The sequence below is a fragment of the Salmo salar genome, chromosome 21 (genome assembly GCF_965601325.2).
Source record: "Salmo salar chromosome 21, fSalSal1, whole genome shotgun sequence".
Lineage (NCBI taxonomy): Eukaryota > Metazoa > Chordata > Actinopteri > Salmoniformes > Salmonidae > Salmo > Salmo salar.
The window spans coordinates 6,504,531-6,576,619 of record NC_138311.1 but is presented as its reverse complement, the minus strand read 5'-3'; the positions used below and the strand labels follow the sequence as shown (position 1 = coordinate 6,576,619).

The 72,089-nt window shown below is 41.7% G+C and overlaps 1 protein-coding gene across 3 annotated transcripts; it reads left to right on the top strand.

Annotated features, from left to right (window-relative positions):
* Window positions 1-30,215: 30,215 nt before the first annotated feature.
* On the top strand, window positions 30,216-42,373 carry LOC106581652 (shox homeobox). Of its 3 annotated transcripts, none has more exons than XM_014163827.2 (6): window positions 30,216-30,595; window positions 32,255-32,463; window positions 36,322-36,379; window positions 36,700-36,788; window positions 39,747-39,959; window positions 40,333-42,373. In XM_014163827.2, exons 1-6 carry the CDS (start codon window positions 30,346-30,348, stop codon window positions 40,420-40,422), a joined length of 909 nt encoding a protein of 302 aa, XP_014019302.1. In that variant the 5' UTR covers window positions 30,216-30,345; the 3' UTR covers window positions 40,423-42,373. The 3 variants fall into 3 exon arrangements, with proteins under 3 accessions (XP_014019302.1, XP_014019301.1, XP_045560564.1); XM_014163826.2 differs by having other exon boundaries at window positions 36,679-36,788; XM_045704608.1 differs by having other exon boundaries at window positions 36,679-36,788; window positions 39,747-42,373.
* Window positions 42,374-72,089: the final 29,716 nt, after the last annotated feature.

Genomic DNA, 72,089 nt, shown 5'->3' with positions numbered 1-72,089 from the left:
CAGTCTTGTGCAGATCAAATTCTAAGTAACGGTAGTATTTAAAAGGATTATTTTAGATGAATGAACAGGAAAACAAAATTGAACAAAACTCCCTGATCAAATTGTTTTCTGGGGTTGAATTAAATGTATTCAGGGAACCACACCTGCAAACCTTGTTATGTGCCTCCTAGTGATGAGCAGGTCAACAGTTTGTTCACCCGTCCCCAATTGCTAATAACCCATCCGCAACCGCCAGACTATATGTGATAAAGTGAAAATCTGTGCAAAATGTCCAAATTACATCAGTTTGACTGATTTTAAGGACATTAAAAGCTGTTAAAACAACTCAACATGTTTTTCACAAGATTTCAGTTTGGCTTGGATGCATATTTTAATTGGTTGAAATACTATCAGCTTTTAAGATGCCGATAAAGATACCACCTCTACAGATGGTCCCTAAGTCAAAATGTACATTTGGTGTATCGTTTTACTGCAAGAAATGCTTAATTCTGCAAGAGTTAATATTATATTAGGCTATGTGAGAGGTTATAGACCTACAGTCAGTGTCCATATTTCAGTTAACCCATCTGAACGTACCATTTTGAAGTCCTTGTCTTGTGACTTTCGAATTTGTATAGGGCCTCACAATCATCACACATACCATAGCCGGCACTGCTATCATCCTCTTTTACCACTTCATCATATCTTTCCCAAACATTACTGTTCTGGACCCTCCCTTCTAGCCTCAGTGGATCACCATTAACTTTTTTCTGCCCAAGTTCCCAAAAGCATTTGGCAATTTGCGCGAATTTGGCACGATACAGTCAACTTAGGCTTAGGCTACGCACTAAGCCAGATACAAATAATGAAGACAAAAACTTCAATGTAACCTATAGATATGATTTGCACAATAATTATACCTTCATGTATTTTTATGCATTGTCTTCTCTTTATTCAGCCCGCCACCCTCCCTCCCTCCCTTCATCCAAACAATATTTAATTACCGTAATCTTGCCCGCCCCGCGGATATATAAAATGATGAAGTCCATCTGTATTTCAGCGGTTTGTTCTCTACTTCCTTTTGGTAAGAACTTCACTAGCTTAGTGTGTCTGGGCAGATTCCACATTTTCACTGACACACAAAGTGTAGACACATAAACCATCAAACAGACCTCATCATGAGAGTGTGAAAATTGCGCACGCACACAGTTTTAGCTTCTCTGATCAGATATTGTCTATGGTCCTAAATCCTGTTCAGTTGGACGAGTGACTGGCAGTGCAGGGACATCTGTACACAGCGAGGGGACCGTCCGCACAGGCGAACTACACGGACGCCCGTGCCAGAGAAGAGGCCCCCGGAACCAACCGGCAGTATTATGTAAATTTAATTTTGTTAATTCAGTGGCCCCATTTCAGGGAAATCTGCCACCACTTCAGAAAGCAAGGACACAGATCCGCTGTGACACGGTCTTCATTAGATAAACAAGGTAGGTCCCCCATAACAGCAGTTGGTGGAAGGCACCATCCATTCTCATACGTTTAGATCACAGAGATTGGAGATGACACTGAGACGCTTCAGCTCACTAGACTCTTGACTCACGGGGTGAAGGCAGTGTGTGTGTGTGTGTGTGGAGTGTGTGTGTGTGTGTGTGTGTGTGTGTGTCTGTGTGTGTGTCTGTGTGTGTGTGTGTGTGTGGGGGGGGGGGGGGGTTCTTTGAGTCTGTGAGTCTGTGTGTAGCATGACTGTTTGTCTATATCTGACTTCTCTTGTGTGTGTGATGTATTTTTCAGCTCCAGTTCCACAATCAAAGAGGCTCTTGTGGCCTTTATGATGCATCATGTAAAGTTCATAAAGATGGGACTGAAGGAGAGTCAGAGAGTCAGAAACAGCCACGGCACCAGTAGAAAGCCTAATGTCTGTTTTCCTTTAACTCTGACATCCTCCTGTCTATCTCACATATCCTCCACTTACTCTCTCCTCCTTGGACATGATGCTAGTCAAAGAATGTGTTTGTGTGTGCAATGCGAAGAATTGCATGTTAATATTTGAAGAGCAACTAAGGCCTACAGCATGTGGATATGTGTGGAATAAATGTTATGCAACTTTTGCAGTCATATAGACTTGAGTAGAAGAGAAGAGGAGTAAAGAGAAGGAGTGAGGAAAAGATGAGTGTGTTTCAAGTTTTAAGCTTTATTAATCATTTGTACGGGAAACAAGGCCCGTACATATAAAGTCCTCCACCGCCCTCCCTTCACGAAATCTGAACACACATTTATCCTGCTCCTCGCCGACCTAAAGGCAGAAATTGAAACAGGAAGCAGCCATGGTAAGGACTATTCAACGTTGGTCTGACCAATCGGAATCTATGTTCCAAGATTTTTTTGATCGCGCGGACTGGGGTATGTTCCAGGCTGCCTCTTGGAATAATATTGACGTATGCACTGAGTCGTGACTGGGTTCATCAGGAAGTGCATAGGCAATGTTGATCCAACTGTGACGATTAGAGTTTATCCAAATCAGAAACCGTGGATGATGGCAGCATTCGCACAAAACTGAAAGTGTGAACCATTGCTTTTAACAACGGCAAGGTGACTGGGATCATGAACAGTATCAGCAGACCAACTATGACCTCCGTAAGGCAATCAAAGAGGAAAAACGTCAGTAGAGTACAGAGACAAAGTCGCATTTCAACGGCTCAGACATAAGATGCATGTGGCAGGGACTCCAGACAATCACAGATTATAAAGGGAAAGCCAGCCACGTCTCGGACACCGACGCTTCACTTCTGGACAAGCTAAATGCCTTAGCCTGCTTTGAGGAAAACAACAATGAGCTGCTGACGTGGTCCCCTGCCGCTCACGAGGACTGTGTGCTCCCGATCTCCGTGGCCGACATGAATATGACATTTAAGCGTGTTAACCCTTGCAAGACTGCCGGCTCAGACGGCATCCCATGCTGCTTACTCAGAGCATGCGCAGACCAGCTGTCTGGAGTGTTTTATGGACATATTCAATCTCTCACTATCCCAGTGTTGTCCCCACTTGCTTCAAGATGTCCACCATTGTTCCTGTACCCAAGAAATCGAAGATAGCTGAACTAAAATACTATTGTCCTTTAGCACTCACTTCTGTAATCATGAAGTGCTTTGAGAGGCTAGTTAATTAACCTATACAGGATCGGTGTCCCTAAACCGGGACGGTTGTTGCTCAGAATGCGATAATGTGACTATAAAAACATTGTGTACAACTGCCAACTTTCCAGGACATAGACATGTATTATATGGGCAGAAAGCTTAAATTATTGTTAATCTAACTGCAGTGTCCAATTTACAGTAGCTATTTCAGAAAAAAATACGATGCTATTGTTTGAGGATAGTGCACAACAATAAACACTTTTATCACGGCAACTGGTTTGATACATTCACCTCTGAAGGTAAATAATGTACTTACATTCAGTAATCTTGATCTGTCATCCTGAGGGTCCCAGAGATAAAATGTAGTGTATTATTGTTTGAACAAATCCATTTTTATATTCAAATGTAGGAACTAGGTCCAACTGCTGTCTCTGGCTCCACACCCACCCCGCTCGGCCATCTAGAAGTGTGAAGGTTAGTGTCTTTCCTGTAGGGAAGCTAATGATCCATCATGTATGACATTCCTGTGAGTATGTAAACTTACATTATTTATTACCATAGCATTTAAGTATGATCTCTATAGATATGTACTTGAAAATGTATAAATTGACCAATTCGGCACATTTGGGAAAACTCCTGGCAGACTTGATGCAGAATATTGTGTATTGAGGTAATTCATCACTGGATCGGTCTGAAACTTTTCACACACACTGCTGCCATCTTGTGACAATATATAAATTACACCTAGGATCCTATCTTAATGTATGGCCTTCCTCTTGCATTTCAAAGATGATGGAACAAAAATAAAATTGAAAAGGCATGTTTTTTTGTTTGTATTATCTTTTACAATATCTAAGGTGTTATATTGTTCTACATTAATTTCATGTACAGCGCATTTTCTATTTCATTTCCACATAATTAAAAGTGTTTCCTTTCAAATGGTATCAAGATTATTAATATCCTTGCTTCAGGTCCTGAGTTACAGGCAGTTAGATTTGGGTATGTCATTTTAGGCAAAAATGTATGAAAAAGGTCTGATCCTTAGGACCATATCACCTCCATCATACCTAACATCCTAAGACCACTACAATTTGCATACCGCCCCAACAGATTCATTGAAGACGCAATCGCCATTGCAATGCACACTGCCCTATCCCACCTGGACAAGAGGAATACCTCCAGGTATGTAAGAATGCTGTTTATCGTCTATAGCTCAACCTTCAACACCGTAGTGCCCTCCAAGCTCATCACTAAGCTCAGGGCCCTAGGTCGGAACCCCACCCTGTGCAATTGGGTCCTGGACTTCCTGACAGGCCAACCCCAGGTGGTGAAGGTAGGCAACAAAACCTCCGCCACACTGATCCTCAATATGGGGGCCTCACTGGGGTGCGTGCTCAGCCCCCTCCTGTACGCCCAATTCACCCATGACTGCGTGGACACATACTTCTCCAACTCAATCATCAAGTTTGCTGATGACACAACAATGGTAGGCCTGATTATCAATGACGAGACAGCCTACAGGGAGGAGGTGAGTTCCTTGGCAGAGTGGTGCCAGGAAAATAACCTCTCCCTCAATGTCAACAAAACCAAGGAGCTGATTGTGAACTACAGGAGACAGCAGAGAGAGCACGCACCCATCCACCTCGACAGGGCCACAGTGGAGAGGGTCATAAACTTCAACATAATCTGTGTGTACATCACTGAGGACCTGAAATGGTCTCTTCACACGACAGTGTGGTGAAGAAGGCGCAACAGTGCCTATTCAACCTCAGGAGGCTGAGGAAATGTTTCTTGGCCCTTAAGACCCTCACAAACTTCTACAGATGCACAATTGAGAGCATCCTGTCGGGCTATATCGACACCTGATACATCAATTGCACTGTCCGCAACCGCAGGGCTCTCCAGAGGGCGGTGTGGTCTTCCTACCCACCATCGGGGGCACACTGCCTGCCCGCCAGGACATATTCAGCACCCGGTGTCACAGGAAGGTCAAGAAGATCATTAAGGACCTCAGCAATCTGTGTCACGGCCTGTTCATCCCAGTACCATCTAGAAGGCAAAGACAGTACAGGTGGCTGAGAGACTGATAAACAGCTTCTATCGCCAGGCCATCAGACTGTTAAACAGCCACCACTAGACGGCCTCCGCCCATTGCCCTATTCTGACCCTCAGTCACTGTCATTAGCCGGCCACCAACAGGTACTCTACCCTGCACCAAAGGGCCTGCTGCTCTATGTCATTGAACACTGGTCACCTAAATAATGTTTACATACTATTTATATATCTACTGCTGTACTAAATTTGTTAAAAAAAATAAAAAATGATGTACTTTATGACATTTTATGTCCTTTTCTCTGTATGTGTATCTGACCTTGAACTTAAGCATGACAAAGCATGCTATTCACCCACTATTCATTTGGGGTGTAGATTAAAGAAATGAAAGTGTGGTGGAGGTACTGTCTGTCTACAGATACGCCGCATTCTAACTTTGACTTAATTCCCTCATAATTCCACCACCTTTACGAGCGATTAAATGATGAATAAGGTCGAGCAACCTGTCAGTTCAAAGTGGAAAAATGTCTATTAAATTGTTTCCGATAATATAACATAATTCACCATGCACTACAATTAACAAATTGATAAGAGCTATTGATAAGAGCTAGGTAAATGAGTAAGCTGTTTGGATAAGGGGATTGTAAATATAAATGACAATTGTTCAGTGGTGTGCATTCATGGACGCCAAGGAAAGCCAGCCTTCCCCCAAAAATGTACCCCCCCCCAGAAAACATAAAATAATGTATATTTTGTCTCTCTGTGTTTCACAATTTTCCTTCAATTCTCAAGAGGCTGAATGAATCTCACAGAGGAAAACATCCTTGCGAGCGAAACAGCTCCCCTTTGTCTCTCTACGTGTAGGCCATCTGTCTGATATTGTCAGGTTCAAACAAGTATGACATTGTTGCCGTCCATAGTATTGAGTGCATTGGAAGCTAGCAAGCATTTGGCCTCCCTTGACAAAAAAAGTATAAAAAATTATCCAATCAGCATTGAGCTAAACTGAGCTAGCGCAACTGTCCTGGTGGAAAAACACTAAGTGTTAAGGGAAGCCAGCTTGGATTTGGAGTCTCTCTTATCAAATTGCTTTGAGAGTATATGTCATTAACAGAAACAACTTGAGTCTTTTTGTGTTGTTGTCCTCCGGTGGCTAGCTAGCTAAAGTTGGCCCTTTCCTAAATTAGCCATGGACGAGAGGGGCTGGCAGGTAGCCTTGTGGTTAGAGCATTGGACTAGTAATAGGAAGGTTGCAAGATCAAATCCCTGAGCTGACAAGGTAAAAATCTATCGTTCTGACCCTGAACACGGCAGTTAACCCACTGTTCCTAGACTGTCATTGAAAATAAGAATGTGTTCTTAACTGACTTGTCTAGTTAAATAAAGGTTGAAACATTTTATTTTTTAAGATATGGATTTGGACTTGTGGTTTTACTTAATTCTCTGTACTGGCCAATGATTATAACAGCGATTCTGATCCAACCATTAATTCATACGTTGTTGTGCCCCTGGCTTGAGAGGATGGAAGTTCAATATGTAGCTGGATGTAGAAGGCTGATGTTAACTAGCTAACGATGCCCATGAATGGAAGTTAGGCTACTGAGCAAGCATTTTAGCCTGGTAGCCTAGGTCAACAACAAATAAAAGCGTGTACTGTATGACAGAGTGATAGACCGTTTCGTCAACATGAAAGAGAGGAGGATGGCATTGGCGTTTCTCTACAAGTAGGGTGAGTCAAAATGTTTTTCTACTTGCACAAACACGCGTGCACGCACACACACGCAAACAGAAATCAAAACCATGTCGCAAACATTAACTTGCTTGACCATGCTGTAGGTCATGTAACTGGCTGTTACATGCAATATGCGTTGTGGACTTCACCGGACAGAGGATGCTTTTAGGCCTACATATCACGGTCGCTAGGCATATGAATTAACAACAATGCAATTATCACAACAAGTACACTACCGTTCAAAACCTTGGGGTCACTTAGAAATGTCCTTGTTTTTGAAAGAAAAACACATTTTTTGTCCATTAAAATGACATCAAATTCATCAGAAATACACTGTAGACATTGTTAATGTTGTAAATTACTATTGTAGCTGGAAACGGCAGATTTTTTATGGAATATCTACATAGGCGTACAGAGGCCCATTATCAGAAACCATCACTCCAGTGTTCCAATGGCACATTGTGTTAGCTAATCCAAGTTTATAATTTAAAAGGCTAATTGATCATTAGAAAACCTTTTTGCAATTATGTTAGCACAGCTGAAAACTGTTGTTCTGGTTAAAGAAGAAATAAAACTGCCGTTCTTTAGACTATTTGAGTATCTGGAGCATCAGCATTTGTGGGTTCGATTACAGGCTCAAAATGGACAGAAACAAAGACTTTCTTCTGAAACTCGTGAGTATCATGTTTTTGTATGTAGGTGGCATGGAAGTCAGGCGCAGGAGAAACCAAGTTGGTTAACATGGAGTATTTAATAACAAAACCAACTCCAAAACCAATTTACAAAATAAATGGCTAAAATTACCCATCGCACCCCGATACACAAACCCACGTAACATAACATCAAAAACAATCACCGACAAGGACATGAGGGGAAACAGAGGGTAAATACACAACATGATTAAGGGATTGGAAACAGGTGTGTAGGAAGACAAGACAAAACCAATGTTAAATGAAAAACTGATCGATGATGGCTAGAAGACCGGTGACGTTGATCGCCGAGCACCACCCGAGCAAGGAGGGGCATTGACTTCGGCAGAAGTCGTGACAGTCAGTCTATTCTTGTTCTGAGAAATGTAGGCTATTCCATGTGAGAAATTGCCAAGAAACTGAAGATCTGGTACAACGCTGTGTACTACTCCCTTCACAGAACAGCGCAAACTGGCTAGAAGGTCAGCATCCCGGAGTCGCCTTTTCACTGTTGATGTTGATACTGGTGTTTTGCAGGTACTATGTAATGAAGCTGCCAGTTGAGGACTTGTGAGGCGTCTGTTTCTCAAACTAGACACTCTAATGTACTTGTCCTCTTTCTCAATTGTGCACCGGGGCCTCCCACTCCTCTTTCTCTTCTTGTTAGAGCAAGTTAGCGCTGTTCTGTGAAGGGAGTAGTACACAGTGTTGTACGAGATCTTCAGTTTCTTGGCAATTTCTCGCATGGAATAGCCTTCATTTCTCAGATCAAGAATAGACTGACGAGATTTGAGCCTGTAATCGAACCCACGAATGCTGATGCTCCAGATACTCAACTAGTCTAAAGAAGGCCAGTTTTACTGCGTCTTTAATTAGCACAACATGTTTTCAGCTGTGCTAACATAATTGCAAAAGGGTTTTCTAATAATCAATTAGCATTTTAAAATGATAAACTTGGATTAGCTAACACAACGTGCCATTGGAACACAGGAGTGATGGTTGCTGATAATGGGCCTCTGGACGCCTATGTAGATATTCCATAAAATATCTGCCGTTTCCAGCTACAATAGTAATTTATAACATTAACAATGTCTACACTGTATTTCCGATCAATTTGATGTTATTTTAATGGACAAAAAATGTGCTTTTCGTTCAAAAAACAAGGACATTTCTAAGTGACCCCAAACATTGGAACGGTAGTGTAGGTTGTGATATGACTTTTTGGAGCGGGGGAGGCTTGGCTTTCCCAGTGATTTTACCCGCTTACCGCTAATGCAATTGTTTTAGATATATTTTACCTTCTGATTGCTGGAGACAAATGTAAAACCAGTCACATGGCAGCAAGTTGAAGTATATCAACAAAAACCCAGCTAAAAAAAACCGTCCCTTTTTCAGGACCCTGTCTTTCAAAGACAATTCGTGAAAATCCAAATAACTTCACAGATCTTCATTGTAAAGGGTTTAAACACCGTTTCCCATGCTTGTTCAATGAACCATAAACAATTATTGAACATGCACCTGTGGAATTGTCATTAAGACACTAACAGCTTACAGACGGTAGGCAATTAAGGTCACAGTTATGAAAACTTAGGGCTCCTAAAAAGCCTTTCTACTGACTCTGGAAAACACCAAAAGAAAGATGCCCAGGGTCCCTGCTCATCTGCGTGAATGTGCCTTAGGCATGCTGCAAGGAGGCATGAGGACTGCAGATGTGGCCAGGGCAATAAATTGCAATGTCTGCACTGTGAGACGCCTAAGACAGTGCTACAGGGAGACAGGACGGACAGCTGTTCATCCTCGCAGTGGCAGACCACGTGTAACAACACCTGCACAGGATGGGCACATCCGAACATCACACCTACGGAACAGGTACAGGATGGTAACAACTACTGCCCGAGTTACACCAGGAACGCACAAACCCTTCATCAGTGATCAGACTGTCCGCAATATGCTGAGAGAGGCTGGACTGAGGGCTTGTAGGCCTGTTGTAAGGCATGTCCTCACCAGACATCACCGGCAACAACGTTGTCATTGCAGGCAATCTCAAGGCTGTGCGTTACAGGGAAGACATCCTCCTCTCTCATGTGGTACCCTTCCTGCAGGCTCATCCTGACATGACCTTCCAGAATGACAATGCCACCAGCCATACTGCTCGTTCTGTGTGTGATTTCCTGCAAGACAGGAATGTCAGTGTTCTGCCATGGCCAGCGAAGAGCCCGGATCTCAATCCCATTGAGCATGTCTGGGACCTGTTGGATCGGAGGGTGAGGGCTAGGGCCATTCCCCCCAGAAATGTGCCTTGGTGGAAGAGTGGGGTAACATCTCACAGCAAGAACTGGAAAATCTGGTGCATTCCGTGAGGAGGAGATGCACTGCAGTACTTAATGCAGCTGGTGGCCACACCAGATTTTGGTGGCCACAACTTTTGATTTTGACCCCCCCCCCCCCTTTGTTCAGGGACACATTATTCCATTTCTGTTAGTCACATGTCTGTGGAACTTGTTCAGTTTATGTCTCAATTGTTGAATCTTAGGGTTATGTAACCGATGTGAAATGGCTAGTTAGTTAGCGGTGGTGCGCGCTAATAGCGTTTCAGTCGGTGACGTCACTCGCTCTGAGACTTGAAGTAGGGTTTCCCCTTGCGTTGCAAGGGCCGTGGCTTTTGTGGCGCGATGGGTAACAATGCTTCGTGTTGTGTCAGTTGTTGATGTGTGCAAGGGTCCCTGGTTTGAGCCCAGGTTGGGGCGAAGAGAGGGACGGAACCTACACTGTTACATTGATGCTGTTGACCCGGATCATTGGTTGCTGTGGAAAAGGAGGAGGTCAAAAGGGGGGTGAGTGTAACCGATGTGAAATGGCTAGTTAGTTAGCGGTGGTGCGCGCTAATAGCGTTTCAATCGGTGATGTCACTCGCTCTGAGACTTGAAGTAGGGTTTCCCCTTGCGTTGCAAGGGCCGCGGCTTTTGTGGCGCGATGGGTAACGATGCTTCGTGGGGTGTCAGTTGTTGATGTGTGCAAGGGTCCCTGGTTCGAGCCCAGGTTGGGGCGAAGAGAGGGACGGAACCTACAATGTTACACATACAAATATTTACACATGTTAAGTTTGCTGAAAATAAACACAGTTGACAGTGAGAGGACGTTTCTTTTTTTGCTAAGTTTATCACCTTTTCCACTGTGAAGTTTATGAAATGCTGGCCATATAACTTGCAAGGATGACGTTTGGAGACCCAAGCTATAGGCTCCTGTAGCCATGTTCAAATGACAGTACCGTGCCATACCTACAGAGTTGATTTAGGATTTCTAGTATGTTTTAATTATATGCCCAGACTTTTCACTGTATTTTTTATAATTTGTATCGTGTTAAATTTTAGCCACTATCGGTAGCCACCATCAGTTATACCCACATACATGTATAACTGTCACTTCAGTGTTAGTTTACTTACCCTGTTGAATGGCAACTCGCGAGATAATCTGTTGGCCAGCAAGTGGGAGAGTTTTCAGCAGTTGAATTACATTTATTTAGGGAACCACACCTGCAAAGCCCATTATGTACCTGTATAAGGTCAGTCTGAATACCAACTACTGAGAAGTGCATAGGTAAGGTGTGCATAAGAAAGGCATATATTTCCTAAGTCTGAATCGGGCCCTTACTGCATTGATTGACAGGAACTAGGAACAAAAAGCTTTTAACTGCAACCGCCATAACACCTGCTAAACTGTGCACGTGATTTGATTTGATTCACATAGTATACACTGTCCAACGAAATGCTTACTTGCAGATTCCTTCTCAACAATATCTGTGTGTGTGTTTATATGTGTGCACATGCGTCTGTGGGTCTATGAATGTCTGGATGTGCACAGTAGCATGCATGCTTGTATGTGTATGTGTGTGTGTGTGCTTGGGTGTGGGCCTGGACAGGGCTGCATTTCCACACATATTTTCCTCAGCTGCAGTGTTGGCAGGTCCTGAGCCTACTGTGTACTTTTCTAATGATTCAATTGGCCCAAACGGCATATGCTCTCCTCCACATCATAAAGTTCAATTAGACCTGTTGTAATTTCATTTGTGTGTGTGTGTGTGTATGTGTGTGTGTGTGTACATGTGTGTACCTGTGATTGTGTGTGCGTGTTTGACGGTTGTGTGTAATCTGATTTCTGCTTGTTTATTGAGTTCGAAAGACAGCACAACACAATATGAAACATACTTTTAATTTGTGAACTTTTTGTAGGTGTTTGTTTGATTTAGCCAATAGAATATAGTTTGTTCTAGTGGAATACTCCAAGGGTAGAGCTGAATTTGAAGTGAGTATTTCTAATACAAAACAATGATACACATTTCAAGTCTTGGATCTTTGTTTTAGTCCTTTCCCTTTCCTTTCCCTTGAAATTGATTTTCACATATTCACAGCGATACTTTGCCAATTGTCTATTGCATGCAGTTTAAATCTTGCACGTTACGACTGACAGTGTCATGTAAAATATCAATAAAATCAATTTACTGAAGAGTCATAGTTAAAGAGCTTATTTAGCTTTAAATATAAGAGTTTGCATACACAATATACTTATAAAGTATCAGCAGGGCCTCCCGAGTGGCGCAGTGGTCTAAGGCACTGCATCGCAGTACTTGAGGCGTCACTGCAGACCCCGGTTCGATCCCGGGCTCTGTTGCAGCCAGCTGTGACCGGGGGACCCATGAGGTGCACAATTGGCACAACGTCGTCCGAGTTAGGGGAGGGTTTGGCCAGCCGGGATGTCCTTGTCCCATTATGCCCTAGCGTCTCCTGTGGTGGGCCGGGTGCATGTTGTATAGTGTTTTCTCTGACACGTTGGTGTGGCTGGCTTCCGGGTTAAGCGAGTAGTGTGTTAAGAAGCAGTGCGGCTTGGCAGGGTTGTATTTTGGACGACGCAAGGCTCTCGACCTTTGCATCTCCAGAGTCCGTATGGGAGTTGAAACGATGGGACAAGACTGTAACTACCAATTAGGGAGAAAAAGAGGTAAAAAAAAGTTTCAGCAGATGAATAATAGGGCACATCCATACAATGTAGAACTGCACATTGCCAAGAGGGTAAAGTATCTAACTGAACAAAAATATATACGCAATCATTTCAAAGATTTTACTGAGTTACATTTCATATAAGGAAATCAGTCAATTGAATTCAATTGATTAGGACCAAATCTACCCACCCAGTGGGGAGCAAGGCCCAGCCAATCAGAATGTGTTTTTCCCCATAAAAGGGCTTTATTACAGACAGAACTACTCCTCAGTTTCATCAGCTGTCTGGATGGCTGGTCTCTGACGATCCGCAGGTGAAGATGCCAAAAGGAAACTGGGCTGGAGTGGTTGTGAGGCCGGTTGGAGATAATGGCAAATTCTCTAAAACAACATTTGAGGTGTCTTACGGTAAAGAAATAAACCTTAAATTCTCTGGCAACAGCTCGGGTGGATATTCCTGCAATCAGCATGCCGATTGCACACTTCCTCAGAACTTGAGACATCTGTGCCATTGTGTTGTGTGACAAAAGTGCACATTTTAGAGTGGCCTTTATTGTACCCAGCACAAGGTGCACCTTGATCATGCTGTTCAATCAGTTGTTTTGATATGCCACACCTGTCAGGTGGATGGATTCTCTTGGCAAAGGAGAAATGCTCACTAACAGGGATGTAAACAAATTTGTACACAAAATATGAGATTAATAAGCTTTTTGTGAATATTTCTGGGATCTTTTATTTCAGCTCATTAAACATGGGACCAGCCCTTTACATGTTGCGTTTATAGTTTTGTTCAGTATATACAGTACCAGTCAAAAGTGTGAACACACCTCCTCATTCAAGGGTTTTTCTTTATTTTACTATTTTCTACATTTTAGAATAATAGTGAAGACATCAAAACTATGAAACAACACATATGCAATCAAGTAGTAACCAAAAAAGTGTTAAACAAATCAAAATATATTTTATATTTCAGATTCTTCAAAGTAGCCACCTTTTGCCTTGATGACAGCTTTGCACACTCTTGGCATTCTCTCAACCAGCTTCACCTAGAATGCTTTTCCAACAGTCTTGAAGGATTTCCCACATATGCTGAGCACTTATTGGCTACTTTTCCTTTACTCTGCGATCCAAGTCATCCCAAACCATCCGAATTAGGTTGAGGTTGGGTGATTCCATATGTGCTGTTTCATAGTTTTGATGTCTTCACTATTATTCTACAATACAGAAAATAGTAAAAATAAAGAAAAACCCTTGAATGAGTAAGTGTGTCCAAACTTTTGACTGGTACTGTATATGATAAATAAAAAACGAATCACAAAAAGCCTTAGGATTGGATTCAATCCGAGCAAGTTTTAGAGAGCAGTCGACAATGCGCCTTTTGCACATTATGTTTCCGTGTTCGAAGATATCACATTCATGGTAAACTCTGCAAATGTCGGATCAATCGGACATAACCTGTCAATTTTAATCGCTATTCATGGTTTGCATGATTCATCACAATATGGTTTTGAACGTTCTTATGAAGACTGACTTCCGACTGGATGGTTTTTCAATGCATTCCCAATTGGCGCTGATGAAGATTTCGTCAGAAGTGCATTATAGTGGCTTTGATATAATGATATTTCTAGAGGAGGCAAATAATTTGTAGGAAAACCTTTTGTCACCATTTTGATGTTGTTAAATTGACTTTAGATGTGATATATCATTTGTTAACTAAGAATTGAGGGGAGAGCACTGGATTTTAGCTAGCTAACATTAGCATTGTTAGGTATTGTTGACAAACTTTGCTGGGTAATAACGACATCATAATGGTGAAAAACTTGTTTCCTACTAATTACTTGCCTACTTTAGCAATGTCATTGTATTTCCAAGCCACTATAGTGAAATTTAGACTAAACGATCATTAGCCATCATTAAGAATGATTGGGCACCATTCGACTTTCGGGAGCCACTATGGCTAAGACGCCTTTAGAACACTCATAACAATGGTGTGATGCGACCGAGTAACAGAGGAGGTGCAACCCATGAATACAATGTGCCTGAGATTAACTTACGGCTTTAGTATAGAGTTATAACATCATAATATGAGCGCAGGTCATCACAATATGTATTTGCACTGACAAAATATAGGACTTATTGTCAGTGTCCGTGTATAGGAGATGAGAAATAGAATCAATCACAGGACACCGAACTGAGTAAAACATATGTCTTTACTCTAGGAAAAAATGTATATACAAAATCCACGCAGGGAATAAAACACCAACGAAATACATACAACGAACACAACCAACAGTAAAACAATAACGCACAAAACATCATGAATATCAGAGGGTTTAAATAGGGAAGTAATCATAACGAAATGGGAACCAGGTGTGAACAATCAAGACATAACAAATGGACAAAGAAACATGGATCGGTGGCAGCTAGAAAGCCAGTGACGATGACCGCCCGATGACCGCCGAACGCCGCCCGAACAAGGAGAGGCACCAACTTCGCGGAAGTCGTGACACTTATAGAGTCTCACAGTTCCCATAAAACCAGGACTAAACTATAGGCAAGTCATAACACTTTCTGTTTAATAAGTGAAACCAGAGTCTGTTTTTGCCTCTTACCAGTTCATGACTGTAGCATGTTCTCAGCTGCCACACCGCCACACTTTTGTGATGTTTACTACTAAATATTGATAGACATCTGGTGCTCCATTCATCCGCTATCAAAACCTGGGCCGTCAGTGAAGTTGATCCAGCCCTCTTCCTACTGTTTGTCATCACAAACACATATATACACACACACACTTGTGCATGCATGCACATGCACACACACAGAAATATACACACACGTTCACACGCCCACACACACACACACACACACACACACACACACACACACACACACACACACACACACACACACACACACACACACTTACAATCACACAACCAGAGCAGGTGGTGCAAGGTGATTGGCTTCACCATAAATCAGAGGCCTTGGCCACAGCATACTTTCACTACTACTTCCAGGAACAGCTACCTCAAAGGCACGCGATTCTGGCATGACACCGAAAGCATATTAGCTGGATTACTGGGACAGGGAGAATATGTGCTTGCCCAACAGATTTGTTAATACTGAGTCTACAGGGTGTGTGGAGAGTCAGGTTGATGGCCTAGGCCTGGAACTGAACAATAACAACCTTGTTTGGTCTAAATTTAGACTGAAATTGTTTGAGGGTTGAGTGAATTTAGAGGAAGAATTCAAACATATGGTAACACTTTCTAGGAAGTACATAGACATATAATCATTTATAACATGCTTAATAATGTGTTATGACAACAACAACAACAAAAAATGAGTTTAAGTGAAAGAGGATGTTAATGTGCAATGTGCTTTGGAGTAAGAATTTTAATTCCACCTGTAGCTAGCTAGTTAGTTAGTGAAGTTAGCTAGCTAGCGCTGCTATCTCTACATAGATAAATAGCTTGCTTCTGCTCATGTCCTACTTGGGAGTGCATGGCTAGCTAGCTAGTGACAATAATTCTCTCTAAACAAGAATGTTACGGCTAAACTGCCTATCTACAAGGAAAGGTTTGATAGAGCTGGGAGATAGCTAGCTAGCGGGAGTAACTTCCGCACTGGCAGACTTATGGCCACAGTTATTTTCCATGCACTTGACTGTGAATGTAGCTATGTTTGTTGTGTATTGAAATAATGGACAGCTTTGCTCTATGACCATATCACACTGTTATATAAAGTGTTACCTGGTTAGCTTAATATGTTGTGGTGTGTTTGTACCTCTGGAAAATGATCACATTTTACTTAAAGGCTATAAATACCTATTATAGGGCTTTATAATTAAGTGAATCACTTTACTTAAAGCAAAAAGAAACATATGAATAGTTCTTCATAAAGCTTGACAATACATTATGGTTGTTCTTTTAATGTAATATTGGGCCTTATGTGTGATATCATACTTTATGCACTACAGTCTTAGAAGTCATTATAGTTAATATTCAATAAAACCTCATTGTTTTATAACCGCTTATGAGTTATTATGGATGCTTATAGTCAGTGTCTTAACACATTATAAAGCATGTTATAAAACATTATACTTATGTACTTCATCAAAAGTGTTGTCAAACTTTATTATCGTTTTTTTTCTAGTTGCGTGAATCCAAGGCTACTGAGATTGTCATCAGCTGAGAAAGACAGAGAGGGTTAAAAAGGTCTGATTAACACGTTATAGTAACTTATTATAAAGTGTCACCAAAGTCGGGTGTTTTGGAGAAAAAAGAAATGTAGGATAAACTGTAAAAATGCATCTATCTGATTGACATTTATAAGATGGTTCACTGGGTCCAATTGGAAACCTGTGCCAAGAAAGCTGTTCCGTGAGCACTGAGGTCACACCCACACAAGCACATGCACACGCGTGCACACACACACGCTCATCCATATCTTACTGTAATAGTGAATAACTCTAAAAAACAAGAGACTGGGATTTGAGAGACACAAAAAAAGAAAGAGCGAATGGAAATAGAAAAACAAGGCTCTTTTGTCTTTCCTTAATTATTCATGCCTAGGAGGGATGCTCTCACTCCTTTGTTTTTGTCGGCTGACACATGTACAGGTACTGTGGCACACACAGCCTGCATGTGTGTGTGTGTGTGTGTGTGTGTGTGTGTGTGTGTGTGTGTGTGTGTGTGTGTGTGTGTGTGTGTGTGTGTGTGTGTGTGTGTGTGTGTTTGCTTGAATGCATGAGTGTGTGTTTGTACATTTGTCAGTTTCTTTACAAATGAGTGTGTGTATGTCTCTACAACGTCTGTGTGTGTGTGTGTGTGTCTACAACGTTGACACAGACACCAATCCCCGCCGTGACAGAAGCAGCAGCATTTCTTGCCGCCACAAATCAAAGTGAAGAAGGGGAGAGTAACAATAAGCAACAATAAGCCCACTGGTTTGAACTGATGGAGCTGTTTAGATACAGACAGACAACAGCAGCCTGGAAAGCGACCCTGCCCGCCATCTAATCGTCTTCAAATGGAGTAATGAAGGAGACACAGGCGAAGCCAGGCACGGCTCTCATGTTCGGCAAAGGTGCAGCACTTGTTTGTGTGAATGTCTGGCAATTAAAAATAATTGGGAAGCAGGTTTTGCCTGCGAATCTTCCAAGAGTGCCAGTTATGATCTAATGAAGGTTCATTAGGAAATACTGAAAGCTGAGAGCGCCGTATGACAACGGCAATTAGTCGGGATCATAGGCACACACACACACACCCACACACACAGACACACACACACACACACACACAAAAATCATTAAAAAATACCCCCGCCAAGATTAGCTTTTCCACTTAACGACCAATTCATTAGCTAATTGATTTCTTATTAGTTAGAGGCAGAAAAGCCTGTTTGGGGTTCTGGCACGGGTAATTAACAGCATTTACGCCATTAGTCAATCGCCTAATTCTGCAGGAAAACAACTTTGGAGCGAATGCAAAGCTCTCCAAAGGCTGGGGGCCATTTTGCATTCTGGTCTTTTCCTGCGTATGTTATGTTAGCTCTTTAATATTGTGAGGGGGATTCTCTACTTCTCCCCCTGGTTGGGGCCTAGACTCGTTAACGCCTGTTAATATGAAGTGATTAGGGATTCACGTCACGTTGCTATGTTAGGTGCCCGAGTCCATGTAGAGATGGATGGAGATGGAGGGATGGGGGGCAGGAATGATTTCTGTAATGAGAGAGAGAGAGAGAGAGAGAGAGAGAGACAAAGACAGAGACAGAAAGAGAGAGAGAGAGACAGAGAGAGAGAGAGAGAGGAGAGAGAGAGAGAGAGAGAGAGAGAGAGAGAGAGAGATATCCAGGTACTCTGTGGTGGATTTGTTACATTGTATAGTTAACAGGACATCCGAATCCTCCATTTTTCTTTATTTTTCAGAATCTCACCTAGCAATAAATGAAGTGTATCAAATTGAGAGGGAATGAAGTAATGGTTGCTTGTGGCCACAGAGGCTTCTTCTGACGGTCTTCTCCCTCAACACCTGACTGGGTAAAGCAGTGGAGACAGATGGTGACAGGTGGGTTTTGCCTTAAAGCACAACAGAGAAAGAGAGAGAGAGTACAGGCTGTGCTATTCATTATGTAGAAAGGGAAGATCATCTACTTCCCTTCATTTCTAATCCTACTTACACTATATCAACATATTGGATACCTTGTGTGAATCCAATTGGACATGTATCAAAGTGTTGGCTAGCTTTCAAATACTATATTATCAATTGAAAAGCAAACTTTTTTCTCCAGATTGTTTGAATTCTTGAGTTTGTGTTGAATTCAGTTCATCAAAGGGATTGTTTTTTAATTTGTACTGTAGTTATTGAAAATGTTTTATTTTTTACAAATAGGACGATGTATTCACTTTGTTAGGAAATGTGTCCTATTTTGCAATAGCTGTCCCTAACACCTACGGATTGACTTGGTTCTTACAGGTAGAGTGTAATTTCAGTATAGGTACATATTTTACATAGTAATTACAGATGTTTACCCGCCCCCCCCAAAAAAAATACACATATATATATATATATACAGTTGTAGTCGGAAGTTTACTCGTTTTTCAACCACTCCACAAATGTCTTGTTAACAAACTATAGTTTTGGCAAGTCGGTTAGGACATCTACATTGTGCATGACACAAGTAATTTTTCCAACAATTGTTTACAGACAGATTATTTCACTAATAATTCACTGTATCACAATTCCAGTGGGTCAGACGTTTACATACACTAAGTTGACTGTGCCTTTAAATAGCTTGGAAACTTCCAGAAAATGATGTCATGGCTTTAGAAGCTTCTGATAGGCTAATTGACATAATTTGAGTCAATTGGAGGTGTACCTGTTGATGTATTTCAAGGCCTACCTTCAAACTCAGTGCCTCTTTGCTTGACATCATGGGAAAATCAAAGGAAATCAGCCAAGACCTCAGAAAAGAATTGTAGCCCTCCACGAGTCTGGTTCATCCTTGGGAGCAATTTCCAAATGCCTGAAGGTACCACGTTCATCTGTACAAGCAATAGTATGCAAATATAAACACCATGGGACCACGCAGCCGTCATACTGCTCAGGAAGGCGACGCGTTCTTTGGTGCGAAAAGTGCAAATCAATCTCAGAACAACAGCAAAGGACCCTGTGAAGATGCTGGAGGAAACAAGTACAAAAGTATCTATATCCACAGTAAAACGAGTCCTATATCGACATAACCTGAAAGGCCGCTCAGCAAGGCAGAAGCCACTGCTCCAAACCGCCATAAAAAAGCCAGACTACGGTTTGCAACTGCATTCTTAAAATAAAGATGTGATCCTAACTGACCTACGACAGGTAATTTTTACGAGGATTAAATATCAGCAATTGTGAAAAACTGAGTTTAAATGTATTTGGCTAAGATGTATGTACATTTCCGACTTCAACTGTATATAAATAAAAAAGAATGCATTATGACAGGTGGGTTGTGGAGAGTGGATGTATTGGCCTCAGTGTCTTTAGAGAAAAAGAAGGGAGAAAGAATAGACGTGTGAGAGATGAGAGGCAGTGATTTGGTCCATCAAAGCCAGCCTTCAGCCAACAGACACAGCCTCAGGGTGCTGCCTGATGGCTCCTACCAGGACTTACTCTCTCTCTCTCTCTCTCTCTAGCTCTCTCTCTCACACACACACACACACACACACACACACACACACACACACACACACACACACACACACACACACACACACACACACACACAGCATGGAAAACCCCAGACCATGCTTTTGGGCCAATTGAGCAGTGTGGCAGTGTTATTTTTCTGAGTGGATAAGCTCCGATTTAGATGTAATTCTCAGTGGGAGAGGTCAGAGTTCAGGGTGTGTGTTTGTGTGTTAATGTGCATATACTCACATTCTCAAAAATGCCCCAGGCCCACTGCATTGAGAGTGAAGGTGATTCTGGTACCCCTGAGCTCCAGTACCAGTGAATAGGAACAACTCCAACAATGGGGTGCTTAAGGGGAAATTGGGACCCAACCAAACAGATGGGGGGGCCCAGTGACTCTGCTTAGGGACGTATCTACAGATGGTAAACCCCTCTTTCTTTCTACTCATCTGCTTTCCCCCGTCCCATCTCCCCTATCTCCCTTTCTCCCATCCCCCTCTCCCTCAACCTCTCTCCTTCCCCCCACCTCTCCTCTGCTCACCCTCTCCCTGTTTCCTCTGCTCTTGTCTTTACTTTTCCACTCTCCTTCTCATCCCCTACCCTTTTTCTCCAGTTCTTCTCCTCCCTGGTTCATCTATGTTCTCCTACTTGTCTATCTACTTCACTTCTCCCCCCTCCACAACGCCCCTCTCCTCCTCCCCAACTCCTCCATCCCCTCTCCAACTCTTCTCTCCCCCTCTCCCCCCTCTCTGTCCCCTCTGTCCCGCTCCGTCACTCTGTATCCTGTCGTTAATTAATTAATCGTAATGAGCTTGGCTATCAGTGAGTGACTACTTCTTTCTCAAGACCAGCAGGGCATAAATCAACCTCTGTAAATGACTAAAGCCTCTCTCTCTCCCCCCTCCCTCCCTCCCATCACAGACAGAGGAGTAACGGAGAGTGTCTTTCTCTGTATAACTCACTCTAATTGCATGATTGAGCAAGTGTAGCTTGGCTCTATTAAAGCATGTCTGTGTGTGTGTCAAATGGCCTTGCTCTCTGTGGCCGACACCGGAGGGACCCCTTATAGCCCGCTGTAGCAACACACACATACACACACTCTCTCTCTCTCCCTCTCTCTTAAACAGACATTTACTGTAAATGGGCCTCATTGGTCTCTGAAGATGTTGTTAACATGTTGGTGGGAGCGTTCCTCTGCCAAGGGGGAACTTAATCCATCTTCACATTAGACAAATTAATTAATGCTACAGGCTGTGACTGACTAACGCGGTCCTATTAAGGTTTTAGCCAGTCACATGATGCAACCACCCAGCAAAGTTGTATGGTCATTCAATGGGAGCAGATAGATCATTTGAAGTCAAGTCCAGAAAAACAACTAAATACTGAATCCAGTGTTGCGTACAAATATCTGATCCTTTTAAAAAAACTGCATCTAATTAAAGCTAGTGTTGTTAATAAAATGGTGTATGTGCCATTGGTATTCATTATGTGTCTTGGGATTACAATTTCAAATTTTGTCTATACGACCTTAGTGGACACATCTTCAATAAGGAAGATGTAATTCAGGGACTTATTATGAAATATCCAGTAAATCCCATTCAGTTCATTTCTCAAAAATATTTCATAGATATTATTGCTCTTTTTAGCGGGTTCGATGCCCACACAGCACAATATCCTGCCCACACCAACCCTTTCATATTTCCCTTTGGGACTAAAATAAAACGTGAACCTGCTATGAATGGAGCCATAAAATGCCAAATGTACATAACTTGACTTCTCTTTACAGTATTGATTTGTGTTTTTATTATGATTCATTTCCCTGGAGTTCTGTTTGGATACTAGCCCTAATATCATAAAGAGTGTATTCACTAGGAACCAAACGGAAGAAAATGGGACGGACCTACTTGAATTCCAATATTTTTTGTTGTGAAAAGTATTGCTTAGCAAAACATTTTGCTACCGTTTACTACGGTGTGCACTTATGAATACGCCCCTGGAGAGGGGTTGGTTCTGTGTTGTAATGCATCCCGTCATATTTTGTGACAGACAGAAAATGAGTGCAGGTCTTTCAAAACATCAAAGTAAAATAAATGGGGGTAACCTGAATGACCCACCAACATACTTCTGTGAATACATCAATAAATGGACAATAAGGTTTTAAACCAAATGGTATTGTGCCATTTTGTTTTGTATCGTATTGAATCATATCGTATCACAACCCGCTATTGGAGGGAGGGATAGGGATAGGGATGAATGGAGAGTGATGTGACAAGATAAATAAACGGATAGATAAAGACAAAGCTAGATAAGGACGGACAATAGATTAATGGATAGACAGTGAAAGAGGGGGAGAGAGAGAGCGCGAGAGAGAGAGAGCAAGCGAGAGTGAGCGAGAGAGTATCACGTTGTATAAATGATTGGATACAGGCGGAGGAATATGTAATAGGGGTGTTTAATACTCCACCCAAAAATACAACATGCAATGAAAAGGCACAGGGACGAAGCCCAAAACAAACACGTATACAAAAACACAGGGATGTAACCAAAACAAAAGAGCTAGGTTAAACCTCTAATAAATACACAGAACGAGACCCGTAATAACAATACAGGGGAAGAGACACATATTAGGAAATGCGCAAAAATACACGGGACGAGACCCGTAATAACAAGTACACAATACACGCAGCACGAACGTTGAAACAACAAAGCACAGGTACTCACAAGACCAACAGACATGGGAACAATAACCGACAAGACAATGGTGAACAGAGGGCACATAAATACAATTACTAATCAGGAGAATTGGAATCAGGTGTGCGTAATGAGACAGTTCAGTGACGCCTAGAGGCCGGTGATGTAGACCTCTGAAACTGGTGCACGGAAAGAGCAGCAGTACCGGGGGAATCCGTGACAGAGAGAGAGAGAAGAGAGCAGAGAAGAATTGTCAATGCATTACTGTGTTTTCCCTGCAAATATGCACAGCATTTCAGGGTATAATGTCAATTTCATGCTTTCTTTAAATCTAAGGCCTCTTTGCCCTGTGGGTAGATAGCAGACAGAAAATACATGAGGAAAAATAACAATCCAAAGAGGAGACCAAGATATTCCCCCACGGCCTCCTACTGCTTTGTAGACGAATGTTCAGAGGAATCTGGTATTTTTGCCATGTTAAATTATTTTGTCCTCAAACCAGATGGTAACGGATAGTCGGATACTGTACTCTGTAGCCTACTTTCAACAGACTGGCGCTCTAATAATGGTAGGAGACCTAAATGAATGCACCAAACAAAACAGCAACTACCCAAACGTTTAAGTTTTAAAAAATGCCTCAAGACAGGCAACTGGCATTTCATAAACAAACACTATTAATAATTACTGTCATTAAAGATCATCTGAAATTACATTTGGAACAACAGAACAGTCCATTACCAGAGGTTAAATCAGATCATTTTATGAATATTTATCAGACCAATTCAAAATTAGAATAAATCTTCTGAAATGTGATCAAACCAATAAATTAGAATCACATATGCTATACATGCTATACAACATGTTATGTTAACTTAAAGTGTGACTCTAAATTGTGCAAATGATGGGTTAAACCTTGTCCTTCTGCTCCTCTACCCAGTTGGGATACTGAGAGCAGAACAGACCTGAGCAAACGAGAGCAGAGCAGACCTGAGCAAACGAGAGCAGAGCAGACCTGAGCAAACGAGAGCAGAGCGCAGCATAGCTGTAGTACAGTACAGTTGGTGTTGGCACTCCTCCTAGCAGTCTGGAGAGGCTGAAACCAACCGATGCCATACTAAACGAGACTGTGTGTCTGTTTAGTGGGAATTCCTTTGAAGCTGGCGCATCTCAAAATATTTAGGGGTAAATCATTGAACTATCTACGTCAAGAGTACCAGATTTCTTAAATGACAGTTATTACAGGTTAGCTATTCCCTGCCCTATGCAAAGATGATGATTTGAGAATGATTTTTGTCAATTTTTGGAGGAATTGTAAGTGAAGCGCTTACTGGAGCTATACGTATAACATTTAGGAAACACAATCTGCCATACAACATGATTTTGGCTGGATTATAAGTCAGAGAAACAAGAACATACACATATACTTTTCTTTATATTGGTATAGTTGATTCAAAAGTGTCTTTAGCTAAATCTGTTCACCTTAAACATATGCTGGTTTGCAAATGTTTGTTAGGTTTTCTGCCAAGTAGTTACTTTATTTTGAAGATACATTTCATTTTTTCATTTCATTTCTTGTCATCTTCTTATATACTATGTAGTAAATCATTATGAGTGCAAGTCAATTCCATCTCAAATCAACATAGTCTATCTGAAAAATAATTAATCCTTTCACACATTAACGATTAGTCTGGCAAAGCAAGCATGTTCAAATGCTGTTGCGGCATTTGTCAGTTTAGGCCTTTAGACCTCCGGCAGCCCAGCCCTGAGTCTACCTTTCTTTCCACTTTACCCTCCCACTGCCCAGCCCCTGCTAGAGCAAGAGGGACTGACAACCACCAAGTCAGGCTTCCAAGCAGAAGTCTTATGCTGCATTCATAACCAAGTGGGAAGGTGGCATTTACCACATACAACAGGGAAAAATCCATTTTAACCCCTCTTGAACCCCTGAGCTCCGACTTCTCCCACATGCTGACCTCTGACATCACCTACTAAGGAAATTACCTTCATTTCTGGCAGTTAAATGCATTAGAAAAACATGATTTACAAAAGCAATCTATTTATATGTTGTTGTTTTTTTATAGTTTGTTTGTGAGCATGATAGCTGTACTTTTAGTTTGTGGTTGACACAGCTTGTTCGCCATAGAGTACCACAGTATGAATCATAATGCCCATAAAACCTTGCGGTCAAATAGGGAAATGGTTCTAATCATTTTACCACCATTCATTTGTCCCATTGGGGATTTTAGAAACACTTAAAATAATGGCTGTGTTTTGTGAAGGCTTACCCTGGCGTAACATTTGGATAACTGTATAAATCTGTCTCAGACAAGGTGACTTTTATCTATATTCGCCTGTATTTACCCCCAACAAATGAAATTCTAGTTAGCTGCTAATGTGGCTATCATAAAGAACTACAAATGCCATGATGATCTGGAGGAGACAGCCGATTCGAGCCAAAGGTAAGAATCACTGGATGAACTATCTAACGTTAACTAAAGGTAATAATGAATACATTTCTTTAAAATGACAATTCTGTAATCTTTCTTGGGAAAGTTTTAAATTGAGACAATACCCGAAAATATGAATAAAAGTCACCTTGTCCGAAAGAGATTTACATGGTTATCAAAATGTCACACCAGAGTTAACCTACACAAAACACAGCCCTTATTTTAAGTGTTTCTAAAATCCCCTATGGGAAAAATGACTGGTGGAAACCGATTGGAACCATTTCCCTGTTTGACCGCTAGGTTTGATGGGTATTATAATACCTCCACTGTGGGGCTCTTCTAGCCAATTGGAGTTTCTCAATGAGTTCAGAGCATGTGAATGCATTCAACTCGTATTTATGACTTCACAACTGGCAATTTCCACCTTCCCACTTGGTTATGAATGCAGCATAAGCACTCCCCCAGACAAAACGAATTATAGTCCATACATACATTCACACAGGCACACACTTACATCATAGACATTCCTGCTCCCCACAGTTCTCAGTCTTTCTCTGTCCCATGCATGCAGCTCTGAATCGTTTTCGAATCATTCAAACCTGCTGATTGGCTAATAATGTGCCATCGCCTATCAGAGGCAGGGAAAGAGGACATAAGATTAGCACTAGATGAGCAATCAGATATCATTGCCTTTATGTTTTTTTTTTATATTGCAGCTGGACCCACGGCTCTCATTTCCGGCTCTGCCAACTTGTTAGGTATAGATCTGCAATGGTTCCAACCAATTATTTCTTAATGTAAGTGTTTTGTCTGCCGCTATTTAAAGATGCAGTGCTCTAGAGTCTGACTCAATCAAACCTGTCTTCGACATGTTTATGCTGTATCTTTGTTTACAAACTACTGCCAGCCCATGCATTTGTTGTTTTCTGAAAATGTTAGAATGTGAGGGGATTTCAGTATTTTCACAGAACCACAAACTGTCACAGATGGCAAGGGCTACCCAAAACTTGATAATCAGTAAAAATACAAAACCACTGCATCAATTGGCTACATTGTATACTGTGGGCTAAATAATACCCTGAAGGCTGACTCCATTATGAAAAAGTAGATTCCTCACTTTTAGCCCTCCATTGGTGAAAATTACTTGACAGTAGAACTTGGTCCTAGTAGGCTGCTTTGCTGTAGAGGAGCCCGGATTGGTCAAAGATGCTGAAATGATTATCCAACCTGCCTTTCCCAATGCCAACTAAATAGAGGGGGTAATACTGACACTTATAAGGAGAAGACAACTAATTATTTTTACACTCCCTGCAGAGATTTCAAATTCATACATGTGGTGGGAATTCAAAATAAAAGAGTAGATAAGGCTGTTTTCAGCCAAACGTCTGCGGTATAGGCTATCTTACGAATTTTGTGGCAAACATGATAACTAGGCTACCTCAAGCATATTTCTCAACAAGCTCTCACAGTCTTCATCCATACTCTCCAAACATCAAATGTCAATGTTGCTCCAAACATCAAATTTTGAAGTGTTTTTGTTGCTCCTGCTGCTCTGTATGTTCCATTTCTCCAAATTTTGAAGTTGAGTGCTAAAAGAAAATTCCACCCAAAAACGATATTTTGGTATTTGTTTCATTAGTCCATTGTTGATATAGTCCCAAAATATGTTGAACGTCAGCACCCAAGTTTTCAAGATAAATACACTTTAAAATACAGAAATGCAGTTGGTAGAGCTATAAAAAAAAACAGTGTCAAACATGTAACTTTCTGATCCAGAGTCATCAGATTAATCGAACACGACTGGGTTTGGGGTAGAGTTAAAAGCATAAATAAAAAACCAGTGTCCACAACTGGGATCGAACACACAACCTACTGATCTAGAGTCATAGGATTAAGAAAAATCAGTGTCCACAACTGGGATTGATTAATCTACTTTAGGATTGATCCAGAGTCATTGGATTACACCCATCCACCACCCCATCAATTTGATGGTAATAGTGCTCACTGTTGCCCCTAGTGGACGGTTTTGATTTCCCGACTTCCTCAGGACACAGATAAATGTCCAATTTCGAGATTTAGATGTTTTGCATCAATTTATGTGAAAATTATGAAATGACGAAAACAGATGGATGATTCTTTGTATTTTATTTATCAACTTATTCTATTTTGAATATCGTACAATTTCAACAATAATATATTTTCTATTTCAGCCAGTTTGATTTATGTTGTATCCCCTTCTCTTCTGTTTTGAACAGAATAATGTGTCCAACAAAACGGATTAGTATTAGGAATTTGCTAATGATAACATCATCAACAACAACAACAATAATAATAATATATGTTTGTGTTCGTTGACAATATAATGCAGGCATAGTAAATAGAATCAGTAGGCTAAATGGAGATAAATGTGTGCCTACAAATATGGCAAAGCAACACTTGTTATCAGGAAAGTAATTTTACTCAGTTACAATAGGCCACATAACCGTTCAGCTGGCTACAGTATTATTTGAATTACTCTTCTGACTTTTCTCGGATACTCATTGCCACGCTACAGAAATAAAATACCGTATTAAGAACTACTGAGACAGACAGGGTGGGAGGGAGGGGTGTTGAAAATGTTTGAGATATATGGAGAGGGGGGAATATGATTCGTGCCCCTTTAAGGATGTTTCGCCGCTAAACTATGGCAACATGAGCTCTGCTGCATATAGAACATCACTCTTCGATTTGCACTGGTGTATTCCGATACCCTCGAGCTTGTTGTTGATTGGGCACCACATGTGGATACTCCACGTCAATTGGACTGCACTCACTAATTTTCAAACGTTTAGGAAAAAAAAAGAAACACTTTGAAGTTTCACAATTAAGATTGTGCTGATGAAGAGAACACCATAGTTTGAAATGCATGTCAGATGAAAAGACTGGCATTTCCAAATAGGCTATGTCACAATAGTTGTTGTTGTTGTTGTTTTACATTACATTTACAACATTACATTACTTTTCGATATTTTCATTCTAAATATTCATATTTCACTATCTAAAGAAATGATGATGTTTTCATTAAACAAGTCTACAATTAATATATAGTTATAGGCCATTTGAATGATATGAATTATATAGAGCACCTTTAGTGGGGGTTTGGTAACCTCTAAAACAGCCATGGTGCCTTCTCACCTGTACCACCTAGTAGTTGTTGCTCTCTGTTGAACCATGGACACACAATTAAATAGGCCTATGATGTAGCCTATGATTGAAGATATCAACCAATATCGCCATGATTTGAATAATGGGTTGTGATGGGTATTCATCCCAGAATAAGTTAGTGCTATGGTTACGGAGACCAAGTAGGATTTATCTAGTTATTGACCACACATGCACAGCCCTGTACAAGTCAAATTATTCTATATGGAGACATTAACGAGGCACTCGATTCTGAACACAGATTTGAGTCATGAGGAGGATTTATGTCCATTAAATGTACGTCCATTAACAACAAAGGGCACAGTTCATCGCACGAGGGAAAGTCGCTCAGCCCGCGCGCGTCAGTCGCTGCGAGACGGGTTTTGTGATAAATGGAAAGATATCAAAACACGTCATTAGAGAGCACAGCTTTACTGAGTGCTTTCACACTGCCGGGGCGCTCCGGGTAGAATACCCCAGAGACAGCTCTCTTCTCTCGGCCTTTTGTGTTTCTGAGCTGGACCGATGCATGCGTTTTAGATAATGTTCAGCTATTATAGCCTACATGTATTTCCATGAAAATCCTAGATATAAATCAGCGAACATTTTCCACCACTTGCAGCCTAATTGTATTGATTATCAATGTATTTTATTTTATGATAAGTCCAGTTTAACATTTACAGCACTCCCAGAGGTGTTTGAATGATATGAATTATGAACAAAAACTGTAGGCCTACTTGTCACATTCACTGAGATTTGTTCTATTGGATTAGCAGTATATACCCCTATATTATAGCGTACATTGATGGTGTAATGTTAGTCTACTTTCTATCATATTTTTATGCATACAAAAAAACGAATAATAGACGCATTTAATCGTGAATATTTACTCACTATTTTATGAGATAAAAACGTCATAAACCGGTATTGGTCACTTATCATTAGATTATTATTAAGGAAATTATATTTATAATAATTGGCATTCGATTTATTTGCAATATTTCAAAGTAATTTACAATCTCAGAAAATGTGTGGACTGTGGCCTCTTTCCAAGTATTGTCACATGATTCACACCTGCAAAACAAAAATAATTAGGCTTCATACTTAGTTAAGCTAATTCTCCCTCTCGAGAAATGACATGAGTAGCCTAATTGTACTTATTGACATTATCTGACAGGCTACATCATCACTAGCCTATTGCAAATGTTTTCCACTTTTTAAAAAACAACACTAAAATGTAATATTTGATCAATGTAGGGCGAGTTGTTTCTATCGGATTATGTTGTTAGACCACCTATGTGCATTAAATTCTTAGTTGTCAACTCAAACAAATAGCAACACCAGGAGGAGCAAACCCAGCCACTCTGTATTCATATCTCATAATCACGTTAATGAAATTATCGCCGAATTAATTAATAGCCTACAGATTTCCCACTCATTTCACCATAAGGTACTGTAGGCATTTTAATGACCCCTAATTCAATTAACTGCCTCCGTCGAAGCATTGATTTCTGGAAAAGCTGCTGAAAGTTGAATTCAGATAAGTCGAGCAGCCCATAATTGCCCAAGACGCAGAGGTGGGGGCTGGGCTGAGGTGGCGGTGTATAAATAGTGTGCTCTCAAAAACACAGTCATAACAGCAGGAGTGATCTCACCTCTTCTCCACCCCCAATATCGCTTCTTTTTACGACCGAGCGCGCAAAGAGCTGACAACTAACGTTAAATAGGTCATTTTAAAGTGGGGCTCCGTGCTCAGGACCACTGAACGGCCATGGAAGAACTTACGGCGTTCGTCTCGAAATCTTTCGACCAGAAAACCAAGGAGAGCAGTAAGGAGAGTATCACGTACAGGGAAGTTTTGGAGAGTGGCTTGGCGCGGGCTAGGGAGCTGGGGAACTCGGAGACAAGTCTACAGGACATAACGGAAGGCAGCAACCACTGTCCAGTACATCTATTCAAGGAGCACGTAGAGCTAGAGAAAGAAAAACTGAAGGAGTTTAACGTTTCACGGGCCACGGAAGGTACGTTTCTATCCACCCGTTCGAGTGGTGTAGCGTGAATGTCCTAGATGCATTGCATTTTTACACGAACCAAGCCCTTGGTTTTCACGATTACTTTCGGTGCACCGATTGTAAAAGTACAAAAATATGTGGTGGCCAAAACATTTACAACGTCAAAACTATAACGAAAACATTTAAATTATTGCAGTTACTGTTAATTTTTTTTATATCGTAAGTTCACGTGTGTGCAGATTCTTCGAAAAAACTGTTCTCTATAATAGGCCCACTGGCATGTGTTTTGCAGTGAAAAGCAGTGGTCCAAACTAATGAAGCTAATGAAGTTGATCACTGTATTTATTAACACATCATATCGTTGCATAATATCGTATCGATGGCGATGATATGCATAATGATAGGCCGAATTCTATGTTTCCACTGTACAATTAATAGGAGTGGTACTTGCATTCTGCCCGTCAGCATACAGTAGCTTATACTTTGTTTTTTAAACTCTCGTTAATTGGACCATAAATTATTTTGACTGTGTGAAGTGTTTCTTGCTCGCATTTTCGTGACATAACAGAAGAAGAAAAAAAATCATACACAAAATGAACCCGTGCACCTCGAAGTTGGATGTATGCTCTTGCACTGTAATAGCAGTGTTAAGACGTTTACGTTGTTGTATAGCACACAATAGGTCCGTCTAATGACGATGGAAAACAATTGTTAGATGATAGTAATAATGATGTATCAAGACTTTAGCCCCGGTAATAATGTTAGGAGAATCTTAAACACATTATATAATCCTATCTGAAAATAACTGTATTTTACGCAACACGTTAACCTTGTGAAATATTTAAGCTATTTATAAGTTTGTAACGATCAACTACCGTGGAGATATTTTGCTGTATGATAGGCTTATTATACCAACCATTGAAATAACACGATAAATAACTTGATATAGGCTTACTATTTTATATCTAAAGGTTTTACAATTTACTGTATTTGATAAAACAATTAACAATATATAACACGTATAGTGTTCCAAAATAAAAGTCACATTAATAAACTACAATTGTTTGCTATCACCGTGCAGTTTCAGATTGTCCAGTGGAAATTGTGGCGTTTTCAGAAGGTCATTTCTTCCAATGAAGGATCCATGTGCAGACTGTAGGCAAATACCACTAAGGAAATTATAAGGCCAAATTATGACAGGATTTTATGGTCGAATATATCAATATGTATGTGTGTGAATAACTGTCATTATAGTAAACCCACAGTGCAATGACCGGCATGTGGTTTTGTAAGTTTGCAGGCCTGTATTTTCACCAATAGAGATCGAACTTGTTTATCATGTTTTGTTTACCGTCTCTGGCTGGCTAGCATAACACATACTATGTATTCCGCTAAATGAATATAAGCTACACTATATACACGGCCGTGTGTGTGTGTGTGTGTGTGTGTGTGTGTGTGTGTGTGTGTGTGTGTGTGTGTGTGTGTGTGTGTGTGTGTGTGTGTGTGTGTGTGTGTGTGGTGTGTGTGTGTGTGTGTGTGGTGTGTGGTGTGTGTGTGTGTGTGTGTGTGTGTGTGTAAAGCCAAGCTGTAGTTGCAGGTGTTTGAGAGTTTTTTGTGTTTGATGTAGAGATGTAGTGTATTTTGAAAACGTTGTGTGTATTCACGCAGGGATATATGAGTGCAAAGAGAAGAAGGAGGACGTAAAGTCGGAGGACGAGGACGCACAGAGCAAGCTGAAGCAGCGGCGGAGCAGGACAAACTTTACCCTGGAGCAGCTCAACGAGCTGGAGCGCCTGTTCGACGAGACGCACTACCCCGACGCCTTCATGCGGGAAGAGCTGAGCCAGAGGCTGGGACTGTCAGAGGCGAGAGTGCAGGTAACTCCCCGTCTCCATCAACTGAAAGTGAAAAGCATAACCCTAAAGGTTTTGGGCAAAACTCTAGATAGGGCTGTCTCTTAGATGCATTCTTTTTTATTTGATTTTATTTTATAAACAAAATATGGGTTTAAATAGGTTGAGTTTTTAAGCTGAAAGCATCAAGGATTGTTTTGAAAACAACGTGTGAGAGGTTGCCAGATTGAGACATCCAGTGACAGAGGCTGGAGTCATAGTGGGTGACGCAAGAAGATGACTGAAATTCGTGGTGCGGAATAACATGGATAAAATGCATGTAAGGCCTAGATTAGTAATGATGTATGCTCACAAATGAAACACTTTTCAGAAGGCTATAGAGTCAACACTTGCAAGGAAATAACCTACAGACCGTATTGATGAGGTGCCTTTAAAACTATGTGGCTATACACATTTATACTTTTTAGATAGCCTACATTTACTAAAACAAATGATGGTGTCCTATTGCCAAAAGGAAATATTTAGAAATAAATCAAATTGTTAACGTGTCAGGTTTGGGGTAGAATCGTCGTGGAATAGCGTCTTTAGAAAAACACGTTTAAACACGTTTAGGTGCACGCTTTGGCATTTATCTCTTCTATTATGTGCACGTGTAAAAAAAAAAAAAAATATTCAGGGATGATTTAAAACAGTACCGTCAAAATGAGATAGCGTTGAGGCTTACGTTTGAATATCATTTATTCACCCGTTTGATAAAACATCACTGGTTCTGTTTAATTTTCATGAGCTATGTAGGCCTACCATTATTTTGGTCCGCCCTGCCTGTTGTCAAGGCTCAGTTATACCGAGATGTTACACACTCCAGAGAACGTGTTGAGTGAGCTGCTTTTATGATGCAATGAGACAAACGTATCATGAAATATTAGATGCAACAAACTGCGCAAATATGACTCTGTCGACATGGTGAAAGCCACACGAGTTTATTTATTGGATCGATATTACATAGATTGACCTCACGACCTCGGTGAGATTTGTTTGACAATATTTTTTAAATTAACTTTAGGTATCAAGTGCAATAATAGTGCAAGAACAATTCTACTACTACCACTACTACTACTACTACTACTACTACTACTACTGCTGCTGCTGCTGCTAATAATAATACTAATAATACTGCAAGCCTACTGGTTACTGTTGATTTTTTAATTATTGTTTTTGCAATGTAACACTATCCATTATCAAAGAAATGTATATCATGATAACATTGGTCAATTTTTTTACATGACCAAAATACTGTTGCTTTTCAACAAATAAAATGACGCCTATAGCCTTTGCCACATCATAGTTGCTCAAGTGACATTGGATGAATTTGAACCCGTCTCCTCACTCCTGGCAGATTATTGTAGAAGAAAAATTGCTTATGCGCTTCGGAAAGATCTTACCACATCATAAAAATTAATGAAGAGATTGTACGAGTGCTTCAGGGGACACCGTCGTATGTCAGTCACCTCATTTCCCCCCGCGTTGTCTATGTAATATGTGCCATTGGCTTGATATATTGTTCCCATAAAAATGGATTAGAAATAATTCAATTCTGCTGGAACTCAGTCGGTGGCACACCTCATGTTCCGAGATCTAATCGGGGTACTAAGTAGCCTAATATTAGAAGTCTGCACCGTGTGACAGCTTGCAAGCGTGACATGAAAAAAAAGTCATTTTAAACATGGACAAAATCAAATTGTGTTAAGACAGGAAGAAAGCATTTACCTGTTAAAACGCAATGGGAGAAATATTTACCCAATATTTACAACAATAATGCATATAGACTGAAATGGGCCGTGAGGGTTAAAATCACACACCATTAAAATCCATGTCGCAGCCGACCGTTTTTCGATTTGAAACCCTCAAATCTATCATAAGTAAATTGTAAGGCATGTGGTAGATAGAAGGGTATTAACCTGCACTTAGGCGTCGGAACAGAAGCCCCACGTCGCGCGCAGCTGAGGAATCTAATTGAAAGTTATGAGAGCTTGGTGAGGAGCGTGCAGTAATTCTATTACGACTAATATATCTGGGTTTCTGGTACAGAGCTAAATTAAATGTCATTATTCACTGTCTCTAATAAAAATCTAAAGGAAACGAGATTAGGGCGTTTGTATAGCGCATCATTGAGTGGTCCTTAATGAAGAAATAACTGTCGCAACCAGTGTAGTTCACTTTACTTAGCATTCTGGCACGTAATATATATATATATATATATATATATATATATATATATATATATATATATATATATTATATATATATATATATATATATATATATACATACATACATATATATATATATGTTTTGATTTTATTTTGTGTCAGTACAGACCTTTAAGAGACAACAACATCAGTGATTAAAAAGTAAAGTAATTAAATACACCTCGTGATATAATCTAAAACAATTAAATAATACATTTAGCAGTAGGCTATACGAATAATGATATAGCCATATAGGCTTAATAATAATAACAATAATAATAGGAAACAGGGTAATAATAGGCCAATAATAGCCTAATCCTAAATAATGATCTTCTAAAAACGACATTAAACAAACATTTGTTTCCAATAGGCTATGTGATGGAGGGAGAGTTGGGGCAAATCATCTGTGGACATGCTATGTCAATAATGCATACTTTATCGACAAACGTATTATTACAGTCCAATCCACACGCGTTAAAATGGCTGCAGCACCTTGAGTAATTAAGGTGCCCTTTGTGGTTCTCTAGGCGCTAATTCGGCTACTGTAAATTATAATCATTACTGGGGTCGGAGGGGAGAGGAGATAATGGATTCGTGGAGGGAAATTAGGTTGATGATAATTAATAATAGGCTATGCTGCTTCCGTAACCTGGAGAGCAAAAGGGCCTAGTAGATTAGACGGAGTAAAGGGACCTTTTTGGCCCCGTTTTTTAAGCACATAGGCCTACGTAAATATTGTTAAGCTATACATTTTGTGACGATATGCTGTATATTATTTTAGACTATTATAGATAATATATTCGATCTTATATGATCTATAATAGTGTAGGCAATTATTTCAGTTGTAATTCATGATTAAAACAGTATAGGTTTATTGGCTACTTTTGTGAGCAGTAATGTCATCATCGACATTCTCGGTGTTGGGGAGTACATTAACTGCATTTTACAGTAGCTTGGTGGTAGTTGAACTAACTTCAAATCAAGGTAGCGTTTTCAGTAGTTAACGTTTTTGTCGTGTTTATTTGACCTTTATTTAACTAGGCAGGTCAGAACAAATTCTTATTTTTAATGACGGCCTAGGAACAGTGGGTTAACTACCTTGTTCAGGGGCAGAAAGACAGATTTTTACATTGTCAGCTCGGGGATTCGATCTTGCAACCTTTCGGTTACGAGTTCAACGCTCCAATGTCACGGTATAACTTACTAGGCTACTAGAACTACACTACTTTTTGTTGTTGAAAAAAAATGCAATAAAATATGGGTGAGGTAGGCAATAGTTTCCTTTCTTTTTCGGCATCAGACCTGCCTCATTTTCACTTAAAACATTGTGTTTGTGTTTAATAGGCTAAGTTACACATTATGGTAACATATGACCCATATGTGTTCTGTTTTTGCAATTTGTAATCTATAACATTTCAGATTTACATATGATGACTTTCCCAAAGAAGTTTGGATGTGGTGAACTACTTTTCCAAAGTAACTTTAGTTAATTCAACTATATTTTTCTTAGTGTAGCTTAACTTCTTCCAGTATGAAGTAATTGGTAGCTTGGTAAAATATATTTTCAGAGTTGCTTCCCCAACATGAATATTCTACAATACCCTCATTCAGTGTTTAAAATTGTGGTTTCCAGGTTTGGTTTCAAAACAGAAGAGCGAAATGTCGAAAACAAGAAAACCAGATGCATAAAGGTAACTTCTATTTATTATCCATCTACTTGTATTTTTTATGATTAATGTTGTGATGATTATTATACTTGTCATTTTACACTTGCAAATGTTTACTAAATTGTTTGCTAGTACGTTACATCACACATTTCTTACAATAATTATGTAGGCCTATGCTCTAGCCTGTAAAGTTAATCAACCTTCATGTGCATGTACTGTATTATGTTTGATTAATCACATGCAAAATGTAAAATGTCATCTTGTAACCTTTGACCAACCATATCAGCCTTATACTCAAACTTAACTGTCTCACTGTCTGACAGACACCTCTTCATACTTTCCAGGTGTCACTCTGGGAATTGCCAGTCATCTGGATGCCTGCAGAGTAGCGCCATATGTCAACATGGGAGCGCTACGGATGCCTTTTCAACAGGTATGTTGTTTTCTCTTTTTCATGACATGAATCCTATGTGAAATATTTACTGATGAAATGCAGGCATGCAAGTGAGTGATTGTGCACAAGTAAAAGTTAATATTCAACATCAATTAACCTCTGAAAGTCTGAGCCATTGGGGGGGATTCTATTAAACTAACATATGGAATTGATTTAAGAAGGTCATTTTGAATTTTAGGACCCCTTTAGGTATATAAAAACAAATGTATATTTTTGTTTTGAAAAAATATTGAATTTGTTCTTTACTACTATAGCCCATAGAAACACATTGAATAACACATTCATAAATGGCAAAAAAGACAGTAAAAAATAAATCATAAAGAATAAGGTTTGGAGGTGGAGATATAAGAAAACTCAGGAAATGTTTGTGTTTTTTTTAGACACATATTTAACCCCCTGTTTTGTTGGCACAAAACTGCCTCCATACTTCCATTCATTTTTTAAAAACTGGCACTGGTGACCTTCTGATGAGTCCCATGACACTTGTGGGGGTTGTAGAGCAAAACGGAGAACACCATCGTGTTCGTGAGAGTCTCCTCTTTCTGCTACAGACATTTAGGATGTGTCATGGTCTGACAAACACCGCTGTAGCTCAGCCACCTATCACCGCAGATGCGGAAGGGCGACATAAGCGGATGTGGTGGATTGAGACGCAGCACATGCAAAAACCAGATATCTCTATCTTAAAGTGACGGATTTTGATGAGGATTTTTTAAATTATGTTACTTAGATTGATGCATGGGTGCGTCAACAGACTCTTAAGGAGGTTAACTGACAACAAGCCGTAGTTTCTATATGTGTTAGCATGGTTGAAAGGTTTGATGCAGTCATAAAAATGCACCCTACTTTTATTTTAGTCTCTTAGAAGGTATAGCTGATATTAACCCCTGAAATATAAGCAACCACACTTCACAATCATCTCCGAATCTGTGAGAGATATTGGAGAGAGGTGCATATGCCCTTATTATACAAAAAAAGACACCTATCGTCCGAATGTGTAGTTTACAACGGCTGTTGTGAATGAGAACTCTATGGAGCTGGAGGGCTGTGTGTGAGAGTCAACTCAACCCTGGAACACCTTTCACCTTTGGGGTGCGTTAAGAGCGGGATGTGTGTGTGTGTGTTTGTGTTTGTTGGAGAGACATTTGATCTGGTGAGGTCTGTTTTTGCGGCCTGGCCGTTGAGTTGTCTGTTCACCCCTGTGAAAAGCTTGGGCCTAATTAAGCCAACACTTGCGCAACGCAAGCACATAAAAGAGATGATGAAAGCACCGACTGGAGAAGGCTCTGATGGATATTGGTGGTGAGCTGCATTGGCAGGGAGGGAGGCATGAGGCCTGCATACTGAGAGAAGAGCACTACCTCTACGGGCCTGAGACAGACAAGCACAGGGCAGGCTGTGACACACTTATGCAAGCACACATGTACCCCTGCATGTATACGCACGCACACATGTACCCCTGCATGTATACGCACGTACACATGTTCGCACAAATGCACATGCATTCACAATTGCACACACACAGAAACACACACATATATTGAGCAGCTGTTGTGCTGGGGACTGGGTAGCGCCTGTAGCAGCTCATGCCCTGTTCCATTTCACTGATCCTCCCAGCAAACTTAACAACAACACGCTGAGAGATTCCCTCTCAAAGAGGGGTTCCCTTCTGTGTTTCACTGACAGTCTGCATTCATACATTTGGAACAAGGCTCTTTGTTTGAGTGTTAGCTGTTATTATGAAAGTCAGTCTCCGTCTATCTGGAATCATGCCTATTTTTTGAGTGTTTGGTAACAGTGACAGTTGTTGGGAAAGAAAATATGGAGGAAGGCCTACTGGTCATTTATGCAATGGCTTGTGTCTGTGGCTCGTGTCAATGCAATGCAGAGCAAGTACAAATACTGGTCAGCAATACGTAATGAAATACCATCCAAGAAAGCATATTTTGCGGTTTATTTTAATTCTCTCTCGCAGTTAAACAACTTTAATTTCGGTCATTTTCCATGTTATTGGCTATGTCGAAATAGCGTCACATTTTAAATTGGTTGAAACATTTAGCTCTCTCTTAAAACATTTACCATGCGTTGCTTAAATGAAGTTTTATTTGGGTTGGATGAGAAAGCACGAGGCTCTTCACTTCTCTCCTTGCTTCTTGTGGCGTTTGAAACGCATGAGAAATGGCAAGAGGCAACGTAGCTCTCCTTCTGAAGTACAGGGATTTCTAATTTTCACCTACTCCTCATAAAATAATTGCCAAGAATGTGCAAACTGATACTCTATGGTCCTTATGACTTTCACTTTCCCTTTGCTCAGGAATATGTCTGGATAAATATTTATAACTCTAAATACGTTAATATTTTTTGCGTGAATTTATATTTATTTATGCAATTGAATCCGTAATCAGGATAACAAGACGTTGCATATTTCCAAGGGTATGAAGGAGATCTCACTGTGAATGAAACAAATCTGTTCAGGGTCTTAGAAAGACTTTGATTTCTAGGCTGTTAAACTGGACGTGGTGTCTGTGAAGTTATGTATGATTCATTAACTTTAAGAATAGCTGACATGAAAAAAGGGGAAAGGCTCAGAGTGCAGTTCCTAACATTTTTCTGAGAAAACACAGAGTAAGCAACAGCTTTGAGGGGATAGAACTTGAAGGGGAATTAAATAGTGTCAAACTGTGAAACCTAAACCCTTGGCTCTTCTCTCACACATGCATGCACACACAACGCACGCGCACACACACACACACACACACACACACACACACACACACACACACACACACACACACACACACACACACACACACACACACACACACACACACACACACACACACACACACACACACACACACACACACACACACACACACAGCCTGAGAGGCTGGGAGGGTCTCACTAACCCAGGGATTGTTTTTGGTTGTCCGGCAGGTCCAGGCCCAGCTCCAGTTGGAGGGCGTGGCTCACTCCCACCATCACCTGCACCCTCACCTGGCGGCGCATGCACCCTACCTGATGTTCCCGCCCCCGCCCTTTGGACTACCAATCGCCTCTCTCGCGGACTCAGCCTCTGCAGCGGCGGCCGTGGCAGCGGCTGCCAAGAGCAACAGCAAGAACTCTAGCATCGCTGACCTCCGACTCAAGGCAAGAAAACATGCCGAGGCACTGGGTCTCTGACCCCACCGGGCTTCCCCTCCGCTCGCCCCACGCCCTCATAATCACCTGCTTCTCATACAAGACTGAGCCCTGTGATCGGGTCTGACACTTACAGCTTAAACAAAACAACATTTAAAAAAAAAAACACTGAGAGGGAGAATGAAAGAGAGAGACAGAGAGAGAGAAAAAGAGAGACACAGAGGGAGAGGGAGATGGGGAGAGGATGAGTGGAGGAAGAAGAGGAGGAGAAAGAAGGAGGGGAGCAAGAAAATTGTCACAAAACCAGCTGCCAAAACACCCATTTGTAGAGAGAACGGTAATTAAATACCAATGAAATCACCTTTTACTTTTCGCCCAACAGGCAGGACTTCTGCGGGGCCAGTGGCTCAGTCCACTCCAGGCACACATCACAAGTCCAGGACCGTACAAACACATGTGGATGTCTGTCTGAGCCGAGGGCCAGGGCCGGGCCAGGCCAGACCGGGAGACTTTAGAACAAAGCAAACTGGCAAAGCAGGCAAGCAGGGCCAAATACTAGAGCCTCACTGATGCCGATGCCGTCACGTTGACTTTACAGACTATTGTGTGTTTGGGAAAAGACACTGACACCACGAGGCATCGGACCTGCTCTAAACTTTACACACAAAAAAGACAAAGAAAAAAATTAAGAAAAAAAGAGAAAAGAAATGGCCATGTTCTCTGTGTAACCACTGTGTTGTTTCCTGCCGCTGCCCAGTGCATGAGTTCTATTGGACGACTGCAGACTTATCACGGAGCCTGGCCATGTTGTATCAGACCTAACACCCCAACTCTGTTGTATCACTGCCATTCAAACTTCCCACTATATATACTCTCATCCACAAAGTCGAAGGTCATTGGGGTTTGATTTCCTTTAAACTGTGGACTGACAGGAATGGGATAATCTAATCCCTTACTTTTCTGCTTTTGGAGGATGGAAAGTGTAAATGTGTTTTGCTGGGAATGAGTCCAAAATACGTTTTTTTTGTTGTTCTCCTCACATTGTTCTCTCTCTCTAGCTTTCTTTCTTTCTGTTTATTGTGATGTTTCTTGGGAATAGAAGTGAAGATATTCTTTGCACTTCAGGTCTTGTATGTGGGAGTTTACAAACAGCACTACAAGCAGATACTACTTTACTAAATGAGGGTGGGAAAAGGAACCGATTTGGGTTTTATCATGTCATCGAAAAAAGACGTTCACAAAACGTTTAGAAGGATAAAGGGTATAACTGCAATTTTTTGTAATTTTGAAAATATGAAGGAAGCATCAGTTAAACTGAAATGCAATTGTGCGCAGTTTAAGTGCAATACTGTAAATATGAAGAAAAAAAAGAGAGAAAAAAAGCAGTTAATTGTTAGAGATAAACAAATGATTTGCAGTGATTTGTTTCAGGCACTGATAAATCCGTGTGTTGAATTTCTTTGCCAAACAGACCCGTTTTTTCTAAAGCATTGTATATTATGTTATGTTGCGAACTCATCCTCAATCATGTGCCATAACCCCAGAAATGCAATGGTTTTCAAACATAGTTTTGTACACATCAGGAAACTATAATAACTTGTTGAGGTAGACATGAGCACCTGGGTTTGATGCTGAAATTAATAATTGAAACTAGGATCTGAAATAATTTATCATAATCTATTGTATTAACATGGGACAAAGAATTATGTCAAATTCCACCAAAGATTCTAACAAATGTTACAATTTATGTTATAGGAACAATAAAACCATGGCAGTGTTGTAGAGACAGTTTAGTTTTCTTTAGGCCTATACATGTTAAACTTGCATTTATTTGCATGTTCATGGTTTAACAACCTAAATAAATAATGCTAACTAGCAAGTATTATATTTGAAACATTTGCAAATTCAAAGGATATTGTTTTGGAAATGTTTTGTGTCATTGAGAAACAGATCCTAGTAAGGTCTACCTCAAACAATGTTTTACCAACACTTTCTCTGTTCTCAAACCATCATTTACAGTTGTTTAGAAATGTCTCCATTTTAAATTAAACATATGGGTGCTTTTATTTATTATTTTTGTCTGAAAGTTTATACAATTAAAAAATAGTTGAAATACAAGTGTACATTTTGACATGGCTTTGCATTTATTTTTATATGTTTTTTAAATGTTACATTTGCAACGGGAGATGCGTGGCTGTTGTGCATTGTTTGCCTAAAATGTAGCGTGTCAGCGTTTACAAACATTTCAGGGATGATTGAATTTGATTAAGCTCCATGGAAGTTGTTGTACCCACCACAAGTATTATCATTTCATATGCAAGCATGCCTAAACATGATTCACTATACAGTTTGTATTTTTTTCCTTTTGATTCACAAAATATGAATGTACAAGTAAACTATCAATAAAGTTATAAATATTTGTACTGAAGTTTTAAGATACTTTAACAACTCATTTCAAGATTAATCAAAACAATATGTATTTATTGTTCTGTGAGGGATTTTGGGCCATAGAATGGTAACATTTATCATTCTACTTCTTAGTCCTTTATTAGATTCTCATATATTGAGTGACTTATATGCCTAATCATACAAGAGGCTAAACAACATATCAAACAGACATTATTATCGTCACATTAATAGTGAATTATGTACCAGATCCTCTGACTTCAAGCATTAGACAGGTACTTTATGAGCTGATGTAGATTAATGCTGTGCGTACATCGTGACAGGTTGCAGCCGATGCTCAGCGGTTGTCTCAGGTCGAACCTACCGATAAATATCAATACCATTCCTCCTCTGACATTTACGCAGTTTCCATGTCAGCCTTCAGAGCTCATCAGATACCAATCTTAGCCCACACTAGCGGAGACAATTGAGCTGCTATGAAATCCAGATGCATGCCGGCACCATCGCCCCGAATATGGAACCGAACATGTATAAAGCCCTCTGTTCAACTGAGATGGAACGTGAAACTGTAACTTTGTCAAATAAAAGCAAGATGGCTGTAATTGGAGTAAGAGGGAGGCTGCAGAAGGAGAATAGGAAAATAATTGAGAGCAATGAGATTGGAAGGATATTTTAGGGACATGTAAACCTTCTGGTTTGAGCAAGCGGTTTTATTTCCAAAAAGCAATCTTCCTGCTCGTCTCAATGGCAATGATTAACTTTGAACAGATCTCATGAGAAGGTCAATAGTCACGTCCATATGTATGCATACATCTGCATCTAGAAAGATCATAGCCCTTAGCTCCCCACCATTTCCCCAACTTCCACTTGTTTCACCGGCACATACTACATTTTGCACGTTCATAATGGTTGGCCTCTTTTTTCAAGTGCATTAACTTCCTCTGGGAAACCCAAATCCAGATGTGTGTACACAAAGTAATTACATCATGCAGTATAGTGCTTTATTGTCTGAACCCCATGCAGGAATTAGCCCAAATGGCGTCCTGTTGTGCCCAGTACCCCATAGAAGGTCGCTGCACATTTAATTTGTACCTCTGTGCTCATATATCAAGATTGAGTGATATAGTCGCAGCCTGATCGGCACAGATTTACCCACTGACCTCTCTGGTTGGGGCCTGCTGGGCCAGGTTTGGAAATAACAGCATCCTTTTATGTGTACTAATAATTAGCTAGGCACACACAGCCATCCATCAACCAGCAATGAGCCATGGCTGCTTTGTCAACATGTGCAGGCACATAAAGCTGTTTATGTTGGCCACAAGTCACAAATAAAATAATAATAAATGGGTAGGGTGTGTGTATGTGTTTGTGTGTGGGTGGGGGGGATCTAATGTCTAGTTTGTGCAACGTGTTACATTTAAGCAATTTTAGAGGGTATTACAAATGGATGGACCACTGATGTATTGTACCGTTAGCATGAAGGTTTTTGAGATTTTATTCAAATAGAAACTTATTCATCTTTATGTAATGAATAACAATGACCCATTTCTTAAATTATTGTGACCTACTTCAAGTATATTATGGGAATCATATCTAAAAGAACAAAAGCATAATTGTGCCTGCTTCTATAGTAGAAGTTGCTTAAAACCTCTACAATATCGATGGGTTCCCACACGGGACGGTAGAGCTAATGTAGGCTAATGCGATTAGCATGAGGTTGTAAGTAACAAGAAAATTTCCCAGGACATAGACATATCTCATATTGGCAGAAAGCTTAAATTCTTGTTAATCTAACTGCACTGTATACATTACTGTATAATTTACAGTAGCTATTACAATGAAATAATAACATCCTACTGTTTGAGGAGAGTCCACAGTTATGAACTTGTAAAGTTATTAACAAACCAATTAGGCACATTTGGGCAGTCTTGATACACAATTTTGAACAGAAATGCAATGGTTCCTTGGATCAGCCTAAAACTTTGCACATACACTGCTGCCATCTAGTGGCCAAAATCTAAATTGCGCTTTGGCTGGAATAATACATTATGGCCTTTCTCTTGCATTTCTAAGATGATGGTACAAAAAAATACAAAAAAACGCATGTTTTTTTCTTTGTATTATGTTTTACCAGATCTAATGTGTTATTTTCTCCTACATTCATTTCACATTTCCACAAACTTCAAAGTGTTTCATTTCAAATGGTATCAAGAATATGCATATCCTTGCTGTAGGTCCTGAGCTACAGGCAGTTAGATTTGGGTATGTCATTTTATGCGAAAATTGAAAAAAAGGGTCGGATCCTTAAGAGGTTTGATTGGGTGGTCTGAAACCATTGGGATGAACCAACAATAATATTCAGAACAGTAACGCGCCACCCACATTAACGTTTTAACACTCATTTGGGGGCCCTGATTTGTGATTGAAGTGCCCTGCACCCACGTAATCCGAACCCTGCCTGAAACAGTTTATAGCTAATATTCCCCTTCCAGAAAATGTTCACAAGCTTTCTCACTGTGCCAGGGTTCAGCTCCTACAAGAGAGGGAACCCTGAACATCCGAGGCCTGGAGCTTTTAGCTACAGAGCTACACTATATGCTAGCTACCTTGTGAGAGGTCAAGTGCTCAGGGGTCACATGAAAATGGTTTTGATCACATTTCATTCTCATAATCCTCTTGTGAATGTCACACACAACTATGGTCAGTGCTATCCGGGATCCTTGGGATGTCCCTACCCCATTGATGTTGAAATGTAAAATGGTTATGGTAAGGGATAAGGTTAGGATTAGATAAGGGTTATGGTTATGGTTATGGTTAAGTTTCGGGTTAGAGTAAGGGTAGGTGTTAAGGTTAGGTTTTAGGGTTTAGGGTAGGGACGTCCCTACAATGCCGGATAGCACTGACCACACAACTATGGTGAGACGGAATGTGTGCTCATGCTGTCTGTGGGTTGCCACTGTAGTTGCAGTGGCATAAATTGAGACAACTTAGTCTAGATAAGCTCAACATGAAAGACAGCCAAACATATTTCCTGCTATGCTACCAATGGTGTAGTTGAGGGTAAACTCTCTGTTTACGCACCTTTTTTACCCAAATGTTGCTGATAATGCGGTGAAAGTATATGGAGAGTTACTTTACTCATCGCAAACTGCGATCAGCGTTTACCCAAATATTTTCCCCCCACTATATCACTGTATGCTACTGGATACATAGATACGTTTTTATATTTCTAATTAAAAAAAAACATTTGCTTTCCAAGGTGTTTATTCACTTTCAATCAAGTAAAAAATAAAAACCTTCTTTACATTTTCTCTTTTGTTTCCTAGAGCTAAATAGTCTATACATCTTGAGTCACACCAAAAGAGAATCAAAGTAAATCAAATAATTTTCTCAGTTTGTGGAGACACTCAACCTTTGGCTCTTTGTTCTGAGTGAATCCCATTTCATCGCTGTTCATTTGGCTCTAAGAACTCAGAGAACCAACCACCAGTGAAACCTCAGCTGAAAACAATTGCTGTAAAGTGTTGAAGTCACTGTGGCCTACTGTGGATCAAAGGCCGTCTCTCAGCCCAGTTTGTTTAGGTTCAGCTTTGGTTTGCTTTGTTGGCTAATACTTATAAATGTATCTGGAGTCAACAACAGTGCAAAACTATATTAAAACTAACATCTTATGACTAGGTCAACATTTTTATCTTCACAGTGAGGAGGAAAGTGTCAAGAATGCCAGTTTTTCTTTTAGTTTTTTTTAAAGGCCCAGTGCAGTCAAAAATGAGATGTGTCTGTGTTTTATATACATTTACACACTATAAGGTTGGAATAATACTGTGAAATTGTGAACATTATGATAATACCCTTTTAGTGTATGTAACTTGGGCGGGCGACTCTGGTGGCTCCGGACAGGCGGGCGGCTCTGGCGGCTCCGGACAGGCGGACGGCTCTGGCGGCTCCGGACAGGCGGGTGGCTCTGGCGGCTCTGGCGGCTCCGGACTGGCGGGCGGCTCTGGCGGCTCCGGACTGGCGGGCGGCTCTGGCGGCTCCGGACTGGCGGGCGACTCTGGCGGCTCCGGACTGGCGGGTGCCTCTGGCGGCTCCGGACAGGCGGGCGGCTCTGGCGGCTCCGGACTGGCGGGCGGCTCTGGCGGCTCCGGACTGGCCGGCGCCTCTGGCGGCTCCGGACTGGCGGGCGGCTCTGGCGTCTCCGGACTGGCCGGCGACTCTGGTGGCTCCGGACTGGCCGGCGACTCTGGCGGCTCCGGACTGGCAGGCGACTCTGGCGACTCCGGACTGGCGGGTGACTCTGGCGGCTCCGGACAGGCGGGCGGCTCTGGCACAGGATTCACCAGGCTGGGGAGACATGTAGGAGGCCTGGCTCTGGGCGCAGGCACCGGACTCACCAGACTGGGGAGACCCACTGGAGGCCTGGTCTGAGGAGGAGGCACAGGATAGACCAGGCTGGGGAGACCCACTGGAGGCCTGGTCCGAGGAGGAGGCACAGGATAGACCAGGCTGGGGAGACCCACTGGAGGCCTGGTCTGAGGAGGAGGCACAGGGTAGACCAGGCTGTGGGGGAGCACTGGAGTTCTGGTGCATAGGCTTGACACCCCTACTCCAGGCTGAATGCCCACTCTAGCCCGGCACGGGCGGAGCGCAGGCATAGGACGAACTGAGCCCTCCCAGCGCCCTGGAGACACAGTGCGCAGAGCCGGCGCCGGATAGCCTGGACCAAAACGACGCACTGGAGACCAGACGCGCTGAGCTGGCACAATCCGCCCTGGCTCGATGCCCACTCTCGCATGGCACTTGCGGGGGGCTGGCATGTAGCGCTCCGGGCTATGAGCGCGTACAGGAGACACCGTGCGCTTCACCGCATAACACGGTGCCTGACCAGTACTACGCTGCTCCCGGTAAGCACGGGAAGTTGGCCCAGAATTCCATCCTGGCTCTGCCACACTCCCCGTGTGCCCCCCCCAAACATTTTTTGGGGGCTGCCTCTCGTGCCTGTTGCGCTACCTTGCCTCATACCACCGCCTCTCAGCTTTCGCTGCCTCCAGCTCCTCTTTCGGGCGGCGATATTCCCCAGCTTGTCTCCATGGTCTGTTTCCGTCCAGTATTTCCTCCCACGTCCACGAATCCTGAACCCTCTGCTCCTTCTTCTCACGCTGCTTGGTCCGTTTATGGTGGGTGAATCTGTAACGGCCGTCGTCAAAATGAGACCAAGGTGCAGCGGAGGATGTGTTCCTCTTGAACGATTTTAATGGACCGAATGAACACTTACAAAATAAACCAAAAACGATCAGCAACAGTTCAGTCAGGTTACAAAACTAAACAGAAAACATTCACCCACAAAACCCAAAGGAAAAACAGGCTGCCTAAGTATGACTCCCAATCAGCAACAACGATGTACAGCTGTTCCTGATTGGGAGCCATACCCGGCCGAAACAAAGCAATTCCAAACATAGAAAAACAGACAGAGAATGCCCACCCAAATAACACCCTGACCAAACCTAAATAGAGACATAAAAAGGATCTCTCAGGTCAGGGCGTGACAGTGTAAGAGCTGTTTGAAGGGACTACCTGAAATTTCTGCCTGTTTTGGTGGGATGGAGTTTTGGCCTGCCTGGTGACTTCACCAGGTGGTAAATTAGCAAATAATAATAATTTATTCAAATTTTATAGTGCTTTTTATTACATAAAGAATCTCAAAGAGCTTTAACCTCTTACATCTAGACGTTCCGCTAGCGGAACACCTGCTCCAATATCCAATGATAGGCGTGGCGCGAATTACAAATTCCTCAAAAATACAAAAACTTAAATTTTTCAAACGTATGACTATTTCACAGCATTTTAAAGACAAGACTCTCCTTTATCTAACCACACTGTCCGATTTCAAAAAGGCTTTACAGCGAAAGCAAAACATTAGATTATGTCAGCAGACTACCCAGCCAGAAATAATCAGACACCCATTTTTCAAGCTAGCATATAATGTCACAAAAACCCAGAAGACAGCTAAATGCAGCACTAACCTTTGATGATCTTCATCAGATGACACACCTGGGACATTATGTTAAACAATTCATGCATGTTTTGTTCAATCAAGTTCATATTTATATCAAAAAACAGCTTTTTACATTAGCATGTGACGTTCAGAACTAGCATACTCCCCGCAAACTTCCGGGGAATTTACTAACAATTTACTAAATTACTCACGATAAACGTTCACAAAAAGCAAACAATTATTTTAAGAATTATAGATACAGAACTCCTCTATGCACTCGATATGTCCGATTTTAAAATAGCTTTTTGGTGAAAGCACATTTTGCAATATTCTAAGTACATAGCCCAGCCATCACGGGCTAGCTATTTAGACACCCGGCAAGTTTAGCCTTCACCAAAATCAGATTTACTATTATAAAAGTTTGATTACCTTTTGTTGTCTTCGTCAGAATGCACTCCCAGGACTGCTACTTCAATAACAAATGTTGGTTTGGTCCCAAATAATCCATCGTTATATCCAAACAGCGGCGTTTTGTTCGTGCGTTCCAGAAACTATCCGAAATGGTAAATCAGGGTCGCGCGCATGGCGCAATTCGTGACAAAAAAATTCTAAATATTCCATTACCGTACTTCGAAGCATGTCAACCGCTGTTTAACCTGTTAGGGCTAGGGGGCAGCATTGACACGGCTGGATAAAAAACATACCCGATTTAATCTGGTTACCACTCCTACCCAGTAACTAGAATATGCATATACTTATTACATATGGATAGAAAACACCCTAAATTTTCTAAAACTGTTTGAATGGTGTCTGTGAGTATAACAGAACTCAAATGGCAGGTCAAAACCTGAGAGATTCCTTTACAGGAAGTGGCCTGTCTGACCATTTGTTGAACTTCTTTTCCATCTCTATCATTTACTAAGGATCTCTGCTCTAACGTGACACTTCCCACGTCGTCCATAGGCGCTCAGAGCCCGGGAAAAAACAGAATGTCGTCATTCCAGCCCCAGGCTGAAACACATTATCGCCTTTCTCAAGTGGCCGATCAAGGGACACTGGCTTATGCGCGTGACCCCGACCGCCCCCGCCTTTGGGATTTTTTCCTCTGTTTGCCGAAAAGGAGATTCCCTGTCGGAATATTATCGCTTTTCTACGAGAAAAATGTCGTAAAAATTGATTTTAAACAGCGGTTGACATGCTTCGAAGTACGATAATGGAATACTTAGAATTTTATTGTCACGAATTGCGCCATGCGCGTGACACTTCTTTACTATTTCGGATAGTGTCTGGAACGCACGAACAAAACGCCGCTATTCGGATATAACGATGGATTATTTTGGACCAAACCAACATTTGTTATTGAAGTAGCAGTCCTGGGTGTGTATTCTGACGAAGACAACAAAAGGTAATGAAACTTTTATAATAGTAAATATGATTATGGTGAGTGCTAAACTTGCCGGGTGTCTAAATAGCGAGCCCGTGATGCCTGGGCTATGTACTTAGAATATTGCAAAATGTGCTTTCACCAAAAAGCTATTTTAAAATCGGACATATCGAGTGCATAGAGGAGGTCTGTATCTATAATTCTTAAAATAATTGTTATGCTTTTTGTGAACGTTTATCGTGAGTAATTTAGTAAAATGTTAGCGAATTCCCCGGAAGTTTGCGGGGGGTATGCTAGTTCTGAACGTCACATGCTAATGTAAAAAGCTGGTTTTTGATATAAATATGAACTTGATTGAACAAAACATGCATGTATTGTATAACATAATGTCCTAGGCTTGTCATCTGATGAAGATCATCAAAGGTGAGTGCTGCATTTAGCTGTCTTCTGGGTTTTGGTGACATTATATGCTGGCTTGAAAAATGGGTGTCTGATTATTTCTGGCTTGGTACTCTGCTGACATAATCTAATGTTTTGCTTTCGTTTTAAAGCCTTTTTGAAATCGGACAGTGTGGTTAGATTAACGAGAGTCTTGTCTTTAAATGGCTGTAAAATAGTCATATGTTTGAGAAATTGAAGTAATAGGATTTTTAAGGTTTTGAAAATCGCGCCACAGGATAGCAGTGGCTGTTACGTAGGTGGGACGAATTCGTCCCGCCTAGCCTAGAGAGGTTAAAATCAATTTGTATGCAATTTATCTCATAAAAAAGCGATAATATTCCGACCGGGAATCTCCTTTTCGGCAAACAGAGGAAAAATCACAAAGACGGGGGCGGCCAGGGCACGCGCCTAAGCCCACAGTCCCTTGATCGGCCACTTGAGAAAGGCGATAATGTGTTTCAGCCTGGGGCTGGGATGACGACATTCAGGTTTTTCCCGGGCTCTGAGCGCCTATGGAAGACGTAGGAAGTGTCACGTTAGAGCAGAGATCCTTTGTAAAAGATAGAGATGGCAAAGAGGTTCAAGAAATGGTCAGACAGGCCACTTCCTGTAAAGGAATCTCTCAGGTTTTGACCTGCCGTTTGAGTTCTGTTATACTCACAGACACCATTCAAACAGTTTTAGAAACTTTGGAGTGTTTTCTATCCAAAGCCAATAATTATATGCATATTCTAGTTACTGGGCAGGAGTAGTAACCAGATTAAATCGGGTACGTTTTTTATCCAGCCGTGAAAATACTGCCCCCTAGCCATAACAGGTTAAAGCAACACAAAAAAGACAAGGCATTTAGAAAACAACAACATCATTCATGAGATGGAAGGTCATGAGAGGGTTGTAAAGTTCATGGCTTGAGTGGTCATCGGAGGGAGTTGGTCAAAGGGGGAGATCTAGCAAAGATGGTTTCTGGAGCAAATCCGCAGGCAGGCAGGCAGCACTGTGTCATTAAACATAGACCAATAAGAAAGAGAGTTCCAAACCTCTCTGCCAACAACAATTCGTTTTCAGTTTTCCTCTCCCCACTCCCAGACAGTCCTAGCAAAATTCTTGCTTGAGAAATTAGTCTTTGCTAAGAAGCAATTTTTGTTTCTTTTTGACCATTTTAATTGAAAACAATCACAGTAAAGTACTTAATTGTTACCCCCATATTATTTGATATTGAGATCCAACGGCTGCATTGGACCTTTTATTAAGTGTCACACCAGCCTTCGCTTTGTTTCCCCCTCCTGTCCAGCTCAGGCATTTGGCGTCGCCAGCCTTCTAGCTGCTGCCAAACCTGCTGCTGGCAAACGCCCTACACTCATCAACCCCGGACTTGTCTCGTCATCATTTATTTTTTATTTTTTTATTTAACCTTTATTTAACTAGGCAAGTGAGTTAAGAACAAATTCTTATTTACATTGACAGCCTACCAAAAGGCAAAAGGCCTCCTGCGGGGACGGGGGCCTTGGATTAAAAAAAATAAATAAATACAATATAAATATAGGACAAAACACACATCACAACAAGAGAGACAACACAACACTACATAAAGAGAGACCTAAGACAACAACATAGCAAGGCAGCAACACATGACAACACAGCATGGTAGCAACACAACATGACAACAACATGGTAGCAACACAACATGGAAGCAGCACAAAATATGGTACAAATATTATTGGGCACAGACAACAGCACAAAGGGAAAGAAGGTAGAGACAACAATACATCACGCAAAGCAGCCACAACTGTCAGATAGAGTGTCCATGATTGAGTCTTTGAATGAAGAGATTGAGATAAAACTGTCCAGTTTGAGTGTTTGTTGCAGCATGTTCCAGTCGCTAGCTGCAGCAAACTGAAAAAACGAGTGACCCAGGGATGTGTGTGATTTGGGGACCATTAACTGAATGTGACTGGCAGAACGGGTGTTGTATGTGGAGGATGAGGGCTGCAGTAGATATCTCAGATAGGGGGGAGTGAGGCCTAAGAGTGTTTTATAAATAAGCATCAACCAGTGGGTCTTGCAACGGGGAAACAGAGATGACCAGTTTACAGAGGAGTATAGAGTGCAGTGATGTGTCCTATAGGAGCATTGGTGGCAAATCTGATGGCCGAATGGTAAAGAACATCTAGCCGCTCATTAAACACACCTGGTTCCAATCTCCACTCTATCACTGTATATATACTTCCTCTGTCATTTGTCTTTGTTGGTCATTGTAAATGTTGCTTGTTGGAATCTCTCCTTCTATTTCCTGAGTACTTCATTATTTTGCACCGTGGGTTTTGTCCAGCTTTTATAATTATAGTGCTTTAATAAACTCAGTAGTTCTACACCTGTGACTGCCTCCTGTCTACTCCTCTCTACACTTGTGACAGAATGACCGACCCAAGAGAACAGGACTTCCCGACCTCTCCGCTATAGGAGCGGGACAGCCATGGATGAGGTGCTCCGGACCGTACGCCAGCTGCAGGCTACACCACTACCTTCCCAGCTCCCGCGGTTGTTCTAGCCACCCCACCACCATCTACATCACCTGGTCCGATCAGCAACATCCACGTGCCCCTCCCGGAGCGGTTTGACGGCACCCCAGATAACTGTAGGGGTTTTCTCCTGCAGTTTGACCTCCACCTTGCCCTTCATACCGGGACGGCCACTGAGAGGGACAAGTTGGTCTTGGTGATCTCGTTGCTGACAGGCCGGGCTCTGGAGTGGGCGCACACTGTCTGGGAGAGGGACGGTCTAAAAGTGCAGTCCTATAAGCGCTTCACCCAACTCTTCGGTGTCGTTTTTGACCACCCTTAGACTCTCCTGCACACCCCATAGTTGTAGGTTTCCCCTGGTTACAATTGCAGGATATCGTGGACAGAGAGGAGGTTCTTGGGTAGGTTGCAGGAATGTTAGGCGAGGTGTCTCTCTGTGTCTATCTGTGCCACCTCCGTGGAAAGTCCGTACCAGGCCACCCACATCCCTATCCCGGAGGAATACCGGGACCTACAGGTGGCTTTTTCAAAGACTCGTGCCACGTGCCTGCCCCCTCATCGCCCATGGGACTGCACTATCGACCTATTGCCTGGTTCTACCATCCTGTGGGGGCTCATCTACCCTCTCTCGCATGCAGAGACCGAAGTCATGGAGGTCTACGTCCAGGAGGCGCTCGCCCAAGGATTCCTCCATCCATCCACGTCTCCGGCCTCCTCCAGCTCCTTTTTCTTGATGAAGAAGGATGGAGGTCTCCGCCCCTGTATTGATTACTGGACACTGAATAAGGCAACTGTTAAATTCAGTTATCCCCTGCTTCTCATACCACTGTGATCGAACAGATTCACGGTGCTCAGTACTTAACCAAATTGGATTTACGCAGTGCCTACAACCTGGTGCTCATCAGAGAGGGTATGAATGGAAGACTGCCTTCAGCACCGGGCACTACGAATACAGCGTAATGCCCTACGGCATCACAAATGCACCCTCTGTGTTTCAATCCTTCATTAATGAGGTGTTTAGAGACATGTTGGGTCGCTGTGTAGTGGTGTACATAGACGACATCTTGGTGTACTCCACTACACATGAGCGACATGTCTCATGTCAGGTGTTGGAGAGGTTGTTTTGGAGAGGCTGATAGGGCATCACCTGTATGCCAAGGCTGAGAAGTGCCTTCTCTTCCAGCAGGTGGTCTACTTCCTGGGCTATTGGATATCCACCGCGGGAGTGGAGATGGAAGAGCAGAGGGTCAGTGCAGTACGTCGTGGCCTGTTCCATCCAACATAAAGGCGGTGCAGCGCTTCCTAGGCTTGTCCAATTATTTCAGGCACTTCATTAGGGGTTTCAGCACAGTGGTGGCCCCTCTCACCTCCCTCCTGAAGGGAGGTCCTAGACAGCTGCGCTGGACTGAGGAAGCCAATGAAGCCTTCCACGTGCTCAAGGAACGTTTTACGAACGCGACTGTTCTGGCTCATCCTGACCCATCTCTGCCCTTCATTGTGGAGGTGGACACCTCCGAGGTTGGAGTAGGGGCTGTTCTCTCCCAATGCACTGCCTAAACTCCTTCCATGTGCCTTTTACTCACGGAAGCTGTCTCCTGCGGAGCGGAATTACGACGTGGGGGATCATGAGTTGCTGGCTGTCAAGAAGGTGCTGAAAACATGGTGGCACTGGCTGGAGGGTGCTGAACACCCATTCCTTGTTTAGATGGACCACCGGAACCTAGAGTATATTCGAGCAGTGAAGAGGCTGAATCCGCGTCAGGCTAGGTGGGCCCTATTCTTCGGCAGGTTTGACTTTACCCTCTCCTACCAGCCAGGATCTAAGAAAGTCAAGGCCGATGCGTTGTCCCGGGTGCATGACACAGAGGATCGGAGGGAGATGGTGACACCCATTATTCCCCTGTCCCACATTGTGGCTCCTGTCATGTGGAATGTGGACGTGGACATCCGTCGAGCGCTGCGACCAGAGCCCTCACCTACCCACTGTCCCGAGTGGCGTACATACGTGCCATCTGATGTGCGGGACTGTCTCCACGCCTGGGCACACACACCACCTGTGTCGGGGAACCCGGGAATAGCCCATACTATCAACTGTCTCTGAGCCAAGTACTGGTGGCTAACCTTGGCCCAGGACGTCCGGGTTTACGTCTCTTCCTGCTCCATCTGTGCACAGAGCAAGACACAGAGACACCTCCCCTATAGCAAACTCCACCCACTGCCGGTTCCACAATGACCCTGGTCCCATCTCTCTGTGGACTTTGTCACAGACCTTCCCCCCTCGGAGGGGCACACAACCATCCTGGTCATTTTGGACCAGTTTTCCAAAGCCTGTCATTTGATTCTTCTGCCTGGTCTCACTACGGCCATGCAGACCGTGGAGGCTCTTTTCTCTCACATCTTCCGGCAGTACGGGATCCCGGAGGACATCGTGTCTGACCGTGGTCCCCAGTTCACCTCCCGTGTCTGGAAGGCCTTCATGGAACGACTGGGGGTCACGGTCAGCCTCACCTCCGGGTAACGTCCCCAATAAAATGGGCAGGTGGAAAGGGTAAATCAGGAACTGGGTAGGTACCTTCTTAGTTACTGTCAGGACCGGCCAGGGGAGTGGGATGTGTTTCTGCCTTGGGCAAAATACGCACAAAACTCCCCCAGTCACTCCTCCACTAACCTCACACCCTTTCAGTGTATACAAGGCTATTGGTTCCGGCACGCCGAGGAGGTATGGAAAACTGCGCGCACCCGTCTCCAGCACGTCATCCTCTGGCAGAAGGTGCAAGTCGATCGTCACCACAGTGTGGCCCCAGTCTTTCACCCCGGTGACAGGGTCTGGCTTTCTACAAAGGACCTGCCCCTCCGCCGGCCCTGCCGGAAGCTGAGCCCGCAGTTTGTGGGTCCTTTCAAAGTCCTGACGAGAGTCAATGAGGTGACGTACAGATTACAGCTCCCTGTCAATTACCGTATCTCACCCTCATTTCATGAATCTCTCCTCAGGCTGGTGGCAGCTGGTCCCTTGGCTAGTGCTGGACCCCATGACGCACCTCCCACTCCCTTGAACATTGAGGACACCCCGGCGTACCTCGTCCGCAGGCTGTTGGACACAGCATCGTGGGGGGTCTCTCCAGTACCTGGCCGACTGGGAGGGGTATGGTGCTGGGTTCTGGTACGGGACGTCATGGACCGGGGAAGGGGAAGGGGGGGGGGGGGGGGTACTGTCGCACCAGCCTTCGCTTTTGCTCCCCCTCATGTCCAGCTCAGGTGTTTGCCATCGCCGGCCTTCTAGCTGCTGCTGAACCTGCTACTGGCAAACGCCCTTCACTCATCAACTCCGGACTTGTCTTGTCATCATCATTACACACACCTGGTTCCAATCCCCACTCTATCACTGTATATATACTCCCTCTGTCATTTATCTTTGTCGGTCATTGTAAATATTGCTTGTTTTCCTGAGAGGAATCTCTCCTACTATTTCCTGAGTACTTTATTATTTTGCACCTTGGGTTTTGTCCCGCTTTTATAATTATAGTGCTTTAATAACTCATTAGTTCTAAACCTGCGACTGCCTCCTGCCTGCTCCTCTCTACAGTTGTGACATTAAGTAAATATTCGGCTTCTTTCATGTTATTCGTTGCTCAAATCATGTAATGATATTGTTATTTGTCACGCAAATAATGCAATCTATAAACAACAAAACGTAACACTATTCTAAATGGACCTAAATATATATGTTTTGGCAAACATGAAAAGAGATTCTTAGAAAAGGAGAAGTAAAATTGTTTGAAGAGTTACAGTGTATGCCACCTCAAATGAGTGTTCCATGTAAAGTGCTCAATGTACTGACAACCAGAAGTAATGAAGGTGCTTCTGGAAACAATAGAAAATGGTAGATAGAAAAGTATACAAAGCTGACTAAACCTTTGACATCCCACTTCATCTTACTACATCCAACATACACTGTAAAATCACTGTACATAATTCTACTTCAAGTGAAAGTGTTTTAGTTCTAATCTAAGCATTCCTGATCTAGTATGAACATTCTAGTTTTAGCATAGGCAGTCCAGGTCTTTAGTTCTACCAGTCTAGAGAGAGTACATATTAGATCTCTCTCGGGATGTCGTAGTAGCTCAGTCCACTGAGATTATTTTACCAGCTGGGATCAGTGTCTGACAAAGTTCACAGATCAAGTCTCTGCTCCCTACATCTATCTCCCTCTGTTGGAAGTCAGCAGTCAGGAGGCATTTAACTGGGATATACTAGCATTGGCCATGTACGGAATCCATATTAGGAACATTGTCATTGCTGGATTCCATACCAATGGAATAGTGTCCACTCTGTTGCTGATCACATCTCAACCAAAACATCTCCATGACTCTCATTTATATTGAGTGGTTCTTATTCATGCTTAAATAATATAAAGCAAAGAGTGATACACAACAGTGTAACAGTGCTCTATTCTTCTGTTTTTATATTTATCAAGGGCTGAATATCAAAGAAGCCATGATATAACTCAAAAGTCGATTTCCCAAAATGGCACTTTCATGAATCTGTTATACTTTAATCACTCTGTACTAATAACAACTGATTTAAATGGACAGTAAAGAATAATTAGGACAAAATCAAAATGTATTTAGACATCCTAGTTACTGGATTCTCCCAAGTGTCTGTAAATGACATCACAATTAACTGCAGTTAAAAATAACACAAATACGTAAGGGATAATCAACGAGGGGCTATGCATTCTATAGAAAATAATGAACGATGTGGAAGGTGTTTTCCATGACGCGCTGGCGGAGGGGTACTGACCTTCCAAAGAGATGCATTATTTTACAGAGAACGCTTAGAGCCATGAGTTGATTATCCATTTTATACCATGGTTAAAATTTGCCAGTAGATATGTGTTCAACAGTCACTGACGTAGCTTGCAAGTTTACTCAATAGCTACAGATTGCCGTGGTCAGGGGCGCAACAATACCAATACTGTTTTAAATTTGATTTTTGCTTTCAAAAGCAACTTAAACAAAACATGTCAAAATGAACTATAGACAATGAATTCTACCGTGCAAATATACTGTACTGTGAAATAATGCACACTCTAGAATGCCCTTCAAGCCAATCAGAAAGGAGTATTGGTATAAGAGTATCTAGATGGTATAAGAGTATATAAACTCTTATACCAATGCCATGGTATAAGAGTCTATATCTCAGTGCCTTGTCATTCCTCACAAAGCTTGAAAGTTGAAGAAGTTGAACAACTTAAATAATTGAGGAATTGTTTAAACAAGTCTAACTATATAATTTAGTTTTTCATTGACTAATTTAAACAAAATCATATGAGAAAACAGTATTTTTTCAAATACTTTAGCTGCTTGATTGAGTTTGCCTGTTGCAATGTAAGCAATAGAATAGTCCTAAAAGTGCAAGCACCACCAATGTGACACTCCAGGCAGGCTCAATCAATTGCTCAAAGTATTTGAAAGAAAACAACACACTTGTCCCAGGTTTGAGTGTAGTCTTGTGAAACAATTCAGTAAACTCGTGTACATATACTCGTGTACTATATTAGCATCACGCTCAGTCACCCAGACGGGTTTATGCTAATCTAATCCAAGGTGGAGCAAAGGTCACAGGACTGATTTCTTCTTTTCAGCACCTTGCTCTTGGATTTCTTAGAACCGCTGAGTTTGAAGTGTTTAAGCAACATCTGTTTGACAGAAAATTTGCACAGATTTGATACCAGCCAGAGAAGCAAACAAGGATCTGATGAAAGCACCTTTTTTATAGTCAGCAAGCATTTTGAATTAGACTAGCCATGAGATTGACTGGTAAAGTTGTATTATGTTAATTTGGGAGCATTTAAAGGTTCATTGTTGTAATTCACTGAAATTACACAATTATATTGGTTTCCTTACCCTAAAGCAGTCTATGGACAAGGTATGATAGCAATCCATGCTTTGGGTTAGTTTCCCTTGCATTGTTTTCAAATGCTAACGTTTTAGCATTTGTGGCACAAATCCCATTTAGCGCAATAATGTTCAAATCATCTATAAGTGACTTTGTTGAGCTTCACAATCGATTTTAGATACTTTTGGATGATTTGGAAAAATTCTAATATCGGTACAATGACTTGTATTGGATTTATGCCACAAATGCTAAAACATTAGCATTTGGAAACAGTGCCAGGGAAACTAAACAAAAGCATGGATTGGTGTCATACTGTTTGGGCTTTGAAAAACAACAAAGCAGCCACTCCGCCAGGGATGGGGCTGGGTTAATGTAACCTATTTTGAAGCTATACATTGAGTGTAAAAAACATAGCCTGACCAGGTGAAAGCTACAATCCCTTATTGATGCAACCTGTTAAATCCACTTCAAACAGTGTAGATGAAGGGGAGGAGACAGGTTAAAGAAAGATTTTTAATCCTTGAGACAGTTGAGACATGGGGTGTGTATGTGTGCCATTCAGAGGGTGAATGGGCAAAACAAAATATTTAAGTGCCTTTGAATGGGGTATGGTAGTAGGTGCCAGGTGCACTGGTTTGAGTGTGTCAAGAACTGCAACAATGATGGGTTTTTCATGCTCAACAGTTTCCTGTGTGTATCGAGAATGGTCCACACCCAAAGGACATTCAGCCAACTTCACACAACTGTGGGAAGCATTGGATTCAAAATGGGCCAGCATCCCTGTGGAATGCTTTCGACCCCCGTAGAGGCTGTTCTGAGGGCAAAAGGGGGTGCAACTCAATATTAGGAAGATGCTCCTAATGTTTTGTAGACTCAGTGTACATGGTTTGTTGACATTCTTTTTCAGAATGATGGATTAAAACAAGTTTATATTTTGGGTTCTGATGGGGTAAGGCAGTTGTACTAAGCTCTTGAGGCATTTGCAAGTTATATTCTTCAAGAATGAATGGCTGTTTATCACCCTTGTACCTATCACATACTGAAGCTTTAAGCTGTCTCATATTACATGCACACTTGTTTTTGTATGGCACAGAAACATAAGAAACACCATATTACAGTTTATTAACTGCTTATGAATAATTTTTAAACATTGATTATATGGTACTTTCGTGCAGAGTGCAAAGCAATGCCCACAGATGGTTACACTGTACACCTTTCAAGTGCCCATAGAGTACTCAAGACAACAGGTAACTTATCAAAATCTCCTCCTTTACCTTTCTTCTTCTTTCCCCTTTCAACCTCGCCTCTCCTCTTTCGTCACCTCTCCTCATCTCTCCATCTCTCCTCTCTTCACCATCTCTTTCCCCATCCAATTTTTAAACATTGATTATATGGTACTTTCGTGCAGAGTGCAAAGCAATGCCCACAGATGGTTACACTGTACACCTTTCAAGTGCCCATAGAGTACTCAAGACAACAGGTAACTTATCAAAATCTCCTCCTTTACCTTTCTTCTTCTTTCCCCTTTCAACCTCGCCTCTCCTCTTTCGTCACCTCTCCTCATCTCTCCATCTCTCCTCTCTTCAGATAATAGTATTTAACCGTTTCGCTGCGTGTGTATACATCAAACAATGAACCTATCCCATACCTCTTGTCTCCACATACCCTCCAGGGGTGGTTGGGAGGGAGGGATTCAGAAGGAGTTTTACAGGTCCTGGGCAATCAGACAGAGAGTGAATGTTAATGAAAAAGCAAACAGCCCACTGCAGTAGTTTGCGCTAGGAGCCATGTAAGAGCAATTGCTGTTACACTGTTGCTCAGCTCCACTTCGCTCTGCTCTGCTCTCCCCCGCAAACAAGGAACACTTGGGGGGAAATAATTATCTGCCATATCCAGACTAAGGATCAAAGGCATATAGATGCAAATGGCACATTGTCCTGTTTTGGGGAGTCTTGTTAATGTATTGCAAAATGATGATGTGTTACAGAGAAAGGGGTTTCCCTTCTTTATACAGAGGAAATTAAAACATTTGATAAATGAGAGTGGATGTGTTAGACTACTATGAATGCAAAATGATTTCTTAAACTAAAAGTTTAGTAATAAAGAAAAGGGTTGGTATATTGAAATGAATAGTCTACCTGCAATATGTAAGAGCATATGTATTGTAAATGTATCCATAGCCCCTCAAAACAAGTTAGCAAGCATACATTAGTCAGAATGAATGAGTTATGAGTTACTGTATCCACTGCAAATACACTGAGGGATTTGATCGGAGAGTAGCACTGGCCTAATGGCTCAAACTTTAGAAGCTCAGGTTTAAAACCCTACTTTCTGAGACATGAGGTCAAACTCAACTGAATACTGTATATTCAAATATTGTCCTGAGGGGAACTCTGGAATCCTGCTTGAAATAAACAAAATTTCAAGAAGATTTTCAACGGACCAGAATCGCCTAATTTATATTGGCATTCATTTCTGAAACTGTGACTGTGACCTCAAAATAGACCATTTGCTTTTACAGGGACAGACTGAAATTGCTTAGAGTTATAAACTGAGTTATGTCAACAGCTCGACAATCATACTTTGAAAGACCAAACGTGGACAAGCATAACCTTTCTCAAAAGGGCCATGGCCCACAAAAATGTCTCTATCACCTTTCAGAACATAATCTTGAAACAGAACATGACATTATATGGGACTGGACTTGTTACCCCAATCCCTTTTGAATTCCTGTGCATCTGATGTGACCAGGAAACATTCTGGGCATTAGTTATATACAGTAACTAGCGCCTGTTAATTCTGTGAACTATTTTAGATTTTTAATCCTGAAAAGGTTCCTGAAAAGTTGTGATTTCTGGACATCAGAGGCGTACCGCAGTTTCGCAGGGCCCCCCATGAGGTCTGAGCAAGGGTCCCCCCCCCCCCAAAAAAAGGTTTTATAGCTAATCTCATGCTATTCTACATATTGTAACATGAGGTTGAGATCATTTTTATTTTTAAAGCAAATGTGCGATTCTACACATATTGCGATGGGGCAGAGAGGAAAAGGTGCAGTTTCATAGCTAATCTCATGGTATTCTACACATTTTGCCATGAGGCTGAGAATTGTTTTTGCCATTTTACAGCTAATTTCCTGTAATTCAATTTTTTTTGCCATGGCTTATGACGTGTTAATATCCTATCTAAACCCTCAAAGTTCCAGAATGGGGTGAAAATGCCAGCCATATTGGTCTGGGAGAAATACAAACCAGTCTAATTTGAATGAATGGCAGTAGAGGCATAATCCTGATTTTACTTATGCAGGAAAATCAGGATTATGCCTCTACTGCTATTCATCTGCCTTGCGAAGGCAGCAGGAGTGTGTGGTATGCCATTGCTGGACATGTTTCACGTGTGCCAATTAAAATTTGTAGTAAGTAGGATACATCTTCCATGAACCTGACAAAGTCCCAAAGTGATCAAAACATTACAGCATAACAACATCTATACAGGTGTCTGTGCAGGTATTTTACCTGTGTGATTATGAAGATCTCATCCAACCAGGTTTATCTACTAAGTGCTATGGAAAATACCAAATAATCATTTGCAGTTCGGTCTCTGCCGGAGAAAGAAACAATGATTTGGAACACAATGAGGGGTAGTAATACAACTGATACAATAACCCCACACAATGTGTACCAAATTAATCACACTTAGCCCTGGGCAGCCTCAGGAAAAATGATCTCATTTCAACAGGCGAGTCTGGGTTTGGTCTCTAATCATATCACAGACCAAACAACACAGAGGATGCGTCCCAAATGGCACCGTATTCACAACATAGTGCACTACTTCTCACCTGAGCCCATAGGGCTCTGGTCAAAAGCAATGAAATTTGTAGGGCATGGGGTGCCATTTGGGACGCAGGCCCAAATATTGCCTCTGTTTATTCTGAACCATTCTGAAAATAAAAACAACTTAGCAGACATTCTTGAATTTGGAAGCACTGGTTAATCCAAGCTTTGTGATTCTTCAAAGTTAAAAAGAGAATGATGTTGACCTATTATTGTGATTTTAATGCACTAGTATTAAATAAATAATTAAACATTATGCAAACAAAGTAAATAATATGCATACATACCCCACACAATTAACTCTGACTGCCTGGTTTCAAATCAGGACTTCATGCCTATCATACAGTGATAGAGACAATTATGCAGTAATCTACCAAACAACCAATAAAAAAATGTAACAAGTGAGAATGATATCATGTCTTTTAGATCTCTTACAGCTGGGGGACTTAGAGAATTGATATCCCTACAATGAGCATGAATACTTAAAAGATAAATACTAATGTGAGGCTGGAAATTAAGAATCAATGAATAAATATATCCACGTACATTATTCATACTGTGCATATTTCTCCATATGTTTTTACATAACCTCACAGCCCCCACTTCTCAAGGCGATGAAACAGAATGTGTACATAACGCTGCAGTAAATACTGTTGGGACCTGATTTGCCTATCCACTATACTCTACCCAACATGGTAAAGAGTCAAATTCTAATTCAAATCTGAATATAAATGACACAAAACCAATCAGGATAGAGTGCAAACACACACTACGGAAGCCCACAGGGGTCAAATACAACCTTGTTAAATAACCCTTATTGCGTGCTAATCTTTAACCTCTGACCTCTAACTTGAAGCAACGTGATTGGGTAGGAGTTTACCTTACGGCTAGCACCCAGGCTAGAACAGCTAGCTAATCCGGTACAGTAGGTTACTCACTAATCTTCACCTGAGGTGGGGAATATAACTATTTTCATATGATGAAGGCAGATAGGTCTTTAACTCGCCTGAGGGAATGTTACCTTCCCTGATTGCACCCCATCTTCCTATTTCCCAAATGCTTTACGCTCCTTTGACCACTGATCAATACCTGCAGATGCAGCTACTCCGACCGGGGTTTCTGCTTGAGTAGAGTAACAGTATACAGCAGTGGAATACCTCTCAATCAATGGCTGATTCACATCTTTCATGTCTATTCGCAAATGGACATACAGTTGGAGTCAGAAGTTTACATACACCTTAGCCAAATACATTTAAACTCAGTTTTTAACAATTCCTGACATTTAATCCTAGTAAAAAATCCCTATTTTAGGTCAGTTAGGATCACCAATTTATTTTAAGAACGTGAAATGTCAGAATAATAGTAGAGAGAATGATTTATTTCAGCTTCTATTGCTTTCATCACACTCCCAGCGGGTCAGAAGTTTACATACACTCAATTAGTATTTGGTAGCATTGCCTTTAAATTGTTTAACTTGGGTCAAACATTTCGGGTAGCCTTCCACAAGCTTCCCACAACAAGTTGGGTGAATTTTGGCACATTCCTCCTGACAGAGGTGGTGTAACTGAGTCAGGTTTGCAGGTCTCCTTGCTCGCACACACTTTCTCAGTTCTGCCCACAAGTTTTCTATAGGATTGAGGTCAGGGCTTTGTGATGGCCATTCCAATACCTTGCCTTTGTCCTTAAGCCATTTTGCCACAACTTTGGAAGTATGTTTTGGGTCATTGTCCATTTGGAAGACCCATTTGCAACCAAGCTTTAACTTCCTGACTGATGTCTTGAGAAGTTGCTTCAATATATCCACATAATTTTCCTACCTCATGATGCCATCTATTTTGTGAAGTGCACCAGTCCCTCCTGCAGCAAAGCACCCCCACAACATGATGCTGCCACCCCCGTGCTTCACGGTTGGGAAGGTGTTCTTTGGCTTGCAAGCCTCCCCCTTTTTCCTCCAAACATAACGATGGTCATTATGGCCCAAAGTTATATATTTTTTTCATCAGACCAGAGGACATTTCTCCAAAAAGTACAATCTTTGTTCCCATGTGCAGTTGCAAACCATAGTCTGGCTTTTTATGGCGGTTTTGGAGCAGTGGCTTTTTCCTTGCTGAGCAGCCTTTCAGGTTATGTCGATATAGGGCTCGTTTTACTGTGGATATAGATACTTTTGTACCTGTTTCCTCCAGCATGGGATTGATTAGCACTTTTCGCACCAACATACGTTCGTCTCTAGGAGACAGAACGCGTCTCCTTCCTGAGCGGTATGACGGCTGCGTGGTCTCATGGTGATTATACTTGCGTACTATTTTTGTACAGATGAACGTGGTACCTTCAGGCATTTGGAAATTGCTCCCAAGGATGAACCAGACTTGTGGAGGTCTACAATTTTTTTTCTTAGGTCATGGCTGATTTCTTTTGATTTTCCCATGATTTTAAACAAAAAGGCACTGAGTTTTAAGATAGGCCTTGAAATACATCCACAGATACACCTCCAATTGACTCAAATTATGTCAATTAGCACAACAGAAGCTTCTAAAGCCATGACATAATTTTCTGGAATTTTACAGGCTGTTTAAAGGCACAGTCAACTCAGTGTATGTAAACTTCTGACCTACTGGAATTGTGACACAGTGAATTATAAGTGAAATAATCTGTCTGTAAACAATTGTTGGTAAAATTACTTGTGTCATGCACAAAGTAGATGTCCTAACCGACTAGCCAAAACTATAGTTTGTTAACAAGACATTTGTGGAGTGGTTGAAAAACAAGTTTTAATGACTCCAACCTAAGTGTGTGTACACTTCCGACTTCAACTGTATGATTCGAGATATGGACTATCCTGCTAGCATACAGTCACTGCTCTGTATGTCCCGTCCTTTCCACCCGCCTCACCCTGCTTGCTCTGCCCGCCCGCTTCTGGTGAGTTTCCCACTTTAGTCTGGCTTTAATTCCAGTTTGTCTACAAATCAATAATTTATTGTCACGACTCCTACCGAAGGTAGCTCCCCCTCCTGCTCGGGTGGCGCTCGGCGGTCGTCGTCGCCGGCCTACTAGCTGCCACTGATTCCATTTTTTCCCCCTTTCCGTTTATTGTTGGCACCTGTTTTGTGTTGGGCTGATTAGCTGGGCTATTTTAGCCCGGGATTGTTGATCTGTGTTTTGCTTGTGTACACGCTCATGTGTTTGAGGTGCTAGTGCGTGGTGTGCCGACAATTTTCTGTCCCCTGTGTTTGGGGCACTTTGGTTTTGTGTGAGCCCTGGATCGCTGTGGGGTGGCTTGTGTTCGCCGTTGTGTTCATTAAAAACACTACCCTGTATTCTCTGCTTCCTGCGCCTGACTCCGCACCCACTACGCCCAAGCGTTACATTTATAGGTTGGGATTCAAGTCTCCATCTCAACCCAAAAGTCTAAATTAAAGAATAGGACTAAATCAATTCAATCTTTATTTAAAGTGCAATTAAAGTTTGATTTGGTTGATTTTTGGTTGAAATGGAGACGTGATCCTAAATATCTATTATTAATTTCTAGACAAACTGGAATGAAAGGTCCAATGCAGCTGTTTTGATCTAAATATCAAATTATTTCTGGGTAACAATTAAGTAATTTACTGTTATTGTTTTTAATTAAAAAGGTAAAAAACAAACATATACAGTGAGGGAAAAAAGTATTTGATCCCCTGCTGATTTTGTACGTTTGCCCACTGACAAAGAAATGATCAGTCTATACTTTTAATGGTAGGCTTATTTGAATCGTGAGAGACAGAATAACAACAAAAAAATGCAGAAAAACGCATTTCAAAAATGTTATAAATTGATTTGCAATTGATAACATTCTCAATCAGAAAAATTTCTGGCTCCCAGGTGTCTTTTATACAGGTAACGAGCTGAGATTAGGAGCACACTCTTAAAGGGAGTGCTCCTAATCTCAGCTTGTTACCTGTATAAAAGACACCTGCCAACAGAAGCAATCAATCAATCAGATTCCAAACTCTCCACCATGGCCAAGTCCAAAGAGCTCTCCAAGGATGTCAGGGACAAGATTGTAGACCTACACAAGGCTGGAATGGGCTACAAGACCATCGCCAAGCAGCTTGGTGAGAAGATGACAACAGTTGGTGCGATTATTCGCAAATGGAAGAAACACAAAAGAACTGTCAATCTCCCTCGGCCTGGGGCTCCATGCAAGATCTCACCTCGTGGAGTTGCAATGATCATGAGAACGGTGAGGAATCAGCCCAGAACTACACGGGAGGATCTTGTCAATGATCTCAAGGCAGCTGGGACCATAGTCACCAAGAAAACAATTGGTAACACACTACGCAATGAAGGACTGAAATCCTGCAGCGCCCACAAGGTCCCCCTGCTCAGGAAAGCACATATACATGCCCGTCTGAGGTTTGCCAATGAAAATCTGAATGACTCAGAGGACAACTGGGTGAAAGTGTTGTGGTCAGATGAGACCAAAATGGAGCTCTTTGGCATCAACTCAACTCGCTGTGTTTGGAGGAGGAGGAATGCTGCCTATGACCCCAAGAGCACCATCCCCACCGTCAAACATGGAGGTGGAAACATTATGCTTTGGGGGTGTTTTTCTGCTAAGGGAACAGGACAACTTCACCGCATCAAAGGGATGATGGACGGGGCCATGTACCGTCAAATCTTGGGTGAGAACCTCCTTCTCTCAGCCAGGGCATTGAAAATGGGTCGTGGATGGGTATTCCAGCATGACAATGACCCAAAACACACGGCCAAGGCAACAAAGGAGTGGCTCAAGAAGAAGCACATTAAGGTCCTGGAGTGGCCTAGCCAGTCTCCAGACCTTAATCCCATAGAAAATCTGTGGAGGGAGCTGAAGGTTCGAGTTGCCAAACGTCAGCCTCGAAACCTTAATGACTTGGAGAAGATCTGCAAATAGGAGTGGGACAAAATCCCTCCTGAGATGTGTGCAAACCTGGTGGCCAACTACAAGAAACGTCTGACCTCTGTGATTGCCAACAAGGGTTTTGCCACCAAGTACTAAGTCATGTTTTGCAGAGGGGTCAAATACTTACTTCCCTCATTAAAATGCAAATAATTTTATAACATTTTTGACATGCGTTTTTCTGGATTTTTTTGTTGTTATTCTGTCTCTCACTGTTCAAATAAACCTACCATTACAATTATAGACTGATCATTTCTTTGTCAGTGGGCAAACGTACAAAATCAGCTGGGGATCAAATTCTTTTATCCCTTTCTCCAGTCCACTTACCGATATCTGAACAAGAGATCCTCATCGAAATTGCATCAAGCGATTCTGTGAAATTGAATTTAATCAGAAGCCACTTCCAGATTTCTGTACTGTCATCCTGCCTTGGCAAATCGCGCTGTTAAGACACTGATGCCCTTTGCAACCACCTACCTATGTGAGTGTGGATTCTCGGCCCTCACTAGCATGACAATTAAATACAGGCCAGACTGTGTGTGGAAAAGGATTTAAGACTGAGACTTTCACCAATACAACCCAACATTGCAGAGTTATGAGCATCCTTTCAAGCACACCCTTCTCATTAACCTGTGTTGACCTATTCACAATTTTCGATGAACAATTAAGGTTTTATATGTAAGATGAAGAGCAAAATTATCGATTATTATTATATTATTATTTGTGCCCTGGACCTATAAGAGCTCTTTGTCACTTCCCACGAGCCAGGTTGTGACAAAACTCACACTCATTCTTATGCTTAATAAATGTATCATATGTGGCAGGCTTACAATGATGGCAAAAAACAACATTTGAGAGTGCGCTGACCCTGGTGCTAGAGGGGGTACACAGCTGGAGGTTGAATGTTTGAAGGGGAACGGGACTATAAAAAGTTTGGGAACAACTGCTCTAGAGCCTGGTGTTGTTGTTGCCAAGGAGCGTTCGGACTCAGTCAGGACCAGGTTTCAGCTGCTGCGCAACGCTGACATCCTTACTCCCATAAATGGTCTGCCTGTACAAGCAACACCTGGACTGGACACAACTAGACAAACTGATCTTTTTGAGAAGATCATGGACATCACATGCCCTGCACCAAAGTCAAGGGCAGGACAGAAACAGGCTCTCCGAATATAGATTCCTTGTTCATGCGTGGTGCGGATGGACTAGTTCATCAATGGGGGCGAGTGCCCAGTCATCCGGACTATCTGCAGTGCCTCTATGCATATTCACATGACTCTCTCCTAACACATACACACACACACACGTCATACATTGCTGCTACCATTTATCTTTTTATCCTGCTGCTCAGCCACTTTACCCCTGATTGTATGCATTTAACTACCAGCATCACTGATATTGTTCTCGACATTGTTCTTGTCCATACTCTATATTATGTTGTTCTTTCTCTACTGGTATTGACACTTTGTGTTAATTTTTTTTATACTGACACTTTCTATTGTTGATATTGCTACTATACAAATATGCAAGTAACCATTTCACTTTACCGTTTACGCGTTCTGCAGAGACTCATCCACTTAGCAAGATGTGGCTGGGGGTTATAGTATTTCTTTCACATGACCCATCAATTTAGACAAGTGGGTCTGAGGAAGCGTCATCTAATATTTTTTTCTGGACAGTTTCTGTTTTTGATATTGCTAATTGCAAATATGCAAGTAACCATTCCACTGTATCGTTTACACCTTCTGTATCCTGTGCATGTGACAAATAAACATTGATTTTACTTGATATAGTGTGAGTTTACCAGAGATGGTAATGTGAAGAACAACATGACCTGTGCCAAAATCAGATTAGGATATAGGCCAAGGACTAGATAAAGTGTATTTTTACCTGGAGTTTTTCCTTATTGTAGGCTGCTACTTTTATCACTTTAGTCTTGAAATCTTTGGATGTTTACTACACTGCTCACTCTGTTTAGCACATGGCCTCACATTTGAATCCTTAAAGAGATGGGTGGAGCTAAGGCTTAAGAGGGTGTGAACAATGCTGAATGGGTGTAGACAAGAAGAGCTCTCCAGTAGGTGTATCAAAATATTCAAGGGACAGTTTCTCAAAAGTGGGGTTACAAGTTTATTAACTTTCAAAGCCTAATTATTTTCCAGTTGTTCCTCAACTGCATTTTATGATATACCATTATCTATCTCTGAGTCTCTACTTTTATCCAATGTAAAAAACACAATTTCAATTTTTGCTACATAAGACCGAATCGAGGTGGTCAGTCACATATTGCATTTGTAGGGACACCATGTCTTTCAGTGACTAAAATGCAAAATAGCCAACAACAAATAACAAGTTGAAGAATCCAATTTAGCATGAACCCAGACAAGGCCTCTCTGGTTGTCATTGAACAAGGCTGGATACCTGATTATCCTTATTTACAACACACACAAGTGTGCAACACACACACCATAGACCGGTAATGTGTTCACGATGATTTCCATTGTTCCATTTATGCCAAATGGATATTGCTGCTTGCATGGAGTAACAAGGAAATCAAAGCACCAAAAACAGCCTGTTTGAAGTAGGTGCCATGGAGCCATATCTCAAGTCGTTGTGGATGTGTTGGAGGAATTATTAAACCTACAGGGATACCAAGGAGAATTGAGCCTACACACACAGCACACAGTACATAATACACACAACCTCTTAGTGTGGGTTTGTCAATCAAGAGTGTGTGTTTGTGTGTGAGTACAGTTTCCATCCTCCCACAGTTCTGCAGTACTGCTAATAAATGTCACAGGTACATAATGTGCTACAAGCTCATGAAAACAGATCGTCCATGTTAAGTTACTTCACTGTCTGTCCCTCGCGGCTTGACTGTATTATATTATATTGATGAACACATTATGAGCGACTGATTTGACTAGAGAAACGCCTATATTAGATGAGGCTGTGAAAGATGAATTCAATTGTGATTTGAATAGCACAGCCCAGACCAGATTACTTCCCACGGGAGCTGGGGAATAGGCTGACGGCAAATTGAGTTGTGTGCTTGTTAAGTGGAGAACTCATCAGGCAGAATACCATTTGCCATTGTACCCAATGCTCATGAAAAGATGGTACTGTAGATAAAACATTTACTATTTTGTTAACGCTGCATCGTTGACTATCATTATTCCACTGAACAAAGGTACCGATAATCATTTTAATTGGATGGACTTTAACTGAAAGTTGTCAGTCTGATTCCTTGAGTAGATATTTTGTTTTGAATCCACAGTCATCATAGAGACAATACTTTGTGTGAGTGTGTGTGCGTGAATGTGTGCTTTTTCACCTCTGTGCTGTTGTTTTGAAGCCTAATTAGAGACATATATCCCACACAACATTGTAGTTTGAGGCCAAATCGCTTTTTTCCTGTCTGAAGGGATGCGGCGTGGGAGAAGCACCCACATTTATCCGCCAACACATCGCTGTTAGCGGCTTGCTAGATATCAATATGTACAGCCAATACCACTGGTTGCAGGTGTGTCTCTCAACATCTGAGGGAGAGGAGTGCAAAGGTTGTTTCATCTTTTATAGATCCCGTTTGAAACAAGCAATTGCCTCAAAGAAAGTCTTAGTGGAGGACCAAAGAGGAAGCAAAGGAAGGGTGTGTGTGTGCACGCGTTCATGTGTGTGTGCGTGTGTGTGTATGCATACGTGTCTTTGTGTGCGTGTGCGTGTGCATGCACGTGTGTGTGCTTGGCCCGACCAGTATGTAACTCGGTTGCTTGCTACCATCTCTCTCTCACTCTCTTGCGCTCTTTGAAATTGTTTATGTGGGACCAGATCCCTGCGGCCAGATAAATGTTGGGTTGTAGAGTTCCCTCCGGAGGCCAGTCTTTTAGAAGCCTCCCTTGTTTGCGATGGCCTTGCGATACTACATACCATGCCTGAGAACACAGGCGTAATTTTCTGGATGGATGGTGTCATGAAAGCATACAATTATCAGGCAGTGAGCAAGGTCTCCCAGGGTTATGGTTTTAGTCAGATTATTTGTTTAATGTTGGTTTTGAAGCATAAGCTTTAAAGTTTTACAGCCCTAGGGTCTCTGTTGCTTTTCCCCCCTTTCTCGGCTGTGTGTGTGTTGATTTTTTTTTTTAGGGTAAGGAGTTATGTTTAGGGTTAGGGTTACAGTTAGGTTTATGGTTAGAATTAGCGTTAGCTGTTAGGGTTAGGAGTTAGGGTTAGGTTTGGGTTAGGGGGTTAAGGTTAGGGTTAAGGTTAGGTTTGGGGTTAGGGAAAAGAAGATTTTGAATGGGAATCAGTTGTTTCGTCCCCACAAGGATAGTAACACAAAAATGTGACCTGTTTCAGGAAGCTAGCCGATTGACCCATTGACCCAAGTTGTGATGGGCTACTTTCTGCACACGCCACAGTCAGTGTGAACCGGACCCAGGTAGCACAAACATCTGGCCCACATCTGGCCTGATTCCGGCATGCCAGATCGAAAACTGCTGGCCCGGGTCAGGCAGCCGAATCTGGTCTGAGTCCCCCCCCCACCACCACCACTAAATGTAGGTAGTAATATTATACTAAATGTTGGTAGTAATATTGAAGCTATCAACCAAACTATGAACAAAATAAACATAATTACGTTTTACTTTGTGTGGGTGTCATCCCTCAACAGGCACTATGTATGTACAATAGCATGGATGTATACAAATAAATGTCACTAGAAAACAGCTTAAAACCTCTTCACTATAGGG

Bases quoted from the DNA above. Each gene is read 5' to 3' on its own strand.
- LOC106581652 (XM_014163826.2), top strand. From the start codon at position 30,346: ATGGAAGAACTTACGGCGTTCGTCTCGAAATCTTTCGACCAGAAAACC. The intron at 30,596-32,254 runs GTACGTTTCTAT...GTATTCACGCAG, and splicing joins CGTTTCACGGGCCACGGAAG to GGATATATGAGTGCAAAGAG. The intron at 36,789-39,746 runs GTATGTTGTTTT...GTTGTCCGGCAG, and splicing joins TACGGATGCCTTTTCAACAG to GTCCAGGCCCAGCTCCAGTT.